The 56686-nt window shown below is 33.4% G+C and overlaps 5 protein-coding genes across 7 annotated transcripts; 4 read left to right on the top strand and 1 right to left on the bottom strand.

Annotated features, from left to right (window-relative positions):
- Positions 1-18192: 18192 nt before the first annotated feature.
- LOC115953021 lies at positions 18193-27380 on the top strand. Of its 3 annotated transcripts, none has more exons than XM_031070442.1 (19): positions 18193-19210; positions 19355-19423; positions 19510-19708; positions 20067-20151; positions 20459-20575; positions 20702-20770; positions 20873-20954; positions 21040-21099; positions 21222-21274; positions 21354-21523; positions 22491-22674; positions 23596-23653; positions 23740-23796; positions 23879-24127; positions 24440-24501; positions 25329-25385; positions 25493-25586; positions 25745-25885; positions 26844-27380. In XM_031070442.1, the coding sequence occupies exons 1-19, from the start codon at positions 18398-18400 to the stop codon at positions 26928-26930; spliced, it is 2706 nt and encodes a 901-aa protein (XP_030926302.1). In that variant the 5' UTR covers positions 18193-18397; the 3' UTR covers positions 26931-27380. The 3 variants fall into 3 exon arrangements, with proteins under 3 accessions (XP_030926302.1, XP_030926301.1, XP_030926300.1); XM_031070441.1 differs by having other exon boundaries at positions 20450-20575; positions 21354-21520; XM_031070440.1 differs by having other exon boundaries at positions 20450-20575.
- Positions 27381-28913: 1533 nt separating this feature from the next.
- Positions 28914-31392, top strand: LOC115951348 (organelle RRM domain-containing protein 2, mitochondrial-like). The gene is made up of 3 exons (XM_031068562.1): positions 28914-29187; positions 30843-30911; positions 31000-31392. Exons 1-3 carry the CDS (start codon positions 29058-29060, stop codon positions 31233-31235), a joined length of 435 nt encoding a protein of 144 aa, XP_030924422.1. The 5' UTR covers positions 28914-29057; the 3' UTR covers positions 31236-31392.
- A 699-nt stretch (positions 31393-32091) lies between these two features.
- LOC115953225 (arginine biosynthesis bifunctional protein ArgJ, chloroplastic-like) lies at positions 32092-41910 on the top strand. The gene is made up of 17 exons (XM_031070758.1): positions 32092-32414; positions 32517-32651; positions 32787-32910; positions 33121-33194; positions 33508-33552; positions 33832-33882; positions 33983-34051; positions 34217-34275; positions 34496-34565; positions 35021-35101; positions 35187-35273; positions 37892-38014; positions 38543-38605; positions 39109-39186; positions 39261-39406; positions 40448-40518; positions 41242-41910. The coding sequence occupies exons 1-17, from the start codon at positions 32328-32330 to the stop codon at positions 41322-41324; spliced, it is 1446 nt and encodes a 481-aa protein (XP_030926618.1). The 5' UTR covers positions 32092-32327; the 3' UTR covers positions 41325-41910.
- A 95-nt stretch (positions 41911-42005) lies between these two features.
- Positions 42006-44505, bottom strand: LOC115953222. Its single transcript, XM_031070756.1, has 3 exons — positions 43859-44505; positions 43099-43428; positions 42006-42558 (listed from the first exon to the last, which is right to left on the bottom strand). The coding sequence occupies exons 2-3, from the start codon at positions 43411-43413 to the stop codon at positions 42175-42177; spliced, it is 699 nt and encodes a 232-aa protein (XP_030926616.1). The 5' UTR covers positions 43414-43428; positions 43859-44505; the 3' UTR covers positions 42006-42174.
- Positions 44506-50545: 6040 nt separating this feature from the next.
- LOC115953223 (histone H2A) lies at positions 50546-51844 on the top strand. Its single transcript, XM_031070757.1, has 2 exons — positions 50546-50861; positions 51404-51844. Exons 1-2 carry the CDS (start codon positions 50652-50654, stop codon positions 51644-51646), a joined length of 453 nt encoding a protein of 150 aa, XP_030926617.1. The 5' UTR covers positions 50546-50651; the 3' UTR covers positions 51647-51844.
- Positions 51845-56686: the final 4842 nt, after the last annotated feature.

Below are 56686 nucleotides of genomic sequence, written 5' to 3'. Positions count from 1 at the left end.
GCAAGGGACAAAGTTCATTCTTGCACAAAAAATAAGGTTTTTTTTTTAGAATACTAAGTATTTTTAATACATACACAAAGAAAAAGAAGAAAGTCTTAAAACACAAAAAGTAAGTCGATACCATAAACTTGAAGACAAATTGAAGTCATTTACTTTTTTTTTTAATTTTTTTATTTTTTATGAAAAAAGAAGAAGTAAACATCAAATTAATGGTGATGAAAAATGTGAGAAAAACAAATTATGTGAGCGCGAGTCTTTCCTTTTGTTTTAGATAGTATTTAATTATTATTTTTCTTTAATACATGACTGCCTATTCCAAAATACACAAGCTATATGTAAATATGTACAAATAGTAAATACTAAATAATAACCTCTTGAGCGAGTCATATCATATATAGAGTATAGACAAACAACAAATTGATTACTCTCTGATTTTTTTTGCCCACATATTAGATGATTGAGCGAGAAAATTCAACAATAAAAATCACTGCAAAAGCTGATTTGAACAGCCTGAATCCCCTAATAATATGATCAGTCCTTCACTTCTTCTTCTCCAACCAAAAAAATAAAAAAATAAAAAATCACTAAAAAATGATCAATGATTCATAACATACCATAATTTACGTATTCTAGATGGTATCAAAACTCTCAAAACTCCAAATTAGGCATCTCCAAACAACAAAATCTAGCCATAATTCAAAATCTCGACATATAACTAATGACCAAAAATAAAGTAATACCATATATATTAGCATCTGTAAGGACTCAATTTGTAACGACCCCAAAATGATATTGGGTCCGCACGTCAAAAAGCCCAAACAATATAATTTATAGAGCGTGGGTGTTTAAGAACTAGATTAACCTCTAGAAGTAAAAAGACTCAATCTCACGTTTATAAATGGATCAAAGCCGCTATAACAATCGGTTTTTCTTGGAATCCAATACAATTCTTTTTCTTCCTAAGTTTTCTTCCCCAATCTTCTCTCAGTTTCTCTCTCTGTCTTTCGATCTCCTTCTGCATGCCTCTCCTTTCATGTTATATACCGCCCCCTCTATTCCATCTTCATCACACATGTGTAGGTTGAGTTCAGGGGATCTCTTTCTGTTCCATCTAACACCTTCTGGAACCTCTTTCTAGTAGCTGTAAGGCTGCTTCATCACTGTTCAGGTATCACTTCCATATTAATGTGACTAGAGAGTTGGTTGAGAGGCAATTAATGCGGAGGCAGCTGTTGACATAGATATTTGTTTGCCTTTTCTCTCTCTCACCTTTAGTCCCTTATCCCACCTTGAGTGGTGACGTAGCTCTGAGGTATGTTTGTAATCAAATGGCGTCCTCAACATCCTCGAACTCGAATGGCCGAGAAGGGTTTTGTCTTCGGACGAATACTGAACTCTCCTTTCGTGATACTTCCTCTTCCCTTCGTTTGGTTACCCCTTCAATCTGATATGGGACTCCTCCGACAGGTTTGCCTCCTCGGATGGGCCATGGGCCCAATTAACTTAACTTTAATAACTTTAGTGACTGACTGACCCCCACAGCATCTAATACCTCAAAGTAGTGAGCTTTCAAAACAATAATTAAACTTTTTTATTTATCCAAAAATTGATAAAACAGTTAAGCCGTTATTTTATACTAAAAATTGTTGCAATTCGGCGCAATGGTATGGCAATTAAATAAGATATTCACTTAACGTAACTACAACTTTTAAGACTTAACTTTTATCATATAGTAAGTACATAATACAAGGAACTTTAATTTATTTTCTATTTTCTATTTTTTCTGTATACTAACTTAACACATCTACGGTCAACGGGGGCTTGGCTCAGCTGGGTATGGTTCGTTCGCTCTGTCTAACACGCTCAAGTTCGATTCCTGCTACCAGTAGGAGTCCGTTGGTGGGCATCACATCCCTAAGCGTGTGTGCTCTGCCCGGAGGTTTAATATAATTAACCATAAACACCCCCATTTTTCTTTCTCAACCAAAAAAAAAAAAAAAAAAAAAAAAAAAAAAAACACATCTATTTCTAAAAAGAATAAAATATTACGATTTTTTTGTGAAACAACATATTTTCATGGGCCAAAATGGGGTTTTACCCATTTCTCACAGACTTTCCAGCAAAATACCCTCTATCTGAAACTATTTAGGGATATGCTATTATTTTGAAACTCAATTTTTAGAAAGTCGAGTTTCAAATGTAAAGCTCGATTTTTGGACAATCAAATTATAGCGAAATTGAACTTAGGATTTTTTTTTTTTTTTTTTTTTTTTGGAACTTGAGTTCCACAATTATTTTTTTATTTATTTAATTTTCAGTTCGCTATAACTCAATTGTCCAAAAATCGAGTTTTAAATTGAAAATCAATTTTTAGAAAAATCGAGTTTCAAAATAGGGGCATTAAATAGCTTTAGACACGATAGTATTTTGTTGGAAAGTTCTGGCGAAAGGGGCAAATGCCTATTTTAGCCTATTTTCTTGTCAAAAACTTAAAGAGTTCATGCATTACTAATGGGACATGATAGGTCCAAGACCCTTCTTGTATGATATAATATACTTAAATATAAGGATGGGTTCAAAGAATTTTGTCTTAACGATATTTTATGTCATCAATTATTCAAAATTAAAATAAAATATTATAAAGACGTGTTGTCTTTGAATGTTATTAATAGACAGTCACTTTGATTTATTTTCAATATTTTATTTTTTTTCCTATACTAACTAAACACGTCTTCTTTCTCAAAAAAAAAAAAAAAAAAACTTAACACGTCTTCTTCTAAAAATAAAAACATTATGGCATTTTTTTTGAAACCGCATATCATGTCAAAAGCTTAAAAGCTTATAAAGAGTTCATACATTAGTAAGACTTGATTTTATAGATCCAATACCCTTATTGTATGATATAATAATATACTTAAATATAAGGACTGGTTCAAAGGATCGATCTTGTCTTAACAATATTTTATGTTATCAATAATTAAAAAAAAAAAAAAATTGCTGTCTTTGAATAATAGACATCCACTTTTTGAAATTTTTACTAGGGTAATTGCTCTTGTACATCCTTGCTATCGTACTTTAGTCAATATGGACATCATCATCATCATCATCATAATTGTTATTTGTGTCTCCATTGACCATCATCTATTGCCAGATTAAATAATAAATACTGCTTTGAACCATTAAACAACGTACCACGTTGATGATACTAGATGGGTTATCTATATATATATATATATATATATATAAAACCGAAACCTTTGGAGCTCCCACAATTTTCCACATCATCACTATTTTCTTTTTCTTTTTATTTTAGATTCTTTTTATTTTTGGTTCAATTTTCCATGTCATCACTATTTTCTTTTCCTTTTTCTTTTTATTTTAGATTCTTTTTATTTTTGGTTTTATATCTTATCAAGTATTACAATAGTTTAGTTTAAATAAAATTCTATTAGATATATGTTTCAAAAGCTTGAAAATAGCCTTTGGTGCTCTCACAATTTTCCACATCATCACTATTTTCTTTTTCTTTTTCTTTTTTTTTTCGATTCTTTTTATTTTTGGTTTTATATCTTATCAAGTATTACAATAGTTTAGTTTAAATAAAATTCTATTAGATATATGTTTCAAAAGCTTGAAAATTCTATTTCAACTAAAATTCTATAACAAAAATTTTCACAAATATAAACTTCTGCCAAGGTCGAAACCCTTCATACTCACTCAAATTTTCACAAAGAAAACACACATATCAAATTGAAGCCATAGTAGGAAGCAAGTTGATTCTTCAACGAGAACAAATCCTGTAGTACAAAGGCCACCTAATTGCTTTTAGTTTTGATCTCAATTGTCTTATTAACAACAAAGTCTATGAATTGCAGTGATGGACAGCCGTCCACAAATAACATCCACGCAAGGGCTTGATGTTCTTCTTAATTATCTCATATAATTCTAGGAATTATTTTATTTAATTTTTTTTTTGGAATTAATATATTTAGATGGTTGGCATAGCAGACAACGTAAAAAAAAATTTCTGTCATTTATGTTGCCTTCTGCATAACCCTAAATCAATGTTGAAATGTTGTGTTTTACAACCATTTGATCTTGGTAACCAAACCCTGCACCTATGATTGTTTATGATTATTTTTGTTCATTGTTTGTAGTTTAAACCCATTAAAACTTATTGGCTGATGGTATTTCATGGTTTTTTTTTTTTCCCTTTACTTTTACTTTCAAGGTTGCTAGGAACACAACCTAACATGTGATTTTTTTTCATTGTTTAAAGTTTAGACCCATTAAAATTTAAAACTTATTACTTTATAGGTTCATGTACTTTTTTCTTCTTCTTATTTTTCTCTTTTGAATAGTCATATATTTTGTGTTAGTTTTTGCAATATTTGAGCATGTTTAGCAGATTTCAACAACTATACCATGTATTATTCTTTTGAAGGTAATCAATTTTTCTTTTATATTTCTCTATTATAAAATCATATATATATATATATATAGTTTTGTTTCAATAATTTATAGGATGTAAATCTTATGATTCCTTAATATTTTTTGGCCTTTTGGAAGTTTTAACATCTGACTTTTTGAGTTATATTTTTGTAATATCCAAAACTATTTGGAAAATTTCAATAATTATAACCATGAATTATTATTTTGAGTGTAACAAATTTTTCTCTTATATTTTTCTGTTGTGTAGTCACACACACATATATATTTTTATAATTTTTAAGCTCTTAATCTTTTGATTCTTTTCAATAGTTATAAGTTTATAGTCATGAACTATTCTTTAATATTTTTTGTAAGTTATTACACGTTCAAACAATGACTTCTTTATCAAATTGTAACACAAATTGAAGTTATACAAGAGCAATTCATGCAATAATGTAGCTTCTTAATCAATTTAAAATTTTATAAAATCAATTTAATTTACCACATAAATAGATAGATTCCCGTGCATAGCACAGGTTGGCGACTAGTTTTTTATATTTTGGTTCTCTCCTCTCTAGCCTTTAGTCATGTTGTAAGGGAAGCCAATTTCTTAGCCCATGATTTTGTAAGCTTAAGGGGAATGATGGAGATCTGGTTTTTATATATATATATATATGTTTTTCGTTAATAATATGAGTTTATTCAGAAAATTAAAAACAAAACAAACAACGTACGCATGATTCTAGTTAAGCAAGCAATATATATATTAGCAGTACAAAAACAAACACAGAATTTTCTTTTTAGCAAAGAGAACAAAACATAGAAAAGGAAATACACTTCCAACTGTGTATTATACCATCAAAGTTTAAAGCTAACCACTATGAACGTTCCCAACTGTGTAGATACTTCCATAACCCAAATCAAATGCTAGTTTGCATTCATCTAAGCTGGTTTGGTATCATTTTTTGGCAAAGACTCAGTCGATGCCGATGGTGGAGCCGGAGTGCTGGGAGGAGGAGCAAGAGTCTGCCGCTGTGGCAGAGCCTGATTGGGTGGTGGAGGTGGAACAGCCTTGTCTGCAGCAGCATTATCCGAAGGAGGAGCTGAGAGGTCTTCAAGGGAAATGAACACACTCTGTGATGGCTTCCTTTGGTGGCGACCTACTTTCTGAGACATTTTTCTTCTTCTTCTTCTTGTTTTTTTCTTCAGGCAAACTGATAAGAATCACAGAAACAAATATGGGAGTTTGAGGAAGGAAAGCAAGAGAGGCTGATGAGAGAGACGGTGGGGGTTCACTAGATTTATATTGCACAATACATAGTTGACTTCTTTTTTATATGGTAATGTCTTAAAAGGGTTATCCAATGCACCGGGATTCGTGGGCAATATCTTGCACAAGATGCAATTCCAAATTGCAAAGCATAAGCATTTAATGTCTTGATAATACTTTTTTTCGCTTTCCCTCGGGGTTGTTAGAAATACATTTATTTATTGTTAAATATTTATACTCTTGAACTCCTAAGTACTTTGTCTATGAAATCAACCTGTCAAACACATATTTTCTTTATATAAAGCTCTCACTTAATAAGATTCTCAATCTATTATTTTGGGTTAAATTGATAGATATTGTGATGCTTCATTTATGTATCTTAAATCTCGTCAAACTCTCCCCGCTGACTATCTATTTAATAAAGAAAAAAAAAGTTATTATTTTGAGTGGAAGATAAATATCATGCACCAAGATTGGACCATACTAGTATTTTCAACAAAACATTTAAAAAAAAAAAAATCATAATGGCATAAATGCCCCTGCAAGGCATTGATGCTTTTTTTTCCTCCTTTTTGTGGATCAGAAAGTGTCTAAAATCCTTGTAACCAAATATGATTGACATGTTTCCTTATGAGGAGAATTTAGTTTTGAATTTCCCATTCTCCACTTATGGTTTTGTTGTGGAGGGTGTTGGACAACATAGAGCCTATAATCAAGGTGAGTGACTCCATAATTAATTTGACATTCTCATGCAATTCACAATTAAGGTTGTAAACGAGTTGAGTCAAACTTTATATTAAAATTTCCAAATTGGTTCATTTAATTTTATGTTAAACATAAGTCAAATTTGATCTCCTCACGAAGCTAAATATCATGATTAAATTTTGGTCATTTCTTGTCAAATAAATCCAAACTTATTTATGAGTTACTTGATTAAAATAATCTTCTCTTATATTATGTAGTAAACACCGCACCTAATTTCTATTACCCTTTAACAAATCTAATGATTAATAATTGAATTATAGTTTACATGTAAGAAATTTAAAATGATATGTCATGCCATTATTGTTCAATTAATGTACAAAGACAATCCACTGCATAATGGTGAAAGAATTCTTTTCATTTATGGCCTTAGGGTGGAGCCACCTTATGCATGGCCCCCCCCAAATTTTATTAAAACCTCTCTAATTATATGTAAAACTAGGCTAGAATCATTTTGACGCTCTGTTTGTTTCGCTGGAAAACCTTCTGTAAAGATGGTTTTCCACATTTTCCAGTGTTTGGTAGCACAAAAAAACCTGATCAATGGAAAACTATCTTTGGTCAACGAAAAACTCTAATAAAAATAAGGCTTATTTTCTATAGGTTGTTTTCCAAAAAAAAAAATTGGAAAACAATCTCTCTCTCACGCGTTGCATCTCCTATAAATATTATTTTCGTCTATAGATGTGGGAAACATAATTTTTTGGCGCCTTCTCTCTCTCATGGTACACTACAACAAAATGTATTTTCAGTGACGAAAAAATTCGTCACTAAAAGTTCAGTTTTTCGTCACTAAGAACCTTTAGTGACGAAACTCATTTCGTCACTGTAGCCCCGTCACTAAAAGTCCTGGTGACGAAAAATTTCGTCACTAAAAGTCCGATTTGATTTTTTTTTTTTTTTAACTTTTAGTGACGAAAACGTTTCGTCACTAAATGTTTTCCTCACTAAAAACACTATTCAGTGACAAAAGTATTTCGTCACTAAAAACACTTTAGTTTACTAAATCATATTTAGTAACGAATAATTTCGTTACTAAAACTATGTTTGGGTACATATAGTGACGAAAAAATTCGTCCCTAAAACTATTTTTAAGAAAATCTAGGCACATATAGTGACGTTCGTCACTAAAACCATTTCTTACAAAATTCTGCTACATTTAGTGACAAAATATTTCGTCACTAAAACAATTTTTTGTTGCTATATTTGTGACGGAAAAATTCGTCGCTAAAACTTATTTTATGTTTTTGTTTTTTCATGGCTTTGATATTAACCTATAAACTGTCATTACATTATTAGAACTTCACATTTGAATAACACATTTATAAAAAAAACGATCCATACATTCCACAAGTAAAAAATAAAATAAGTATCCAATTCAAACTCCTTCCATACAATAATTGTTTGCAACACATACAATAACACAAGATGTTTTATAACAATACAAAAAGTGTAGCATAATATAACTAGGACCAACAGAATATGTCCTCAAATGTCTTCAAGTAATGCCAAAAATAAATGCCCTAAAAGCAACCAATATGAAATCTGAACAAATATAAAAACAATACTACATTAAAATTATAAAGTAAAAACATTAACTATGTTATAAGAAATATTTCTAACAATGCATTAAGAGTAGCCACATACCAACTATGTTATAAGAAAATTTACGTAAATTTTCTCCCTTTTTCTCTCTTCCCTTTACTTTTTTTCTCCTCATACCCTCACTGTCACTAACTCTGGTCTCTCCTCTTCCCATAGATCTCTCTCTTTAATTGTCTCTCTTCTCTCTTTTCTCCATGTTTCTCTTCCCCTCTGTAACACAATTCTCATATTAGATTTTTTTTTTTTCCTTCACTGATCGGTCAATAGCTCCTACTTGCAAAGGAGAAAAAATTTGCAGCAGTAATTATTTCATTCCTCTCTACCAAAATCCCAATTCTTTACTTTGAATTTCAAGTTTGATTTTCTTTTTTCTCTACGAAATTTTCGGTTTGATGAATTCCAGGTAGAAGTTACTTCATTTTCATACATAAAGTGCAAAAAAAAATAAAATAAAAAAAGAAGAAGAAGAAAGAATGAGTGAAGTAAAATATGAAAATTTTAAACATAGTACCTATATTGCCCTAAATTGCTTTTACATGGGACAATCTTTACTGTGGACTAATAATATTGTTATATAATGAATGATAACTGTTTAGGAGAATTGCATTTGTTGGCAAATACTTTTTTTGTTGGCAGATACTATGTAGTGATGATATATTATGTAGTACATTATGTAAATACATAATTTAGAGTAATATTGAAGACTTGTGGTTGATCATAGTAGACAAATGGTTGATATGTGTGTGTGTGTATATGTTACTGTCTATTTATACAAGCAAAATGAGTGGTAAAGATCATGAAAATTTGACAACTAATTAATTTTGATTGTATCTATTGTCAAAATTTTAGTATGAAAACCAAATTTATTCTTGGTTTTTTATTTATAAGGATTACGTTAATTAGTTTTCATAATATACATGTTTTAAATTATACAATAAATATTTTAGAAAAAATTGCATACCAAACATCAGAAAACATTCTCAAACTCATTTTTAAGGTTGTTACCAAACACTGGAAAATAAGACAGTTTTCTAGAAAATGCTCTTTAAAAAATAAATCATTTTCTAGAAAACGTTAATGCTGAAACAAACAGAGCGTGAGTTAAGAGTTGGCCCCCACAAGATTAAAAGATTGGCCCCCCCTCCAACACGTCACTCATAAAATTCTTCTCATCCCAAATCCCAACTGTGCAATCATAAAAATTAACTCCTTTTATCTTTATTATTCGCCAAAGCATGATAGCCACATCCATATTTTTTTAGTTTTTAGTTATTCAATTTTTGTGAAGGGATAAAACTAAGGTGTAGTACATCAGATTACCTGATTAAAATTATATGTATTGAATTTAATTGTTCTTAAAAATAATAACATTATTTGTATTTTATTGATCATGTTAAACATGTGCTTGAATTTAATTGAAGAACCTAATGTATTACACTTAGGATATTGTACCTAAGTTTTGCACTTTCTCAAAACTATTACAATATCATTTTCCACTTAAAAACCACTGAAAAGACTCTTCTCTTCACTTGGTGCTCTCTCTTCAGTTACTCTTCATTAACTCTTCCATGGGATGCTCTCACATAATCAAATTTTCATTAGTTTCTCCCTCTTCCTTAACAAAGAGTTTTCTTATTTAAAGCTAAGCAAATATTGAGAAATGCCAACTTCTTCTTCTGCAATTTTGCTGTATACTTATATCTGATTTCTATGATTTTTATGGACTTATGGTTTTTCAAAAGAATAGCAGAAACTCATGAAAAATAAAAGACTTAAGATGCTCAATTGGTCAATTAACTTGTTAGTATCTTGATATTTAAGTGCTATAGAATTACACCGACAAAATTTTTTTATCAATAATCTTGTGTTATAAATATACTGTACTTTGAGTTTTTCATTGAATTACAAATCAAAATGATAGTTTTACCTTGACCCCCATAAAAAATTCTTGGCTACGCCCTTGGGCCTACCAAAGACCCCCTCAATTTTAATGTCGATACACTATCTATACTTCTCAATCCTCCCATCAGTCAAGGATTGGACAGAAAAGTAACGTCTATTAAGCAAATGACGTTTTAAGTTTTGGTTCATAAATAGACTCCTAATAAAACGAGTTTTTATATCACTCTTTTTTCTTTTTTTGAGAATCCAGACCGATAGGTCAAGTTTTATTCCATGAAGACAAAAAAATTACACGATACGATAGGCCAAGTTTTTTTTTTTTTTTTTTGGTTATTGTATATCACTCTTATTACTATTATTAAATATATTAAAAAAAATCTGAAATTATATTAATCAAACAAGTAGGATAAACTCTACGTGGGCTACATTAAGTCTTCTGGCCGATAAAATATTATAGAAATTAATCATTTGAGTTAATTAGATAAAATGATTTTTGTAGGGTTGCAATTTAGGGCCCATGCCCAACAGGAATGGAGTTTTGGCCCAAGGAGCCCGAAACAATGAATTTATAGAGAATAGGCTGCAGAACTAGGCCTTAACGAAATGGGTACTAGCTAAAATTGGGTCATGCAACAATCGAAAATAAGAAAATCCCCTTCATGTCTATTAGATGTTCAATCCAAGGAGACGTGAAGGACGTATATCGATCCCTGCTCAAAGGCTATGGTCCTAACACTGTTCTTCTGTTCTAAGTTCCCTTTTTTCTTCGTCCCCTCTTCATGAGGACTTCCCTTTCTTATATAGCCCTCTCAAAGTCATCAGAGCCTTACATTTGTTGGTTATCTGGACCTCTACTTGAGTGTTTGTCCCATCGGATATCCCCCTCCCATCTTTCTGTGAGTTGTGGTAGCCAAGGCAATACTGTTCACAAGTCCTCTCCGCATTAATACGGCCAGAAAAGTAGCTATCATGCATTTAATGTGGCAACTGCAGCCTCTCCCGTGGCAGCTGCAGCCTCTCCCTTGGCGTCCTACACTTTCCTCCTTCTTATGGGCTTATGGGACTCATCCTTGTTACCAATGCTCGTAGGTGTGGATCTTTCTAGCAGGCAGAGTGTATGTTTGAGCCATGCTTGGTACGTCCGAGGAGACATTTCTCCTCGGACTGCCTTTTAGCCCTCTTAAGGCCCACTAGAGTTGGGCCGGGGGCCATTTTGGCACCCACACCTTCTTCTCGGATGTGATCGAATTTTCTGTATGGGGCCCAAGGCCCATTGTGTGATCTTGGGCTTTTGCCCCTACAATTTTCATTTAAGAACTTTCATAAACTTTTTTTTTTTTTTTGGAGAAAATGAACTTTCATAAACTAGATTTTTTTTTTAATTATTTTTTATATACAAGATAGAATTTCTATTTTAACCTAATTTAAGTGCATGTGTGTGAAGCTCCCTCCTAGAGACTTAAACCCTAGCCTTTTCCCTCCACACCTCACAAGCACTTATATTTATGGAGTGACCACCGCACCAAGGGTGTGCAGTGGTATAAACTAGATTCACTAACTTTGAATTGTTGCCAAGTGCCTCGTACCTTAAGTGATATTGCCTAGTTCTTTATGAGAAAAACTAAGGTTTGAATCCTCCTCCCTCACTTGTTGCAACAATTAAATTTATATACAGAATCCAAAAAAAAAAAAAAAAAAACTTATATTGTTCATAATTACATATATTTTTTTACTACAATTTGAACTATTTATATCATCGATAAATTACAAGTAATAATTTGATATCTTATGCAAGGACAAATGTACGCATTCTAATTTCAAATCATATATAATATTAATATATTTTTATACATATGAATATTATAAATAGATAATATGATTTATATAAACATATAATATTATACTTATTCAAATTGAAACTAACACTCATGAGCTTGTTATCCCGTTTAAATTTCATAGTTTGATAGTTGGACCTAAACTTGAACTTGATTTTTATTTGTTTGATAATAAATAAACAAATATAAATAAGTATTTGCCTAAGTAAAGTTTGAGTTGTTTATAAATAGATCAAGTTGAGTTTACTTAAAACCATATTAAGTAATTGGAAATGGATTCTAAGAAATATTGTTGTATTAATCTTGCTATGAATTATCTCACATTTTCAAAAAATTTGGGCATACACATCTTGATATATAACAAACCTTTTGAGCCTATATGTTATTGCCAAATACAAAGATTTCAACTTTTATTTTTGACATTTTTTGTCTGTAAAGGGACTCATAATTTGCAAAAGCAAACATATTGCATCAGAACATTTTTTTTTTATTGTATAATAATAATAATAATAATTTTTCCCTAGCAAGTAAGAACTGGAATTTTGAACTCAATCATTTATTTTATGTGAAGAATCGGATAATACCAATAAACTATATAAGAGTATAAGACTTTTTATAGTGTACCAACACATATACCATTTTAAAATTGTTATTCAATATATATATATATATATATAACAAAATAAAATATAATATTGTCAACATATTTTTGCCTAAACTTATTGGAAAGTAGAAGATGAGTTAAATTTAATTGAATGAAAAATGATAAAAATGAATAAAGTGAAAATCATTAATTAATGCTGTGTTTGGATTGGGTGAAGTGAAGATAATAGGGAAGGGAAATTATGTTTGGTTATATTTTTGTCTAAACTTATTGGAAAATAGAAGATGAGTTAAATTTAATCGAATGGAAAATGATAAAAATGAATAAAGTGAAAATCATTTATGCTGTGTTTGGATTGGGTGAATTGAAGATAATAGGGAAGGGAAATTATGTTCAGTTGAGCTTGAGAGAAGTGGGCATAAATGGGGAGAAAGCTATATAATGAAAAAGGTACGGTTGGTTTTTTTTATTTTTTTTATAACTTTTTAGTGGCTCACAAAATTACACTTTCGTCCATTATGGCTTGTTTGGAAGTTTAGAGAGGGAGGAGAGTAGTGGGGAGGAGAGTAGAGGGAAATGGTTCCCCTCCACCTTGTTTGGATGTTTTTAAAATTAGTAAGGGGAAAGGGAGTAATTAGCCTTTCCCCTTATTTGGATGTTTTAAAAATTAGGATGGAGAGGAGAGGAAATGATTAAAATAGACAAATTTACCCCTATTTGAAATGGACTTGCAACATTGGTCTATTATTAATTTAGAAATGGTAAATTGGGAAATTTATTTAGTCAAGAATTTATCTACTCTACTTTCCCTCCAAATCTCTCCAATTTGGGGGAATTAAAAATGAGGGGTTAAAGGTGGTTGAAACCCCTCCAAATCCCTCCAAACTCCTCCCCCCTCATTCCTTAATAAACTTACAAACAAGATAATTGAATTACTCTCCGTCCCTCTACTCTACTCTCCCTCATTTTTTAAACTTCCAAACAGCCCATTAGTTTTCATCCCTCTCTCTGCTTCACGAGGATATATATGCTAAAAAAAACACACACACACACGCATTTTTTCTTTCTATTTCTATTCCCTTTACAAACCAAACAGAAGAAACATAAGTACATATATATAATTTTCATTTCTCATTCCATCCCTATTTCTAGACATGTACACACTATTTTAAAAATCACACTCAACTAGTTGGTTCAACTGATTGACTCAAACCTATAACTGGTTAGGTAAAAACTAGAATAATTGATTAAAAAAAAAACTGGTTAAAACCATGAAAAATTGGTCAAAAACTAGAAAGAAAAAAAAAAAACGGAGAACCAGACCCTTTCCTAATTCTCTAACCGTTATGGTTTTTGAAACCATACATATTTGAGGGAAACATTTTATTTTCTCATTTCTTTATCATGTAATTTCCCTTCATTTTTTCCTTTATTATCCTTCTCCCTAGCTACAAGTCTACAACCAAACAAAGTGTAAAATAATGGCACCGGAGTAAAGTGGCAACCACAAACATGGTGACATGAGGAGTATCCAAACAAGCCTACAGCCCAATCCAATTAATTTCTTAAACCCAACAAAAAAAGCCATTATTTTGAACAAATTTTCCAATAATTCAAAAGATATTTGAAGGATAATAATAAGTCATTTAATCCAATAAGTCAAAGAGTATTTAATGTTGGTTTCCTATGAAATATATAGTCATTATGTTTTAGTTCTCCTAAATAGATAAGTTATTTATTTTGTTTATAGTTTCTATGAGTCAAGTTCTTGAAAATGCAATGTTTTTAATTGCTAATTTCATTCTTCCATGCTTAGAATGTTGTTCTAAGCATTATATAAGTCATTTGGTTGAATTTTATAAAATCATGTTATACTGTTTTTAGAATTAACCTTTATGCTTTTCAGAAGATGGATTTATTCTAAATTAACTCTTATCCCTTTAATGGATCCCTTTATGTAGCGAGTTTCTATATCTCTTTGGGTGGTGATATTCTGTATCTCATTGAGTGGTGAGCCAATCTAATTCTATATCCGTAGTTAAATTCCTTTGGGTGGTAATATCTATATTCTTTTGAGTTTGCTTTGTTAGTGAGCTTATCTATCATTTTAATTCTTGAGTGTTTTATTTTTTTTATTTTTTTATTTTTTATATTCGATATAACTAGGAAAAAAAAAAATATATATATATATATATATACATCCATCCTACCCTCATTTATCATATCAGATAAGTTTGGGTTGCCCCATACAATTCCAATATCAAATAACAACATGAATTTTTTATTTTTTGTGTTTTAATGAACATGTTGGGCTAAGTATTAATTTGAGTAAAAGAATAGGCTAAGCCCATATAGTAACAATGATAGGCAAGCCTGGAAACAAAAGCTATTATGGGAAGTGATTCACTTAAGTTGACATAAGATAGACATTTGATGATTTAAGTAAAGGATGCATGAATCACTACGCACCTTTGGCGTAATGGTTACTCTATAAGTATAAGTGCTTGTGGAGTGTGTGAGGGGGAGAGGGGGGGGCAAGGGTCGGAGTTCAAATTTCCAAGAGGGAGTTTCATACACATATGCAAATAAATTAAGCTAGAGATGGAACAAATGCAAAAGAACAAAACGGAGAAGGACATGTGGTGCTAGAGATGGAACATAACCATCAGATCAACAAACCAAAGAACTTATTCACAACATATATCAGAGCAATTTTAGAGACCTTATATTAGGTTATTAGGTCCTTGTAAGCTTATGTCCTAATACTTTTATTTAAGTTTAATGCAATATGTACATGTTGTGAAAATTTGATATATATGAATGTCCATTTCAATGCAACATAGTGTTATTAGAATTGAATTAATCGAATTCTTGTGATTTTCCTTTAATTGAGAGGATATGCTTCAATTTACTTTAAGCCCTTTGATTTCAAGATGATGCAACATGTTTTATAGTCAATTAGTTAACATAGTCACTTTAAGAGTTTTGCCATTTAGCATTTCTTAATCTCTTTAGTTGTTAGCCAGTGCATGTTTCAAAGTCCTATTAGGTTAAGCATTTTCGTACCTCATACCCTAATTTACAAAGTTAGATAACACTTCAAACTAGTTGTCATATCTTGAGAATTATCTCGAGATAGCAACAATTTATCCATAAACATCTTGAACAACCTAAAAAGGTAATTAAAAATACTAAAATTCGTTTTTATTTTAAGGTTATTTTTCCTTCCATTTATTCCCCTTCAAAAATTAAAAAAGATAATTATTTAATTATTATTATTATTAATTTTTTTTTTTAGAATTCATTCTTTTATTTTCTATCTATTTTATTTGATTTCATCCATTTATAAATTCCTAACATTAGGGTTAGAAACAGATTTCCCAATATCCTTTTGGTAAGAGTTTCTATGACTGAGCAATTTCTAAGCCCATATGTGGCCCAAATAGGCTGGCTTGAGGAATGGCCCTGTACAGTTTTACCTTGGGCCTAATTTCACCACACGTACGCATGCATGCAGGAGCCTTATCCCTAAAGGCTTCAAAATCTCACACGGTCCCAACTCCCACGTCTCTTTCACCCAACTAACTTTCTGAAATCCAACGGCTCAGAAAGCAATTGAAAATATGTGATGCAATTGCATGGACCATCCAACGGCCTATACTAACTCCGACGCACCGATGGCGGCATGTGTTATTTCGTACACATCACTAAGGAAAGAGACTGAACCAAACCTCAACACTCTATCCTCTCGATGAGAATTGTTATGTACACCTGTACAAGACGTGACACTACATCCAAAAATAAAGTCTGATGTGTCTGGTGACTATGCCGACGCACTTTAACACAACTTGATAGCGAGAGATTAGATTATATTACTTATACATTAATGAAAAATAATTTAATTACTACTTAATTATGTGTTTAAGTTGTGTTAAATTATGTTGGTAGGTATTGACATACTTTGACACAACTTGCATATTTGTTAATAAATTATGGTTATATCACCATTCGTAATGTTTAATTGGTGTAAAATTATATTGGGTAGGTGTCAACATAATTTACATATATGTTAATTAGTGATTGAATTATATAAACATAGCTTGTGTCCAGTGTTTAGTTCCATTGGACACGTTGGGATATGAATATATATCTACATCCCAACGCGTCTAGTAGAATTGGACACTTAACACAAGCTCTTTTAATTATATTACTTACTTAAACATCAATCTTTATTGATATTCAGTAAAACTAGCTTTTGAGCACGCGCATTACTTGATTATGATCTGAGATATTTTCTAATAAATAGTAATATTAATCCCTTAAATTAAAATTTGATAGGTTTTTTAAATGAAAAATTAGAAAGGGATAATGATAAGACAATGAATAATAATCATGACCTAAAAAATAAAACTAGGCAAAAAATTTAATGAATTTTGTAGGGAAAAAGCAATGAATAATTTCATTCCAAATTATATAGATTTGATAAATTTCAAATTAAAATGTTACCAAAAATGATAACCTTGGGAGATTTAAAAAATATAGTGGTTGAGAATTTGAAAAATATAGTTGCTAGAAATGAATAAATAAATAAAAAATTTACAAAAGAAAAAAAATTACCTAGTACTTGATTTATTGAAAATAACTTACCATATAAAAAAGAAAAGAAAAGAAAAATGATAAAGATAAATCACTCCATAGTCCACATTCTAAATACTAATTACTATTTTAAATATTTATAATCCACTTAATAATATAAAATTTACAAAAGAAAAAAAAATGAAAAATATTACCCAGTACTTGATTTCTTGAAAGTAAAGTACCATATAAAAAGAAAAAAATAAATAACTTCACATTTCACAATCTAAATACTAATTACTATCTTAAATATTTATAATCCATTAAATAAGATAAAATTTATTAAAAAAAAGTAATTTTTTTTTTTTTAGTCAATACTTGATTTATTGAAAGTAAAGTACTATATAAAAACCAAAGAATTTAGAATTAATGAATATAAATTTTTAAAAAAATATGGATAATTTATATTTCTATCTAATAATATTCTTTTAGGGTTTTATTATTTTTGGTAAAAAAATTTTTTTTTTTAGAGGGTTAAAAAAATTTAAATTTCTGCTTGCCACCTATTTAAGTTGTGACAGGTTAGTGATCCTAGACTTTTATTACTCATGGTGATGGGTCCTCAGTTTCAAGCCGCAATATATGCCACGTGGAGACACATTACAGGTCAGCTAAAGTGGGCTCCATCATGTATATCCACTTCTCTTCTCGTTGCTTCCAAAACTTCTTCCTGATTTTTTGTTACAATATAATATTTTATTCTGTCTTTTCAACTCTTTCCTACTCTTTTATCTCTCTCCCTCGAAATTAAATCTCGACCGCGAAACCAGCTTTTCGTTTCAGTTTGTTGCCGCTCAGCACGTTGCCTTTTTATCAATTTCGTTTTCTTTTACGCTTTCCTTTTTCCCAAACACAAACACAAAAACCCTAATCCTATCAAATCGCGCGCTATATTCTTATTTGGATCTCTGGCTTTAGAACCAAAAAGCTTTCGTTCTTTTCGCAAATCTCAGATCTGTAAGATTCAAACTTCACTCCAAGGCCCTTTGTTTTTCTCGATTTGATTTCTGTTTGCAGATTTGGATTTATTCAAAGCTTAAGGTAATTTTTTTTTTCTTTTCATTATTTCAAATTAAAAAAAAAAAGCAGTTCAGGCGGTTATCGATTACAATAACGGTTTTTTAATGTGTTTGGTTTGTTTTAGGATTTCTAGCGTGGAGGTTACGAAATATATATATTTTTTCTGTTATATAGAGGACCAACGTTGAAATTCAAGTTCAAATTCAAATTCAAATATATTTTGCTTTGAGTTCACAGTTCATAATTAAGAGGGATTTTGGCTTCTCGTGCTGTTTGTTTTTGAATGCTCTCTCTCTGTTTTGCTGTTTGGGAGGAATTGAATTTTGTGGCTGAATGGGAGAGGAAGGAGCAGTGTGTTTGGATGTACTGACAATTGGAGTCAGTGAAAACGAGAACACGACGAATGAGTTGAAGCGCGATCATCAGTATCTTCTAGAAGACGAGGCGGAACCGTTGTTTCCAAACAAGAAGCAAGCGAAGGAGGTTTCGAACGAAGACATTCGGTCAGAAGTTTCGAACCCCAACACTTGTTCGCCGAAGCAGAACGGGTCTAGTAGTGTTCAGGAATTCACTAGCCAATCACTTGGACTTGGGAATGGGAATGGGAGTAACAACCAGGTGGAGTGCGGTGAAGTCACCTCCACATGTTTGGGAAGTAACTCGAGTTCGAGTTCAGACGAGGCATTGAGCCACGACGACGACAATGACACTTCTCACGATGCTGATGCCTCCGCCTCTGCCTCCGGTGCTGTTGAGACGTCCCGGGTTGTGATGGAAATTCCCAAGGATGTTCGGTCTACTGGAATAAGAAAAATCACGTTTAAGTTTAGTAAAAGAAGAGAGGACTATGATAACCAGTCGTATGCTTCGGTGGTGTCTCAGCCAGAGACTAATGGGGTTGCTATTGGCATGTCATATGGAGTCCATTTTGAACAAGATTATTCGACGGAGATGATTGATTCTGGTAGGGTCATGGTAGAAAGCACGTATGGGAAGGAGTACCTCGGACCAAGAAAATCGGGTTTTGGTAGTTCTAATAATGAGTTCAATGTGTCTGAGAAGGTTGTTCCTACGAATGTCAAGAAGCTGTTAGCTACTGGTATTCTTGATGGGGCTCGAGTGAAGTATGTTTCTACTTCGGGGAAGGTAAATTGTAGTTCTATATAATTTTTTATTTTGTTGGTATGTTACACGTGTGCAATTGGGTTTTGAATCCGCAATCTCATTGGGTCGTTGTTGAAAGTTTTATATTTGTTTGGGATTGATATGTTGTTTTTAAATGGTTGTCAGATAGAGCTTCAGGGAATCATAAATGGCGGTGGATATTTGTGTTCTTGTTCATCTTGTGATTTTTCGAGAGTAAGTCGTGCAGTTTTAATTGTTTCTGGTTACTGGGGCCTTTGTTTGGTGGTGGTGATTAATGGTTGATTGAATGGTATGAACAGGTTTTAAGTGCCTATGAGTTTGAGCAGCATGCTGGTGTCAAGACCAGACATCCAAATAATCACATATACTTGGAGAATGGGAGGCCAATTTATAGTATTATACAAGAACTGAAGACTGCACCACTCAGCATACTTGATCAAGTGATAAAGGATTCGGCCGGATCATCTGTCAATGAGGAGTTCTTCCAGCTTTGGAAAGGTGATGACTGTTATTTGATCTTTTAAATTGTTTTATTTGGAATCTGCCTCAAATGGCACTTCCTTCCCTCACAAGTGTTGGTCGAGGGTGAGGTGTTATGGTTTCAAACCCACTAGGTTCATGTGACCGTGTGTGACTTATGAATAATATAAAAAAAAATCATTTAAAATGGTTTTTTTAGTTACATATGAACTAATGAACCAAAAGAGGAGAAGAAAGGGGGGGGGGGGATAGGTTGCATATATATACTTGTAATGAGAACTTGAATAGGAAAAGAGAGAAGTTGAAGAAAACAAATGTTGTGTGTCTATTCTTTTATGGTCTTGTTCAGACTTTGAGGTTCTTTTGTACCCTGCAGAAAGTCTTCAACAGAGTGATGGAAAGGTTGAATCCAATCGAAATTATAACCGCAAGCTTCCTCCGTTGCTTCATTCACATATGAGGTAAAACATTATTAATCTCCATTTGTGGGTGCAAGGTCTGCTGCCCTTTGGATTGATCCACAGGGCTTGGTTGGTTTGGTTCATGTAGAGCAAAGGAATTAATTTATCTACTTGTAGATATTTGTGGAAGACACCATCAATTTGCATGAAGTTTGTGCATGATTTTATTAAGCCTAGATTCTAGTTGTTTTCTTGATTGTGTTTTTGGTGATTTCTAATTTTCTTTTTGGGCATGGCAACTGAACTTGTTTATGATTAATTATTTGGGTTAACAATGTTGCTTTCTTGAAACTTCTAGCTACTCCAGTCCAGCTTTTGAAGAAAGTGTTAGCCCTGCTTCATGTTCCTTTGTGCAGAACAACCATTTTGAAAGGAAAATGTATATGAAAGAGGCCTATGAAGAGCAGAAATATGCAATGAAAAAGTATGCCCTCTCTCTGTTTTTCTCCATACATTTCTCATTCAGTAATCTACATTCTTCTTCACTAAATTGATTTATTGAACCATGTGTCGTTCTGTTTTGGACGCCAACATTATACGTGTTTTGTAGACCAAACTCCTATGTTTCTAGCTCAATTACACAACAGAAGAAAACTACTGATGGTGGCACTAGGAAAAGGTATTTGTTTTCATCTTCTACTATGCTTCTTCCCAATTTCAATAGGATGTTTATTAATGGGGTTTATACTTGCTTACTTGGGGAGTTTTCTTGAATTGGCAGGGATAATGATCTACACCGGTTGCTTTTCATGCCAAATGGACTTCCAGATGGTGCTGAATTGGCTTACTATGTCAAAGGACAGGTATTGAAATATTTTAGTGTTGGTGATTGGTTCTTGTTATGGTGGATGTTCTGCTGATGTGGTTCTTTATTCTTGTCTTTTACAGAAAATATTAGGCGGCTACAAGCAGGGGAATGGTATTGTCTGTGGATGCTGTGACAGAGAGGTATGATCATTGAGTTGTATAGACCACATCAAGTTTTGAAATGTGCATTGCATGCTTGTTTACCTGTTTCTCCCTCCCTCTCTCTATTGCTTAGCAATACTATCACTTGTACCTGTGAACAGATTAGCCCTTCACAGTTTGAAGCACATGCTGGAATGGCTGCCAGGCGTCAACCGTGAGTAGTCTTTAAAGTACTGTGATTCTTGTTTGAGTTAGTTTGCTGTAATGTAATTAGTTTATATGTCTTATTGCAGGTACCGCCACATCTATATCTCTAATGGTTTGACACTCCATGATATAGCTATTTCATTGGCAAGTGGACAAAACCTTACCACAGGTGGCAGTGATGATATGTGTGCAGTGTGTGGAGATGGGGGGGATTTGATTGCCTGTGATAGATGCCCACGGTCTTTTCATGCAGATGGTACCTAGCTTCTGATTTTCTGTTTGCTTTATGCTTGGATTTAGTTGATGTTAAAGATCATTGTGTGTTTGGATGAGCTTACTTTCATCAGTTTGTTTTATTTATTGTGCAAAAGTGCAGCTGTACCTTAAAAAGGTGATGCTTTGAAAAGTTGTACATTCTCTTCAAAAATGAAAATAAGTTGTACATTATGTGTGAGTTTAGATAGCATTGAGAATGAAATTTTCAGCTGCGTTTGGCATTTTGTGTGGGTCCCGTGCACTATTCATAAGACCCGTAAGTACAAATTTTAGCAAATTTTTCTTTAAAACTGAGTCTCACGGCACTGTTCATACATTTAAAAATTATTTTGCTATAGTGTTTTCAATTTTCAGTAATAAGCGGTATTCAAATAGACCCTATATGTGTTAGCTTTCCATATGTGTTATATTGGTTTCTCAATTTTGTTTGAAGTTTATTAGGTACACTTGAATTATGCATAAAACATAAAGGCTACCTTATCTTTTCATACTATCTTGCCTCACATCTTTCTTCAGCTTTATCTTGCACTAACAGGACATATAACTTGACTCATATTGCTTCCACTAGATAATGAATGGTCTTTGTTTTACATCGAGGAGTCTTTGCAATCCAATATTGCCAGCCCAATTTCTCAGAGATGAATACCTTATTATATCATTTCCAATTACCTTAAAAAGACATTTGTATATAGAAAAAGACCTTAGAAAGACATGTCAGCTTCTTCTTCTTTTATATGTATATGTGTGTGTGTGTGTGTGGGTGGGTGTGTGTGTATGTATATTGTACTCTTCATTTGGATCTGAATAGAACCAAACATTATTTTTTGAACATGGTGGTGATGTTGGTCAATATGATTACTCCTTTATGTCTAAATTACTCTTAATGCTTTTTCGGCATACAGTTTTCTTTCAATTTTGTTTCAGCTGGATTTTTTTTTGTGTTGCAGCTTGTTTGGATTTAGAGTGTGTTCCTGAAGGTGATTGGCATTGTCCAAATTGTATAGAAAAACCTGGCCCTGGCAGAAAATCTGCTGCTGGAGAATCCTCAAGTCTTGTGAGACCAATTGTTATACGGTTGACACGAGTTGTCAAAGCACCTGAATCTGAATATGGTGGTTGTGTTGTTTGCAGGTTGGTTGCTCTAATTTATAATTTGTTATCCCTGAAAATAGCAAAATGTTGTTTGTTATTTTTTATTTGGTTATGTGAGAAGATGATACACAATTTTTTGTGACTTGGTGCCAAATGTGGTCTTGGTAATATAGTATCTCTGACATTCTTTGACTTGATTAAATTGTTTGGCATCTGAGAGAATCACGTTTAAGATGTGATTAACCTTATATTTCCCCTTTGATGTGTAGTGGGTGATTGAAACAGATTTATCCTTTGTTTTTCCTGTTTTTGTTTTCATTTATGTGCTATTTTCAGTTTACACAAGGGAGTTTTATTTTTCTTATCCTATTCTTTCCAAATAAAAAATGCTTCCTGTGCATGTCTTTGTGGATTTGTGGTCTTTATTTTTCTGGTTCATCTCATCTTCTTTATCTCTCTTCCCCCTGCTAGATACTTTTTTACTTTGTAATTGCTTGGGAAGGGGTTCTTATCAACCTGTTATTAATTTCAGCACTTGGTCATTATCGTCCTACAAAGTTCTTGAAAGAATTTTTTGGTGATTGGGAGCAGGTGCAGGGAACTAATGGAATAAATGTGGATTTAAATCAATAATGTTGGGTGGAAAAATGGATACATGACAGAGCAATGGGTTAACTGTTTTTAAAATGTTATAGATTAGTTGCTTATGTTTTGTGAATGGACTGGATTATTTAGCCCTAATGAAGGGGTACCTATCAAAGAAGAAAAAACTAGTAAAGAAGGGGCTTCCTCTTGGTGGAAGATCTGTTTTTGCCTTTTGAAGCGGAAGTTTCTTTTATTCATTTGTTTTCTTGTTTATGTTGATTAGTTAGCATTATATTATGTGCCAGTGATGCACTTCCTCTTTTGATTTTATAATTAGGCTAACCAACTGTTCGACAATTTTTGTTTTGTTCCTAGGGCTCATGATTTCAGCGTCGCTAAATTCGATGAGCGAACAGTTATGCTCTGTGACCAAGTATGGCTTTCATTTTCCCCTTAAGCATGCAAGCATCAATTTTAGTATTGATAATTTTTTTAGCCTAACTCTTTATTTCTGTTTAGTGTGAGAGGGAGTTCCATGTCGGATGTTTGCGAGACAGTGGGCTATGCAATTTAGAAGTAAGTTTGGGAACCTTGTAATAGTTTTTTCTTATAAGGTTTGTTAAAGGGGCTTATATATTTTCCTTGAATCATATCTCAGGAACTCCCCAAGGATAAGTGGTTCTGCTGTGATGACTGTGATAAGATCCATGTGGCTCTACAGAATTCAGTTTCCCATGGAACAGAGACAGTTCCTGCTTCATTGTTTAACATAATAAACAACAAGCATGTAGAGAAAGGATTATTTATTGATGGGGATGCAAATGATGTTCAGTGGCAAATTATGAGTGGAAAAAGTCGCTATCCAGAGCATCTACCCTTGCTTTCAACAGCTACTTCTATTTTTCGAGTAAGTTGTTTATATACTGTGTTGGATCCCAACTTGTTCTCTTAACAAAACAGTGATATCTTGTGAAAAGAGTCACTCGGAACCTTGATTGATAAAATGTGATGATTATGAACCAAATTTTCCCCATTGTTGATTATCTGCTTTTAAAGTCTTGTTCGATGAAAAATATTTTAGTTGTTATTCCTTTTTCCCCATTGCTGTTAAATCTTATAATTGTGTGTTTGTGTTTGGAGAACTTGGTTATACGATAGTTATTGGAGTTATTAATTGTTATCCTCTTTTGACTAATTTTTTGTCCTATATTTTTGCCAGGAGTGTTTTGACCCTATTATTGCAAAATCGGGTCGTGATCTAATTCCTGTTATGGTCTACGGGTAAGTAGTATTTGACATGTGCTTATTACACTGCCTTTTGTTTTCATTCTTCTCTCGTGGGTGTGTGTGTGCAGAGTGTGTGTTTTGCTAGCATTTTATGATGGTTTCCATAAATATTTTGTGATAGTTGAAGTGGCATTTACTTACCCCAAAAAGAGTTGAGGTGGCTAAATGTATGACTCTGTTGTAAATGTGGGACTAGTTGGTGAGACGAATATAGGCATTTCTGTTGTAAATGTGGGACTAGTTGGTGAGAAGAATATAGGCATTTGGTTCTTGTACTAGGCTACTAGCATATGTTTTGTTTAACGGTTGATGTGTGAGACATTATATTTTGGAACACTATTATATAGCAGGTATTGTGGGTACCTATCTTGCTATTTCACTGATGTCAAACAACCTTTTTTTTAATACTCTCCTAGGTCTTATGAGCAAACACATTATTATGGCTACTACTATCAGATGTGGGAAAGTTAAATAATGTTCTTTATTATTCGATGTTTTAGAAGCAAAAGAAATTTACCCATAAAATTATCTTTCGTTAACCAGGATGATTTAAAAATAAAAATAAAAAAAATAAAATACCTTTTTGAATATTGCATTTAAACACAGGAATATTCTAATTACCCTTTTTTTCCTTATCTAACCTTAACAATTTATTTAGCATTTCATTTAAACACTGCAGTTAGGTCCATTTAAACAATTTGTTTAGAAATTCTAATTGCATGCTTGGGCCTAATATTAAACTTCTTATGACTTTATTTTGAATGTTTGGTTATTCTGGCAATTTCCATAATGTGTTTTTATTTTTCTTTTGTATTTTGCAGGAGAAATATATCTGGGCAAGAGTTTGGAGGAATGTATTGTGTTGTTTTAATTGTGAAGTATGTTTCTTTCGTGGCACAATGTTGATATTGTTTCTGTTTAGGGTTCTTGAGATTATTCTAGACATTTCAATCATCATATGTTTAATGGTTTAATGCATGCACAGGTCCGTTGTTGTATCAGCTGGTCTTCTCCGAATTTTTGGCAGAGAGGTCGCTGAGCTTCCTCTAGTGGCTACCAGTAGAGAACATCAAGGAAAAGTCAGTACTTTCTCAGTTTCATGTTGTTTTTTAAATTTGCTATGTTGTAGATGTTAATATTGCCCCCCCACCCCCTTTCTTTCCCTCCTTTTCCTGAATATTACATGTTTTTTATGGGTAATCTTATGATTTGTTTTTTATTGTATTTTTATTTTTAGGGTTATTTCCAAGCATTGTTTTCATGTATAGAGAGGTTGCTGGTTTCCATGGATGTGCAAAACCTGGTGCTCCCTGCTGCTGAGGATGCTGAGTCAATTTGGACAAAGAAATTAGGCTTCAGAAAGATGAGTGAAGAGAGAGTAAGTGAATTCTGTGACAGTGGACTCATACAGATTAAAAATATATATTTACCTGATTTTTTTTTTTTTGGGACAAATTAGTTATTAGTCATCTGAATGTCAGACAACTTTAAGAGGGGAAAATATATATATATATATATATATTTATATAAACAGAAAAGAATGAAACAGTCATCTGAACAGGTTAAAGAACACTGAGAAAACATTAAGCTGCCTTTCCTTTTTTGATCGGTAAGTGAAAGAACCATGGGACTTCAACCCATGACCCTGTGCACCATCTCATTCTTGTGGAGGATGGAGGTGCTGTTTAGCCATGGAGCTGTGCACAATAAATAGGATAAGTTACATTTTAAGCCCCATAGGGGTGATTTCAAATTAAGTTATTTACTTTCAGAAGTTTCATTACATTTGCAAAAAGTTTCAATTGAAACTTTACACCCCTTAAAAAAAGCAACACTTTGTGATTATTGAACAAGTGTCTATTATATATGATTGTTATTTAATCCATTACGTATAGTGTCATTTTATATAAGTACTTTATTTATTTATTTACAACATCTTGTGTAGTGGGTTTATGGTTTGAGTTGAAACTTTTATAAATTATAGGGTTTATTTGAATCTTCTAACAATATGGGGTTTAATTTGAAATCACCCCTAAATAAAAAATATAATTTCCCCAATAAATAACATGTACAAAGAAAAGGAGAAACTTTGGGAAAATGTCTGAATGTTTGAAGGGTCTGATTAAGTTCCCGTTTTAGAGATCTGTATGACATGAGTGTCTATTGTCTAGTTTTTTTTCATTGCCCATTAGTTAATAAAATATGATGGTGGACGTATTTTCTTTTTAACATTATAGTCTTATTTAGAATGGTATTGAACTTCATATTCCATCTTGATGTTGGTAAATAGTGAATGTGAAACAATTATTGACTGATAAATATATTTTACTGGCTAGTTGTCGAAGTATATGAGGGAGGTCCAGCTGACAATTTTCAAGGGAACAGCAATGCTAGAGAAGGCTGTGCAGCAAAGAATGGAGTGATAGCTTCTCCAAGTCCAAAATGACTCCGTCAATGAAGATGGGAAGACTTATTCATTAATTTTTGTATAAGTGATTCTATTTTCATGTATTGGTGCTGCTATTTTGTTTTTGGCCAGCAGCCAGCTACATTGTTTTGTTCTTGTACAAACTAGGAATGAGAACTGAGTAGAGTGGAGTAGAGTGGGGGAGAAGGGAGTGTTAAATAAATGAAAAAAAAAATAAAAAGAAAAAATAGTAGAAAGAAAGAAGGGAAGAGGTGGAAGTAGAACAAGAAAAACAGTGCATGCTAACCTTTTATTGCGCATGCATGCGGTAAATTTTATTTTTGTATTATTGAAACTTTGCTTCTTTTTTTATTTTTATTTTTCCCTCTAGTTCCATATATGTACAAAAATGTCTATCAAAAACTCAGTTACCCTTTGTTCAGGAAGAAAGTTGATTTAGTTGGCTTTATTTATCAAAAAAAGGAAAGAAAAGTTGATCTAGTTGGCATTATCGTGTACTTGAAGATCCTGATAAAGGGAAAGCTATTTTCTTGTAGAAGTCAGATTGTTGTTCATATTTATATAAATCTTATTTTCGGTTTACATTTTTGGCCTTCAAGCTGCCTGTTTTTTTTTTTTTTTTTTGAGTGATAATGTATAAGCCTTTTTAACACCCAACAAAAAAGCAAAATGAAAATTAAACCTGTGCAAATTATTGGGTACTCTATTAGCATAGTAACATGGAATTTTCTATTAACAAAAGCAAGTCTCTAAACCAAAGATCCATCAGTATACTCTTTTAGACCTCAAATCAACAACTCTGCACTCGAAATACTTTGGGTCCCCTTAAGCCAAGACAAATCAAAGCAACAATTGTTAGCCAGGATAGTGGAGCACATCTAAGATAAGGTAAAAGGTGGAAGAAAAGGATTATATCACAAGCAGATAAGTGTTTTTGATTAATAGTTTAAAACCGAAAAGAAAAGTATGGAATGTCTATCTAAATTGATAATGAAGGAGTGGAAATGCATTGTCTTTCCTAGGGATCCATTTCTCTCCGTAGGCAAAGAATTTTAGCACTACTAAAATAAAGCCAATTCCATGTTGTCATAGGTTTTTATCCATATCGAGAAATAGATTGAAATTCTAGTATATAAAATTTTTTTTTTTTTTTTTTTTTAAAAAGTGGGAGAAGGATCAATACATCTCACAAAAAAAAAAAAAAAAAAAAAAATACATCTAAGGGTTCACAAAAAGGAAAAAAAAGAAAAAAGAAAAATTATGTTACACATACACTAATATATGTTGGAAATTGAGATAAGTTGGAAAGTGCCAACTGAATTTTACAGCAATACATTTCCCAAATTTGGCCTTCTATTATGCGGCTTTTAGCAGTAAAATTCGGCCCTTAATGTCACAACAATTCTCCAATGATATTTCATTTGCTACAACAATCTCCTATTAGTCTAAAACCAACAGACTTACTAAGGTTATAAATATATATATATATATATATATATATAACGAGTGTCTTTACAGCAATAGTTAACAATCTATTTTAGGAAGATTTTGACACTTTTATGAGAAATGAAAAAAAACTATCAAAACATTAATTTTTTTTTTTCCATAAAAACTTTCTTTAAATAAATTGTTAATCAATGTTCTAAAGTATCCGTTAGCATTTCTCATATATGAAAGTTTCGCTGTAAATTGATAGATAACTATTATATAGGAAAGCTTTTCTTGTATTTTTGGGTAATATGAGAGAATGGATGAACCATTAAGATATATATATATATATATGTATGTATGTATTTATACACACACTCGGTTTCATATTTATTTTATGACAATATACACTTTTTTTTTCACATATGTCCAAGAGTGCGTAATAGACTACTGAAAAAAAGAAAAAAAAAAAAGCAACAACATCAAAGGGTTCACAAAACAAATGAATAACATTCGACGTTTGAGATTGGTTGATTGCACATAGTACTTACTATCAGTCGTGACTCACTAGAAGATTCTCTCACACTCACACATTTCTCATTCCAAGTTCCAACCTTCCTGTCCTATCGAGGGTTTTACTAGGGTTTTGCGGATCCTCTAAAACCCAAATCAATATCATTCCCAAATTCCTACAATGGCCTTCGTCTCTGGCATTCGACGCGTTCTTGGTGGAGGATCTTCCACTGCGTCTTCGATTCTTCAATCTCACTACACTTCCATTCGTTTCAATACTACTCTTACTTCCCCTAAGCTCTTTATCAGCGGTACGTCTCATTCACTCTTTTCTAAGTTTGCTTTTCGTTTGGTTCCCGGGAAAATTGTGCGGTAAATGTTACAAAAGTGAGTCTATATTTGATTTGGTAATCTTGGGTCATCCATTTTAGACCAGTTTTCTAATTTTTATTTTAAATAGATATATCTCTTTCTTGCTCCCATTTTCCCAGCAATCAAATGGGAAATTCTTGTTTCTTCTGGGTGATTCTTTTGAGGTTGAAATGTCTTTTGCTTGTGCTTTAGCTTTAGCAGACTAATCAGTAATCAACCGGTTGTAATTTTCATTTCAAAAAAGTGAGTTAGCAATTGTGCAATCTGTTTTCTAATTATTATTTTTGTCTCGGTTTTGTAGCATTTAGAATCTTATGTATTTCAGAGCTCTGAATTTTAAGCTCAATATCAAATAGATCATTATTTTGCTTGAATAGCTGTAACGAAAGTAATTTCAAATTTCTTTTCGTTTTCGGGTTTCTAAAATGAAAGTGGGTTGATTCATTTTGAGCTGAAATTTAAAGTATAGATCATTTGATTTTTTATTTTATTTTTTTGGGGTATTCAAATTACCTGGATGACGCTACTACTTGCCAATTAAATTGATCTCTAGGTAAATGAAGGCGAACCAATGTAGTCAAGAAATTGTTGATGGATCTTGTTCGTGTTTTAGCAGCGATGCTCATTTAAATTAAGAATTCTAAGCTTGTTAAAAGTAAGGGATATGTATATTTATTTCTGATAAAAACAAGTGGAAGTATTCACAGTATCTGCCTGATCATGTTTGCAGGTGCTTAGTTCTCATAAGTCATAACACCGTCTGTCCTTTGTCACTTGAATGTAGAGCTTGGTTTATTGTTCAAGGAAATATTATCATACCTTAGGATGGTGTAGATGATTGTTGCTACTTAAGATCACTGACATTTAGGATAAATATTTATCAATCTTCATTCATCTCAAATCCCATTTTATAGCTAGTGCCACCAATTAGAGAATCTAGGTATGGAACCATCTAAGTTAGTTCTAAAATCAAAGGTGTGATTGTGTGAATAAGTTAGTCATAAATTTTATTTTCCAAGAGGTGGATCTTAAAATCTAACATTTATTTGTTTGTTTATTACATAAGTATAAATTTCTTTAAATGCATTACGATTTGTTGGATGTTTATGGGTTTAAAGGTGGGTGAGACAGGTTGAGCATGGCCCAGTAGTAACCATACTGCTTGGCTTTACCCCCCAATAACTTGAGCTGGGTGCATCTTCCCTGCCAACCTGACATATCTGCTCAAAATTTGGCAATTGCTATCAAACTAGCGCTGGAGAAGCAGTATAAGGCTTGTAGTTAGTACAAATGGATTCTGCACACATGGACAGTTGATATTTCTTTTCTAATTCATCTTATGAGGTTATCAACTTATCATCAGCTTATGTAACTTACTGGTTTCTTACATTATTAAAACTAATGTATTTTATCATAATGGCATCAAGGGTTATGGAATAGTTACTGTATTAGTAGCAATTTTATTGCCTAGTGTCTCTTCTCAAGGATACGTAAAACAGACTGAAGATAGTGGGCGTCTACCTACAATTTACAATTTACCCGAAATTCTTATTTTGAAGCATGACTGTCTTTTATCCTTGTGTAACAAAAACAGGTCTTTCCAGACTTACAACAGATCAAAAGCTTCAAGAGGCATTTTCTCCTTTTGGCCAGCTTGTTGATGGTAAAAGGCAAACATATTTTGGTTATATTTCTTCCTTGCATCCTTCCTTATTCTTCCACTTTGACCAACTGGCTTAATGATTCTGCAGCAAAAGTCATAACTGATAGAGCCACTGGAAGATCAAAGGGGTTTGGGTTTGTTTCATATGCAACCATAGAAGAAGCTGAGAAGGCCAGAGAAGGAATGAATGCTAAGTTCTTGGATGGATGGGTTATTTTTGTTGACCCTGCCAAACCAAGGGAGCCCAGACCTCCACCTCAGCCACAGCAAGAGCCTTCCGAAACTGGTTTCAGAACAAACAGGACTGTTGGATGGTGTGGATGAATGTATTAGAAGCTGTAGTGGATCTCATTGGGATATGAGGACTGTTTGAGACTATACTACACATTATTAGCCAATATACATGTTGAATTGGTGAAAATGGAACACTATTGCATTAACCATTGAGAAAAATGAAACTTTTTGACCTTTTTTAATTCAATGCATAGTTGGTTTATTGCTATTAGCCTGTTAGGCTTTGTTATTCATTGTGTTGCTAAAATTTTGTTTACGTGGTATGGAACTTGCTGTGACTGGTTCTTAGGATTCTGACTTCAAATTCAGTTGAAATGCACTGAATCTCAGAAGGCCCTCTAATGTTTTCCCAGGGTACCTATATCGACACTGAAAAATGAATAATAGTTCAATGTCTGTTGACACAACCAAGTCCTTTTACCTTCAAAATTTTCCATGGGTTGAATTGAGAGGGATCCCATGATTCCCATCAGGTTGTCAAAGGCCTCTCTCTCTCCAATCTAGGTTTTTTGTTTTTGTTTTTGTTTTTGTTTTTTTTTTTGAATCCGAGTCGGTAACAGAAATAGTTGTTCCAAATTTGTTTAAGCTGATGTGTAATTGTTTGATAATGAAAATGTTGGTCATATCACCAGTAAGACTCATTTTTTTAACTTAAGACCAATAGAAAATTTTGGGTACTAGTTACTTCAACTGGTAAAGGATTTTGTTGTCAAATTAGTGTAACGATAAAAAAAAACAATTATTATAATAAGGGAATGTAATAATAAAACTCTCTCACAAAGGTAAAAAAAAAAAAAAGGCAGATAGAGAATTAGAGATTAATTAAAATTCAATAAAGCTATGAAAGCTAAATCCCAAAGAACCCATAAGTGATCTTAAGAAATTTTGTTGGTTTTTTTGTAGCATAGAGAGAGAAGTGAGGCTACTTAGTTGGCAGAGGGTCTCAACTTCGTCTTTCAACCTCGGAAGGTGGTGAACTGGTCTGAACAATTTTTGTCACCTTCCGAGGTTGTCACACTCGTCTTTTTTTTTTAAAAAAAAACGCCTACAAATAAGAAAAAAGAAACAAAACCCTTCGGCTTTACTTAAACCCAAACAATACTTTTACAGTCGCAAACAAACATGAATAATCTGTGTCTATATGCTCCTCATTCTCACTGCGTCTCCATGATGAAACTGCCGCCACCACCACCACTAAGTGCTCCAAAGGTCAGTGTCACTCTCTCACATTGTAATATTCGCCTCAACAATCTGTTTGGTTGCTAAGAAAATTTTAAAAATAGTTGAATAAAGGAACTGTATATATCTCAGTCACAGATTTGGAGCTCGTTTAGTTCGTCTCAGAGGGAATTCAAAGTACGTGCTGTTTCAACCACTGGGAATATTGACGCCTCCAATTACATTCCAAAGGCGCCGATTTTTCTCCCCGAAGGCCCATGGAAGCAGGTGGTCATTTTTCTTTTCTTTGTTTGGGAAACATAATTTGCATATATTTGTCAAAAAAGTACTTTTTGAAAACATATTTATAAAAAAAAAAAAAGCATTTGAATGTCACTGGTAAAATATGTAATCAATGTGTAGATTCCTGGGGGAGTTACTGCCGCAGAGGGATTCAAAGCTGCCGGTATGTATGGCGGTTTGCGTGCTAAAGGCGAGAAACCTGACCTTGCCCTTGTCACTTGTGATGTGGATGCCACATCTGCAGGTTAGCTAGCTTTCATGTTGCTAAGCAAATTTAGTTTCAATCATTTTTATGCTTTTGTTTTGTAGTAAAACTTATTTTTTTCCAGTTGTTTATGGTCTTAAAGTATTTTTCTTGAGTTGTGTGCACTTGGAACAATATTGGCTCTTTGAGAATTTAAGAAAGGAAAGGATTTGATTGGAGATACTGTTTCATGTCAATATTTATTTATAGGGGCGTTTACAACGAATGTGGTTGCTGCTGCACCAGTGTTATACTGCAAGAAGGCGTTAGACATTTCAAAAACGGTACTCAACTCCTTTTTCTGTCAACCATAAATCAATAAAGGGAGGGATGAACTTGTAGTTAGCATGAATTTTAGATATTATTATGATTATTATTTGTTTCTGGCTAGATTATACTTTCGACAATACTTTGTTTTAAAGGGCTTGCTACCTTGAACATTTGATGTATAAGTTACTCATTCAACACATATTTTGCCATAGTATGGCCTATAAATCAAAATAGGGATTTTTTTTGTGGTTGCTGTTCAGATTTTTTATTATTATGTTTTCAGTTTCTTATCTATCTGCTAATGACTCAATTTCGGCAACTCATCAGGCACGTGCAGTGTTAATAAATGCTGGCCAAGCCAATGCAGCAACGGTAAGATATCTGAGTATATTGATGCTTTGGTTGTATATTCCTGTCCAGTAACTGCATAGTTTCAGTCAAAATGTGGTACAATACCAAAGTTAATTGTTGTTCTCCCCCCGGGGGCACTGAGGCCATGTCTGTGCAAAGACTAGGGGTTTATTCAAGTCAACCACATTATTTGCTGTCAGCCTGTTACTTTGAGAGATTCATTGAATAGGGGGAAAAATGTCGTTGCTTTGAGTGTGAATCAAGTCTTAGGTGGCTAAATGACCTACCAATGATGTCCAGGGTGATGCAGGATACCAGGATGTGATAGAATCTGCCAACATGCTTGCTGAGGTATGCTACCTTCAGAGTCTGAACACTTCATTCCCATCGTTGTGGTTGTGCAGGTTCAATTTTTTCTTGCTAATTAGACTAAGAATATTCTTTGCTGCAGCTACTTCAAAGGAGACCAGAAGAAGTGTTGATTGAATCCACTGGTGTAATTGGTCAAAGAATAAAGAAGGTAACTTGGTGACCTTATGTATGTTATACTGATCACATTGATGTGCACCATGTGTGTCAAATAGACCAGCTAAAATTTTTTGCCACAATTTCTTTTGCCAGATTAATAACATGCCCTGTCGCTTTCAATGTTTTACATATAATTGATACTCTAATGCATATGCAGGAAGCACTTTTAAAGTCACTTCCAAAACTAGTTGCTTTGCTCTCATCATCAACTGAGGGGTAATGCTCATGCTTTCTTCATTTTTGTTTGTGTTATTGGCGTTAATCCATGTTTATGAAGGCACCTGCTTGTCTATGTTTTCTACTTCCAATCTTCTATGTTGATTTTTTCTATTGTATCGAAAAATGTATAAGCTTCAAAAGATCTCCTTGATAGGTTGTTTAGTCTCCTATGTCATGTTTATTAAAACATTCTTGAATATTATCAGCACATGTGCAGGGCAGATTCTGCAGCAGTGGCAATCACAACGACTGACCTTGTAAGCAAGAGCATTGCAATTGAATCTCAGGTGTGCAAGTACTTGTTTTCTGTGTCAATTTGCATGCATATGTGTTACCGTTACAAATTTAAACCAATGATTATCAGCATGCATATCTTGAGAGGTAATTGTGCTACTTGCTTAAATGAGGCATTGAATATGGATACTGGATCAAGGACCAAACAGGAGCAACTCTTGTTGGTTTCTTGATTTCTAATGCATAATTGGTGACTCTTTAGAGTTTAATAAGGACAATATCTAATGTTAAAGAAAATGGTTTGTTTCAGCAATGGGCTGTATCTTGTCAATAAAAAGCAATAAGCAAGTTAACATCCTTCCTTTGTAGAAAATGTTGTTGTATAGAATAGCCTTATCTCAACCTTACAGAACTTGCATCCCAGGAAATTAGGATTCTTCTATATTATTACTCTTGGAAATTTAACTTCCTGCCAAAGACAGGCCTTTAAAAGTTATAAATTCCTCAGGTTGGAGGGAGAACAGTAAGAGTTGGGGGAATGGCAAAAGGTTCTGGGATGATCCACCCAAATATGGCTACCATGCTTGGTGTATGTATCCTCATGGTTCTCCTGCAACTTTTGTGGGAAGCATACATTTCTTTTCCATTCCTTTATATTGCTTTATGTGTTCCAGGTAATAACAACTGATGCCCTGGTTACAAGTGATATTTGGAGAAAGATGGTGCAGATTTCTGTAAACAGGAGTTTCAACCAGATAACTGTATGGAATATCATTGCTTTAATCCCGTCTGTTTTATAGGATTATTGACTTGGCTATCATTTTTGTAATTTTCGCTGTGCCCTCTTTTACACAGACTTCCTTTAATTTAGGTATCATAAGTAACTCTCCTCTTTTGTCTCTTGCATGTAATGAGCACCCATTTGTGAATGCAGTAATTCACACTGTAGTTAACTTTTATACCCATTTTACAGTTTCTCTTATTATCTCCTGTCAATGGGATGAACTTTACCTTATATTGGACTGCTTGATCTTTAGACGCGAATCTTTGGCCTGCACATCCTTTACCTCTCCTTAATATCAATATTTCTATATATTCTATGTGTGCATCTTTGTCTTGGTATTATGTCATATGAAAGCTCTCTGTAAATTTCATTGTCAATACAATTAATCATAATGCCAAAACAATTAAAGTTTTCCTCTCTCTCTGTGTTGTGAATTGAGAAATAAAAAATAATGTAGTCAATTCGAGATGACTAATCTCCTGAACTTGAGAGAGGAAATAGACATTTTTTTATTAATTTTCTACTTGCTTCATTCACAATTCCTAGTACATAAATACTAGTGAGGAGCTTCATCACAACCAAGTCCTAAAACATAGGATCCAATCCTACTTAAATTTAAATACAAATTGAAATTAAATCCTAATCCTCATCCTAATCTACTACATAATTTTATTAGAATTCTATTCAAATTCAAACTTCTTCAACTACTTCAGAATTATTTGCCATTTGGCCTTGGGACACAACATTCCCTTCCCCTTCAGATGAATCTTGTTCTCAAGATTCTACAACATAGAAATTAACCCTTGGTCACATTGATTGGAGAATACCCGGCCTCAGATTTTGAAGTGTTGAAGGAAAATTATGATCGTGGAGACTTGCACCAATTCTTTAACCATTTTTGTGAGCACTAGAGACAAAAATATCTTGCTTCTCATACCCTTGAACTCATTGGGAATGACAAATTCAATGTGTGGGATTGAGATCGACTCATTTGAATTCATGAAAAGATCCCTTTGATCAATCTTTTCCACTTCATTGAACCTTTGATCTTCAAACTCAATTTTTGTAGAAAGTGCACCCTCCAACATATTACTTTCTTGAATTGTTGGTGATACTTGGAGCACTTCACTTTGATTCTCCGAAATTTCATGAGATCCTTAATCTTTTAATTATTCTTTGAGTTCTAAAAGTACATTGGATTGTTTATCTAAGACCTCTATCATTTGATCCCACGAATCTTGCATCTTTGCTTCCATCCTTGCTATGGTTTTGGACATGTCCTTAGTAATATCTAACATTCAGTTGACAATCTTTGACATGCTCTCCATTCTTTGTTTGCTGGGATTGACACACTTGATAGATAGATGTGGCTTTTTTTTTTTTGGTTGGGTGTTGCAGCAGCTGCCTGGAACTACGGTGGCTGTTGTTTGCCTTGGGTTGTAGATGGTGGGATAGTGTGATAGTGTGGGATGAGAATATGACTGAATTTTTTTTTTTTTCCAAGAAACTATATGGATTTATTGGCTCTGATACCAAATGTTGTGAATTGAGAAATAAAAGATAGTGTAGTCAATTCGAGATGACTAATCTCTTGAACTTGAGAGAGGAAATAAACATTTTTTTATTAATTTTCTGCTTGCTTCATTCACAATTCCTACGTACATAAATACTAGTGAGGAGATAACCTTCATCACAACCAAGTCCTAAAACATAGGATCCAACTCCTACTTAAATTTAAATACAAATTGAAATTAAATCCTACTCCTCATCCTAATCTACTACATAATTTTATTAGAATTCTATTCAAATTCAAACTTCTTCAACTACTTCAGAATTATTTGCCATTTGGCCTTGGGACACAACACTCTCCCTCTCCTGATAAGTAAAATTGTCCTCTTTATGTGGAGTGGGGTGATGTCTTCTATTGAATGATGTGTGATCCACTTAATGTTCAGTTCTTGTTGGGGTTTGACTACTTGAACTGGAACTGAATTTGAGTACAATTGGTTCGAAAACTTATTAACCCAAATATAACCAAAATTCAAAGAAAAATGAACCAAGCCGGTAACTTCTAGATTGGGTTGGTTCAGTTCCTCTGTTCATGGTTGCTCTCCTAGTGCCCATCACGTCTGCTGTAGGTGTGTGAACTTCCAAGTTATTTACATTCAGTTGATGCTAATCAGAGGTTTAACTAATTTGTTCATTGCTCTCTTTTTTTCTTTTTCTTTTTTTCCTAATGATTATTGATTCTTTGTGTAATCAATATTTCTTCTAGTCACCACTATTCATTAACAGAAAGCTCCTCCTCTCCCCCTAATAATTTAGCCTTAAGAGAGGTTTTTGCTTCCTAGATATTTAATGAACACAATTTTGCCAGTTCACATTGATGAATATAGGCATATACATGACCTAATTTCTTATCTTATAAATATGCATATAATGTTCCTGTTCTATGAACTATATGTCCTCTTTGGCAAGCACGCTTGCTGCCATGAATGAGTACCCAAGTTTCCTTTTTGACATGGTGTGATTAATCCCACTTCTGGGACATTATGAAAGTTGTAAATATAACAGGTGGTCGATTTGGTGCAACAGGTAGATGGAGACACTAGTACCAATGATACTGTTATTGCTTTGGCTAGTGGGTTATCTGGATCAACCAGGATAGCTTCTATAGACAGTTACGAGGCATTGCAACTCCAAGCATGCCTTGATGCGGTAAGTTATGCTGCTATTAAACTATTCACTCAATCATATAAATTCACAAGTATTATTTTGCTTCTCATTGATAAAGAACTGTTTTCTGCAAAACTTGCACCAACTTTCCATTGTATTTGGATGCCTCTGTTCCCCTTCCTCCTGGTGCTAACAAAACCCTTGTATTTATTTACATCTCCTAATCCAACATTACTGAAATTTTTTTGTTCACTAAGATTGTAAAGTTTTTTTTTTTTTTTTTTTCTTCTTGTTCTATCTATCTATCTTTCTTTCCTTTTTTTTTTTTGACCAAAAAAAAAAAAAATGTAGTGTTGCACTAACTCTTTTCAATTGCTAGTGCTTTAATTTCTCAAAAATAAAATAAAATTTGTAGGGCTCAAATTTGTTCCTAGGACTTGGTCCTGCATTTTATATAATTTCATGAGAAGGGCCATAATTAGTCACGGGCCTTAAATTGTAATATTGTATGGATCTAAACCAGGTATTGAGTTCAATTTATTCGAAGTTTTATCAATTTCAAATTTTCAGGTAATGCAAGGTCTTGCCAAATCAATAGCTTGGGATGGAGAAGGAGCAACATGCTTAATAGAGGTCTGCATCTAAAGTTAATGTTATCTCTGCTTATGAGCCAAATTTGATGCTGTACATTTGCCCCATTCTATAAAATTGGACATCTAATAGTAACCTACCAAACCTACCCTTGAACACAACTATGAACAAGAAACAAGTCTCTTAGGGGAGCAATGTGAGAGGGAACAACTCTCATATCTATGAAGCAGTATCCTCTTACGTATTAATTAATTAAAAAAACAAAGAACCAGCATGATTTTTCAGAGAGAATGAAAAGGCAAAAAAATTGAAGCTTATATTTATGACTTATTCTAGTTCAAATGGCACTTCCTCCTGTAATAATGGGTTGGAGGGTGAGGTTCTGCGTTGTGGGTTAAAGATCCATTGTGTGTATATAACTTGCAAATTAAAAATAATCTTTATGACTTAATTATGATTTCAAACTCAGCAATATGCTGTGATTTTAGGGAAGTGACCGGCTGATACGTTGAAATCTTCTATCTAATTTTATCTTTGGTGTATAGGTAAGTGTGGCAGGTGCAGACAGTGAGGCTGAAGCAGCAAAGATTGCACGCTCAGTAGCATCTTCTTCACTTGTTAAGGCAGGATTTTTAAACCTGACCAACCTTCCAATTCTCACATTAGAGTCTAATCTTCTGTCAGTTTTGTTAAGCAGGCTGCTGTTTATGGCAGAGATCCAAATTGGGGGCGTATTGCTGCTGCTGCAGGCTATGCAGGGATTTCTTTCCACCAAAACAAGCTTCGAGTATTGCTAGGTGATATTCTGCTCATGGATGCTGGGGAACCACAACCATTTGACCGGTAATTCTAAGGCTTGACTTTTATGTTAAAATCTGGGGCATAACCAAGAACTAGTTCTTTTCTCTATAAGATTTGATCTTGCATATGTTTTTTTTCCCCCTCATTTTAGTTCCTCCCAGTGTACATATCTTATTTCCAATGCTCTGTGGAAGTTGATCATAAGTTTCTATTCTTATCTTTTTTTTTTTTGGTGGGGTGGGGGTGAGAGCGAAAGAGAGAATGGGCTGGTTCCTTTGATTAACTTACTGTTACCATCGGTGTGTCACTAAAATCTGGTACCTGTCACAGCACGGGGTATCATCTTGAAATTTTTCTATACAATGCTTCTTTGGTTGCTGTGTGTTAAAAAAGGCAATCAACTTTGCGATCATAGTTGCAGTTTTGAGAGCCCCAAAATGTAGCCATCATCCAAATTCCAGTGTAAACACTTTGTTTCCCAAGCTAGTTTATACCCCATGTTTTAGAACTGAATTTTTTGAGGTAGAGGACTCTCCTGTATAGATGAGTGCAGGTTTGATTCTGTGAAGGCATGCATGTTGCAGGTGCACTTTTTTTTTCTAAGAGTACGTTTGGTATGCTGTAATAGCTCCTGTAATGGAATAGTTATTCATGTGTAATAGCAATTCGATCATTTGGTTGCATCTTTATTACATGGATTAGTTATTACATTGGAATGACTATTCTTCAAATTGAAGAATAGTTATTCCTCTTTAAATTAGATGTAATAGCTATTCTTTAGTATATATAATAGGTTTTAAAATTAATATATTTCCAAAAATATAAAATTTCCTTATACATCATCTTTTATAAGTTTTCCATATGTAACAACCAAACTTATGAACAGTAATAGTTATTCCATTACAATGTCTTCTATTCCCAGTAATAAAGATTACTATTCCTAATGTAATCTACATTCAGTGTACCAAACGTACCCTAAACATTTTACATGTGCACATTGCCTTTTAAGCATGTCACTTTCTGTTTTACAAATTCTTTTCAGCTTGTACCTACAATGTATTGAGTAATTGGAGATGTTTTCAGGGCTGCAGCAAGTAACTATCTGAGGAAGGCTGGTGAAACCCACAGTACAGTTAAAATACATATATCAGTTGGTAAGCTTCTGTAGTACTCATGAAACATACAAATGCTAATTTTTCTCCCTGTTTATAGTTAAATCCAGAATTATCAAGTCCACTAAAATTAGCCAGTTAAGGGATAACCCTCCCCTAGAGGGTGGGATCCACATAATTTTGTCAAAAAGAAAAAAATATAAATGCAATTTTGCCTGCTAACCTTTGTTTACACAATGAATACTAGTATTGGTTTAGAATGTTTGTCCATAATCTGAATATTCAGACTGAATCCAAACAATTCAGTTAGGGTGATGCTTATGTCCCTGCTTAGGCTGCAGATTTGCATAGTTGTTAAATGGCTAGGACTCCTGAATTCTCTTCAAGTTAAATAACTACTATTCATTTTTAAAAAGAAGAACGGAAAACAATGTGTTAGCTCTTTGCCATTCGGTAGCTAATCTGGGCTGTATTTCTTGTGTTCGAACAAGTTGGCTAGCTGAATTTAGTATTTGCTCATTTGGGCAGCCATCTTCTCAAATATAAAGATTTAGTGCGATCTTATCATAATAAAGATTTAGTTCATAGTTGACAACTCATGTTTAGTTACCCAACAGATAATGTCTAAAAAAAGAAATTCAGAAAGATATCTGTCATCTCATATTCTCATTGCATCAGTATACTTTACTATAAATGAGCATAATGAGATTTTACATCTTTTGGTGTTAATCTTATTTAATTTCCCTCATTTCTTCTTTCAAACAGGTGATGGATTGGGAAGTGGGCAAGCTTGGGGATGTGATTTAAGTTATGATTATGTCAAAATAAATGCAGAATACACAACATAAAAGAACACTTGTGCCATCTCGTATTTATTCTCACTTCAGGATTTCCAAACAATTAAACCCTCTTTATCATATATTGATTATAGGTTTAATGTTCTGTCATTGTTGTATCTCATGTAGATCTGCTTATGCAAAACATTTTTCAACAATCAACACTTGCATGATTGCAAATAAATTTTGGAGCTCATTCCTACTATCATAAGAAAAAATTAGGAGACAGTCTAGGAAATCAAACATCTGAACTGGGGGTCTCTGGTAAAAACTCCTAATAATCACTACACGATAGTAGGAACGATAACACATTTGTGGTAAGTCTGCAACAGAAACAGAACCTCTTTTCCCCTTCCAAAGCAGCCCCGTACTTAAGTCTGAATATAAATCTCTACCTTGAAAAGGAAAAGTATCACCTACTTACAAGACTTGTGAAAGGCTTTGGATCTGGAAACACTGATTTAGTGATTTCTGGTCCTTCATTCTAGTTTAATTAGTGGGAATTGACGGGGCCAGGCTTCAGCAAAGCCATCAAAATGCTGGTTAGACTTGCATGAAAACAAGGTTCTACCTGTCTGGAAACAAAAAGGACTTCACCATATGCTTAGCACTAAGGAGGCCTCTTTCATCAAGACTAGACATGGATACAAATCTACCAACAATACAAACTTTGAAATTAATACTGCTATATACAAAGCATCAAACACCTTATATTAACTTAGTTAAAAAGTTATCACCACACAGTAGTGCATGTATCATCCAAAGTCTTAGACCATCAAAAACTATGAAAACAGTTGAGGCAAATACTTATTTATCCACACACATGGGAACAAAAGATAGGACATCGTACAGAAATGTCGACTCATAATGCTTCAGCAACAGGGTAGTGCATCTCAGTGTGTGATTTTCTAAGGAAGCTATTCCCACAGTGGGAGTTGGAGCTGCCAACTTCAAAAACCTCAAATTCATTAGAACCCTTAGCAGCCTTGCGAGATTGTTTCTTGTCCTTGCCACTTATCCCATGTGAAGAGTTCTTCTGCCCTTTCTTTCCATTCTTCTTTTCATTTTTCTTGTCATTTTTCTTGTTGTTTTTATACTTCTGTGAGCTCTTGTTTTTAACCGAGTGTGACATCAAAGTAGGCCTTGGATCATACACATCAGGAGCCCATTTCACAGGCAGTTTCTTCGGCGGAATCCCCTGAGTCCTACGGCTACCTTTCATGGCAGACACAAGCTTCAAAGGAGTCTGGAAGGTATAAAGTTAATAATAAAAAAAGCATTACAATGATTCCCCAGCATATTTTAAATAATAATAATGTGCAGCCATTTTGAAAAGTCTAAATGACATCTTACAGAAGAAATACAAAAATTAAGCAACCAAACCTAAGTTTTCTAATCAATCACATCTAGGTTTTCCTAAACGATAAAATAAAAATCAGTTCAACTTAAACCAACTAAGCAAGGTTCCAACTTCCAAGAGCTCTCCATCATCTGACGCATCCCCAAATTAATGCTTGAATACTAGAACCAGCTTTCCCAGGTGTTTATCAGTTATTTCCCCATCATTATTTTGTCACGTCTAAAATTCACATTTAGGGTCTATTGCTAAAAACATTTCCAGCCAAGATACAATGACAGCAAAGAATATTTAGTTAGAAGAAAACTGAAATGCACTTATGAGCTCACAACAGAAAAGACAGTGCAGGAGGAGGTAAATACAAGTGTGTGTGTGTGTGTAAATATATACAAGTTCAGTAACAAGTTTAGCAAAAAGATGAGAACTTACTGGCAACGATATCGATCGTGAGTAGGCATGATCGTTAGATTCCTCAGAATGGAGGCCCTGTGATATTATTTCAGGTTCCTCATCTTCTTCACCTTCTTCATCTGAAGAAGAATTAGGAAGCAACCTTAACTTTGGATATGGAAAGGTTTCAGACTTGATTAAATGCTTCTTTGGGCAAGTTTCCTTCCATTCATGTATGTCTTCCTCCCCCTCATGCCCATCAGGTGCAGGTTCCGACACTTGAACATGTTGGATATTTAGCGACTCGTGAAGAGCATCCCCAAGGGCATTTACATCAGAAGATTGACTGTCCATTTCCAAAATCAGCTTCTACAAAAATTCGAGCCCAACACATGAAGATTAGAAACATCAAGTATACTGGTAATCATTAGATTCTACAAGAACAAGAGCATCACATTCATATTCAAAAGACAACTATAGTGGCAATCAATGTGGTAAACATAAACAGCAACAGTAAAATCTTTAAGATATCCCTCATTCCCATCAAAGCAAAAACCAAACAAACCTTGAATTCCAGAAGAATTTAAAGTGACAACACGCACATCCAACTAAACTAAACCTTAATATTTTTGAATGCACAACAATCCCAAAGTCATAAAACTAAAATAATGTTATTATTAAACATGCTAGTGAATGTAAAAAGCTTGAGGATTATCATATCAATACTCAATAAAGTCAGAAATTTCATATACATTGAAATCTACATGAAATTAAAAATAAAAGAAAAAAGAAAAAGTACCTTAAACAAATTTCTGGGCTATGACAAACCAGGAACGCGTATTTAGTATTTTACCAAACAGAATCTACTATCTTTCTCAGCTTTTGTCCACCCAAAACCTTAATCCCTCTCGATCTTGAATTTCTCAAAAACCCCACTTCAAATCTCGTACAGATCGCTCACGAAACGAGAATGACCGGGAAAATATCTCACCGAAAGAACAAAAAAACACAACAACAACAACAGCAGAGAAAAAGAAAGAAAAATAAAGCAAGTGTTAACTAAGATTACCACGACGATCACCTTTCTCAAGACGTTTCAGACGATGAAAAGATGAACCACCATGAAAGCAAGTCAAAGAAGGAACCAAAGGAAGAATAAAGAGTTCAACGGGTACCGAAGGCATTTTCACAATGCTCTTCGAAACCCAGTTAAGAAAAACCCCGAAACTCCTCTAATACGCCACAATTGCAGCGATTTTTTTGATCAGCGAAAGCAGATTTTTGGAGTTAGATAAGAGGTAAAACAAATTGTGGGGATGTGGGTCTTAGAAATCAGCGAGTTTGGAGGCAAAGCATGAAGTGGGTCGGAGGTAGAGAGAGAGACATTTGCGTGATCGGAGAAGAAGATAAGATAGATCGGAGAAGGAGGCAGATATTGGCTATGGAAATGAGAAAGAGCAGGGGAGGGTTTACTATATACATATATAGAGAGAGAGAGAGAGAGAGAGAGAGAGTCTTTTGGTCAATGGCCAATGGGTGTATCGCCTAGACGTGTGGCGTTGTCTCAGACCAAATCAGGGACGTACACGTTTTTACTATGACTTGTTGTTCTACTTCTACGGACACAACAACATACCTTCGTTTCTTAAAAAAAAAAAAACAACAACAACAACAACAACATGCTGTCACAATATTTTTGCTACAGATAAAAGATAGGAGTAACAAATTTGTGACATTTTATCGTGTTTTTCGATTTTCTCTTACCCTATCCAAGTAGAGTTTGTGAGTGTGTTCGTTAAGTTTAGTGTGTGTTTGTATTCAACTTAATTCACATCCACGTTTTCCCTGCTGCGTTTTGTTCTTTTTTTTTTTTTTTTTTTTTTTTTTTTCACGCGTTTTAGGGGTATTGTGGTTACTGTTCAATGAACAGTAATCGCAAATATTGACTTTCTGCAGTGAACAGTACATATATGCACTGTTCACGGACCCACAAATTTTATTTTTTATCAATTTTTTCATTAAAAATGGGTCCCACAGCACTATTCACACATTAGTCATTAGATTGCGGACACATGTCCATGGCCGGATTCGGACATGTGTCTAAGAGTAGACACGTGTCCGCAAGCCGGACCCTTTCTTTTTCTATTATAGATAAAAAGTAAAAGCTAAATCAATTAAGTAAATAACTTAAATGGTATCCACAAATGGGAAGAAAAATAAATAGAAGTATAATAAAATAAATAGAAGTATAATAAAATAAATAGGTGATCATGATTCACGTGAGATCTGCAAATAATATGAAAAAATAAGCAATAGACTCACTTATTATAGTTATCAAAATTGTACTAGAGGTTAACCCGACTGAAGGATTGGTTCACTGGTTCAACCAGTGGTTCATTGGTTGAACTTTAGGTTTATTAATTGATTAAATAATATATTTTATAATTATAGAAAGTAACTAAAATAAAATAAAAATACTTCATTTACATAAATTAATAAATTATATCAAAAAAATATATATCATATGAAATAAATTTAGAGGAAAAAAAAAAACACATCATTCATATGTAAATCATCCAATAACTAAGTTATATAGTCCAAAAGTCTTAAAAAAAACTTATCTCATAGAAGTTCAAAATAAATCTTTAGCTTATTCACTAAACCCTAGAGCTAGCATAACAAAATTATTTAAATCTCCAAATACAAGTGATGATTAAAATAAGGTGTTATCGTTGTGATATTGATCGCTTGTGTTTCATGTAGACGAATGAATGGAATCCACAAAGTTATATCTATCTTTAGAGTGTAGAAGTTCTTCCATTTCTCTCTCTCTCTCTCTCTCTCTCTCTCTCTCTCTCTCTCTCTCTCTCTCTCCCTATATATATATATTTATTTATTTATTTATTTAAGTTCATCACTTTATCACATACTTCTATAGTTTTATCATTATCTCTTTATCTCTTCACCCTCAACTCTCGTTTCATGGACTGCACAACTTTTATTTTATCTTTTTAGTTTTTAATCTTTATCTGTTTACCTTTTCAATTTTCAGTAGTTTAGTAATTCTATTCAAACTTCAGAGTTCAATACCTTTAGTTCAATCTTCTTTCACAATTTCACACTATATTCTTTCTTTTATCTATGGGTTGCAATCTGTTGGTTTACATGGTTTGAGATTAGGACATTTCACATTTAGTGTTTTACAACAAATCATTTTGGATAATGCTTTGGTTCATGGATTAAACTGTTTAATCAGTGGTTTGGTACAAATTTAATAACACTATGAGGCATCTCAAATCGGCATTAAATTTTCATATTTCACAATGGGTGAGATGGCAAGTTATTATTAGCATATAATAAAAGTGATATTTTAATCACAATCTATCACATTAATAAATAACGAGTTCTGAAAATTTCGTGGAATTTATGTATTTATAACATTATTGTGGTGTGCTTAGTTGAAATGATGAAAAATTGTCTTGTGCACTTGGTCATTTTAGAACATGCATTGTGCATGTGTTGCCTTTAGTGTCCAAGAACACTAGAGTTCCAAAGGCATGCCAACTCCCTTATTTAGCTTGGCAAAAGATAGAATTGTTTTTCTTATTTTAAGCTTGCTACTAAATATAGGAAAATGAGATAATTTTTTGGAAAGTATTTTTTGAAAAATGATTTATTTTTCATTAAATGTTAATGCCGGAACAATCGGATCATAAATTGTAAATCGAATCCTTTAAATTTGGAATAATCTTGATTCTATCCTAATTAATTTAAAATTTAGGGTTTAAGATCTTAAGATTATACGAGGATTTAATTTCAATCATACCATTTATGCGCATTGTTGAGTTGAACATTAAATATCTTTAGAAACTTTTTTATAAAAATAAATAAATAATTTTTTTTATAGAAGAAATAAGATAATTTAAGCTCAAAAAGATGTGGTTTTAATATATTTAGTAGATAATAAAAAGAACTGTTCATTTCTATTATCTATTTTCAAACTTCAATTTTTGTTTTATTATTATTTTTTCTACGTCCATTCTCTATTTCTCTCCAATCGCCACAACTAGCCTTCGCCAGCCCTCTCAATCCAAGCCAACATGGTCGAACAATCTAGTCACTATTTTACACAACCTATAATGTCATTCTTTTAACATCTAATTCTTTAAATTTGCCTCTTCACTTGAGAAATCGTGGATTTTAGGTTTATTATCACGCAAACAACTTTGGCCAAATCCATTAGCCACCATCTAGAATTGATCAATTTCACCAAGACCTATCCTTGAACAAAACCCATAAACCAATATATTTCCAAAGTCGACCCGAGCACCATGCCAAATCGATCGAACCACTATGTTGAAAGTCCAACCACCAAACCTAACTTAAAAAAATCATTACCACCCAATACCCATGCACTATTCTCTTGAAGTTACGGATTACCCTTGCTAAGTTGCTATACGGATAATAACACTGCCCCATTCGTCTCATTCTCACTTATAACTCCTATTTTCAAGTTTATCCGATTTTGCTTTAGTTATTATTATTATTATTTTTTATTTTTTTAAATTTTTATAAATATTTTTAGGGGGAAAATTTTTAAGTTTATCTCCTACTTTGAGCCATTGTATGATATTTTAACCCTATAATTAATTAGGTTTTTTAATTAGTAATCAATTATTCATTTTAGGAAGCTTGTGGGGGAGGGGTGTGAGGTGTGGGGGGGTAAGGGTTGGGGTTTAAGTTTACAGGGGGGAGTTTCGCACACATATACACCTAGATTAGGTTAGAGTAAAATTTTTATCTTGTATAAAATAAAAAAAAAAATTATTCATTTTAGGAAACAAATAATTAACTAAAACATCTAATTTTCTGTTAAGTTTATTTCATGCATTAAAGCACATTCTTTCTTTGGGTTTTAACCATTAAGAATCTGACACATTATTAATAATAATGAATGCCTTTTTGAGCATTAAAAGTTTTGATGATGCCTTCGTGCACCCTTGGCATTATTGTCATTATAAATACAAGATCTTCAAGAGAGAGTTTACACACATATACACTTAAGATTAAACTAAAGTAGGATTTTTATCTCACATAAAAAAAAGTTTTGATAATGTTCTAAAATGAATTCTCAATCTCGAATATGATATTTTTACCATTGAGTTTATGAAATGATCATTTACCATTAAATTAAAATTTTAGTATTGATTGTAAATATGGTGTTTGTGACCCTAAATGTAAAAGGTGTAATTTGCAAATTAATTTAGAAAATAAATAAAAACTTCTATTTGTTTGTTTGAGAGGAAGAATGAGAGTATGGAAAAGATAGTCTGTGTGAGTTTACATTCTTGTCATAATTCCTAAGGATTTTTCTCACGGTTTTTATTTCTATTTTAAAGAAAAAAAAATTGTGGGCTCAATGGGGATATACCCACCCTTCCTTCTTTTTTTGGTTGATTTTATTCCTCACCAAATAGTAAAAAATAATAATCACTTCATTTTCTCTTCTTAGTTTTCTATCCTCCAATTTTTCAGCCAAACTAAACATATTTTTAGATTACCACTGCGAACTCTTAGCATGATAATTACTTTACAAGTACAAAATTTAGTGTTCAAATCTCCAAGAGAAAGCTTTACACACTTATATAGCATACACTTAAATTGGACTGGATAAGCATTTATATTTTTGTATAAGAAAAAAACAAAAAAAAAAAAAAAACTTTAGATTCTACTCCAATCCAAGATATTTATTTGAACTGGACCTGGATAATTGAACATCGTTTGCTTGCTGTTCGAGCTTCAGTCAGGCCCGACCCAAAATCATGCAATGAAACTTACTTAGAACGGTTGATCGATTGGATATATTTCAAAGCGGAGAGCAGCTGAAACTCGCAGTCTCACTCTTGAGCCCATTGGTTCAAAAGCAAAAGTAAAACTTATCCGAAACGATCGTGTTTCTTTGCCTACGTTGCAATCCGTGTGCCACTTTCGTTGTCTATCTCCAGATTCTCTACGAAATCTCTAAAGTCAAATTCATGGTTAAACTCCATGATCTAGTAATGGGACTTTTTATTTATTTATTTTTAAATAAGTTGGTTAAATGTAAAAGAGAAATGCTAATAATACAACATTTTTCGCAATTGTTAATATGATTTGTTGTGATTTAAGTAATACAATTTTCATTTGAACTCATCACTGACATCACTTTTATTATGCACCAATCACAATGCATTACATTAGTAACTATAAAAAAATTATGAAAAAAATGTTGTATCTGTAAACTTATTCATTGGGCTAAATAAACCTATTCGTTTGCAACATACAATTTAATTTTTTTTTTTCCATTTTAAAGAAGTGTTTAGTATAACAAAATCAAACAACAATAATATATTGTTTTTTAGTTACATACACATTCCTTGAAGAATAGATTTTTAAATTTGAAAATGAATATAGGCTAAAATTGATTTTAATATGATTCCAAACAAAATTGATATAAAATAAAAGAATAAAATTTTGAAGTTCAGGCTAATGCTATGCAATACCTAAAATTTTTAAAAAGATCCAATTTACTCCCTAAACATAAATGTTACTTAACACAATTTTAAAATGTTGTTTCTTGCGTTTCATTCTCTATATCTGGTTATTATGTATCTACCATTGGCTGCTCGAATACCCCCTCATGTATATAATATATAGTTGCTATTATATAGTCAAAACAAGCAATAGGAAGAGAGCAAAGAACTTAAAGGAGCAGGATACTTTCAAACAATGTTAAGTATTATTTGTACTTAGGGGGTAAATTATATATTTTTGAAAAGTTTTAATGGTAACTTGCATTAATTCATACCATAGGAGTAGTTTTTGTATTTTAACACAAAAATAAAACCTTATAATTCCACTCCTTACTCATAAAACACACTAAAAAGTATAAATTTTATGGATCGATGGATTGTACCTATAACTTTTGGAGTACAGCATGTTTTAACTGGTTTAGTTTTTCTTTTATCTCTATGAAAAATAACTAATTTTGTGGTCTGTCACACAATTTTTAATTTTTTTCTTCTAAATGCAATTATATAATAAATCTAATTGTTTCTCCAACAAATATATATATATATATCCTACTCAAAAACAAAAATATATATAATTACACAATTTTTTTTACAATTACTAGGATATAACCTGCTGTGATTATTGATCGACACATATGAAAGTAACTTTCGTGAATCACAATAGACCATGTCAACCCCAAAACACAAGCAAAGATACTCCTATATTATATTTATAGGGTCCAAATGGTAAAATTGGTCTTTGATTTATCTAAACCCACGTCCTTACCTCATTGGTCCATCCCACTTCACGCGGATCGCCACTTCATCACTTCACAGCCGTCGATTAGACCCAGATTCAACAGTCCAGATTCCCCCAGCCACAGACCATGGTTCTCGCCGAGTCCGTATTAAATCTCACCCACCCAACCATACCGCTCGCTCACACAATTTCCATTTCCATTTCCCACTTCCAGTCCAACCACTCTCTTTCTCTCACTCCCTGTTTGTTTCTCGAGAAAATATTTTTTGTGTGATTTTTTCATGGATACCGGTGGAAAAGTGAAGAGAGGAGCTGGAGGAAGAAAAGGCGGCGGCCCAAAGAAGAAACCCGTCTCCCGGTCCGTCAAAGCCGGTCTACAGTTCCCAGTCGGTCGGATCGGCCGGTACTTGAAGAAAGGCCGATACGCTCAACGTGTCGGTACCGGTGCTCCCGTTTACCTCGCCGCCGTGCTCGAGTACTTAGCTGCTGAGGTAACCATTTTTTTTTTTGTTGCTTTTGTCTATTTAGGGTTTCTAGTTGATTTAGTTGCTTCTGCTTGATTTAGTTATAAAGAATATGAAAAAAAAGTAGAATTTGTTATGGAGAAGTAATTTAGGTTTTCAAACTTCGGAACTTAATAATTTGAAGCTAATTTAATGTTCATTTGTGGGTTTTAATTAGAGCCAAGCATTTAAATTAGTTTGTTTGTTTGGTTGTCTGAATTATGGTTCTGTTAGATCTTGCATTACTGTAGTCTCAAGTAATGAATTTGTCGTGGTTTTCAGTTAGTTTAATTAGTAAAGTTTTTTGTCGTCGAATAAGAGATTTGGGATCGATTCCTGTCCTTATCATAAAATCAATTGGTGATTTGGTTTGACGATATAAAGCAATGATGATGTCATAGGTTAATTAATTTGTTACATTTGCTATATGTTTGCTTAAACTTATGATTTGTGTGTATTGGTCTTAACTTAATTTGTGTAAATTAGTTTTACTTGTTCACTTTTAAGAATATTTTGTTTTTTTGGTTTAGGTTTTGGAATTGGCTGGAAATGCTGCAAGAGACAACAAGAAAAACAGGATTATCCCGAGGCATGTGTTGCTAGCCGTGAGGAATGACGAAGAGCTTGGAAAGCTTCTTGCAGGTGTGACCATTGCACATGGAGGTGTACTTCCCAACATCAACCCTGTCCTTCTTCCAAAGAAGACCGAGAAGGCAGCCACAAAGGAGCCCAAGTCTCCAGCCAGGGCCACTAAATCGCCCAAGAAAGCTTAATAATGTGTTAAAACAAATTCAGTCTTTTGTGTCACTGTATGTAATTTCCTTATCTGTATGTGCCTTGTAGTGAAGCTTTTTAATGTTCTTAGGAGTTAGGACCATTTGTACTCTTTGTTTCCATGTCATTGTAGTGTTAAAACATCCTTTGTTTTAAGTCATTGAAATGAAATTGCAGCCCAGTTTGGAATTCTCATTTGTTACTCTGGTTGAAGTTGTTGTATGTAATTAGGCTTAATTTGGATTGTTTGTGGTTGTGACCATTTGGTTTGTTGTGTTAAGTGTATAGAAGAAAAATCCTAGCTTACACATGTGAGTTAACTGTGGAAGATTTCAATTCATATCGAAGGCGTCTTTTGTTCATTGCCTGAAAATAAAAGTTTTGACCCAAAGGCAAGCTAGAAACACAAATCAATTGCCAAGAGCCTTGTAGTGCAATGCCACAATATGTTCTCCTTTATTAGGAGAACTAGCATTTAAATACCCACCTCCCCTAGTTGTAAGTTGTAACTGTTGAATTTCAAGAAAAAAAAAACAACTGAGGCTTAACCAAGGTTCTTATAGGAGCCATTGAACTTGGAAGCACTAGAAGTTCGAATATATTGTAATTCATGTTTCCTTAAAATAGCACAAAGATGATAATAGGTGTAGTCAAATTAGAGTTGATCTTTCTGTAAAGGTCATAAGGCATAAATAAGATGTGCATTGAAAATTCTTGTCTCCCATGGATTTGGAGTCTTCGGCTTGATAGAACCAACTTAGTCTTTTGAGATTCTTTTTTATCTATTTTGTCTCCACTTTTTGTACATAGAGCGGTTGAACTTTATGCTCTTTTAGGGATGCCAAATCTAATCCCTTAGTGATGTCTATGGAAGTTTGATGATTCATTTGGATCTTGATTGAGTTAAGTTGAATGTGAATTTTTGGCGTTGGGTAGTCTTGATCTGGCAACTTGAGGGGACCTACAACGGGATCATTGTGGTTTTTGGATCTATGGGTTTTCTAGGGGGCATAACTTCTAGTGTTGTGATTGAATTGTTGTCATGAAAGGGTTGGTTTATATCTCGTGCTTTCTTTGAGGTTCGCTAGTTTGGTTGTAGAATTAGATGCTCTAGTGATGGTCCTTCCTAGAGGGTTAGGCGAAAACTTATCTTGGTTTATTTGCCTCATTGTTGATTATAGGTCTCTTCCACCAGTTTTCTTGTAAAATGATATTGTATATGTTTATGGAGGCTAACTAAATTGTTGATGCTTTGGTTTGATTGGCTCATAGTCAAGCTGAAGATATTTTTTCTAATCCCCTCTCTAGGGTTGATATCTGTTATTTTGTTGATGTCTCCAGAATTGTACTTGTTCACATTGGCGAGTAGTTTTTGTTAGTATTAGCCTTCTCTACCAACAAAAAATAAAGATGTGTTGTTTAGTGTAATATACTAATTTGAAATAAGCCAATCAGTTTGATGCTTGCGTGCATCTCGTTCTTGTTATGTTATCATCACCATTGTCCCTTATCATCATCAGCTAGTGAAAAAAGAAACTCATCATTTACATGGTGAAAACATAATAGAATTCTCCTCCAATATAGTACGTGACAATTCAAATAATTATTCACGTCCTAAAAAGCAATATAACTTTTTAAAGAAATTTTAAATAAAATACACATGAATGATTGTCTGATCATCACATATTAAGTTGAAGGACATCCCTTCAAATTGGTTTAGAGGAAACATTGTCTTGAAAATTGTGCTCTTTCATCTAAATAAGAAATTAGTGCGGAGATTTTTAGGTACAACAAATTTTGTCTTTGCTTTCAGGTGTGATCTTGGTTGACTTGGTTAACTCATTTGAATGATATTGCTAATAAGCCTAATATGATCCTCTACGGATGGATAAAATGACATGGAATTGAATACTATTGGAGTATACTATGATTTGTGCATTGCTTCCTCAGTGGATAGAAGAGCTATTATTGTCAAGCTTAAGTAGAGTTGGCATGGTTGATTGTCCCCTTCAAAGCTTCACCAATTTTTATTCATCATTCTATTCTGCATTGAATTTTCCTTATTGTTAACCCATTCTAGAATATAAAGAGTTGTTTTACTGTTCAGAGAGAGAGACTGTGATGGCAATTGACTATAGTAATTGATGAATTTTGTAGTGTATATAATTTGTTTCGAATTATTGTTTCCTATTCTAACTTGTATTTCTAGCTGTCCTATGATTTGTTTGTTGTGCATCCTAGTTCTGTAAAATTCTTCCAGCATCATTGTTAGGATTACTCTTAAAAGTTTAAAGTATGCTGTGAAGTTAGGCTTGTATGGTGAGTTGGTTTGGCATGAGAAAGAGGTCTGTCATTAATTTGCCACTGCATGATGCCACCTTGTTCATTTGCAATTTTGGGTGTCATCATGTGATTTGCCATTGAATCTAGTTTAGGTTGATTGTTGATGAGGTGGTTATGAAAAACTTAGAAAGTTGACCATGTTATGTATGTTTCACAATGATGCTATAACCCACCAGCTTTTAGTTGTGGTATTGTGAAGGAAGGCTGAGCTTGTTTGCATTTCATATGGTTTTTAATCCGTCTGTGTGCTGATGATGAATGCTAGAATGAAGCATGATTCCTCTTGCTGATGAGAATGGAGCAAGATCTGTAGAATTGAAGCAGACGAAACTTCTTTTTGGCGATTTCTCATATCTCATTAATAATTTCATTTAATCAGCAGACCTGCCGTTCGGTTTGTTTTGACCAATTTCCCTTACTTTTTTGATGGGTTAGACAGAGGACCCAAATTTGAAGGGGATTAATGTCTCCTCCACCGAATTGAACTAAAACTTATAATGCCTTGTTGGCTTTCCATGCTAGGGAAGGAGAAGCTGGGTGCTTGACCTTACTTTGCAATGCATATCTGAGACTGACCGTACATTTACCATAATATTCCATACTTAGAAAAGATATCAATATGATAATACCAAATATAGTTGGTCAAGGTAATTAGGTAATTTTTCGACTTATAAATCTTATACCACTAGGAAGACTAGGATGACTTATTTGAATTAACATATGGTAAACACTTCAAGTCCAGAAGAAGTTACTAGTTAGTGTTTTTTGGTGATATATGCATCTGCTTTTTCCACTAAGCTCTCTTCAGCATTGAGAAAGGTTTATTTTATTTTTTCCAAGTCTAGATACACAGCAAATTTAGTTTGAGAGTTGTATGCAAATCTTAGAGGTATTGAGAGTCTTTTATGCTATTCTAGAGGTGTTCGTTTTGAACTCACACCGGGCGACATCTCTTGTATAATTGGTATTAATTTTCTTCCAAGAGTCAAGATAGAAGCCTACTTTTCCACAATATTGATTAAGTTGCATCATTCCTTGGTGGACGGTGTCAGCCTGGATGTAGTTCTATAATGACTAGAGGTTTCTCGGTTGAGAATAAGGCTTTGCTCACCATCATGGGCACCAATCTATATCCTATTGATCATTTGACAACTCTCAACTCCGGTTGTCCAATGTTGACCTTGATGCGGAGATTGAAAGGATGGTAGAATAGGGTGCCCCTCCTCCATTCGATATGCCTGATATCCAAGCAAGGTTTAAAGAGCTATTGATTCAGATCGCATCGGGTTTCTACCATGTGGATTTGCATCGGGTTTCTCCCATGTGGATTCTCACTTTGTTGACATGTACACTCGACGTTCTTGACTCAAGGGTTGGCTGGATTGAGCAATTTCTACATTTTCCGTCTCCACCTCCTCCTTCACCTCCTGCGGAAGATTAGAGGACTACCTTTGCCTATTCTGCCAAAAAGGGGGAGAGCGTTACATGTTGACTTCTTTTACTTAGAGGGATTGCTCACAGAAGGGGGAGTACATAGTCAGGAGGAGAGAAGATTGACTAGCTACACCAAATCCAACTCATTTCTTTTTGTTGTAACTTATTTTATACGCGTACTGTTTTTATCTAGTCTTTATAACTCTAGTTGCTGGTATGTACTTATGGCTGTGTTTAGGCCTATTTTTCTTGTGTGGTGTTTTGGATTTAAAACTTTATATTATGCTTAACGATTTCCATTACATTGTTCTTTAATGTCCGACATGCAATTATCTTGTGCTTTTGTGCTTAATTGCTTGCATGTTTGGACTTTGGATCATCACTACTTGGTGTTTTGATCATTGTAGCCATTTTTTTAAAATGGTTGTTGTTTGATTGATCAAGTTTCATTCATGCATATCATTCATATATACTTGATAGCATTGTATTTGTTTATTCTTTTTTACTTTATTCTACTTGCCTTAAGTTCATTGGCTTTCAAGTTCAAGTTTTGCTAGTCATTAGAGTTAGGTGCGAGTCCTTTGTTGTTCCTAGGTTTCTAATTCACATTTAAGTTTAAAGTCTGTATAGGTGTATTTTGTTATAGAATAGCCAAAGAGAAAGATTGTAAATTTCATGTTTTTAATTGGCTTTATTCAATGACAAATTTATGTGTATTTTTTGTCCCATTTTAATGTATCTTTTTGGGCTTAATTGTATTTGGGGTAAAAAGTACTTGAGCCTTGTGATATTTGTGAAAGTTGTATTCTGGGCCAACTCGCGACCTCAGGTGACTTGCTTAGCTCGCGAGTGACATGTGCCAGAAGAATTAGATCAAAGTGTTGACTAGGCATCTTGCAACCAGCTAGGTTGCAACAATGTCACAAATTGCATAATCAAATTGTTTTACTTTATGATATTATTCTATCCACTGTAAAAATGCCAACACATGCATTATGTGTATGTTGAATGTGGCAAGAGAGAATGATTAGAGTATAACTTAATCTCTACACATCATTCTTATTATCCATCTAGCCACCTTTGTAAGAAAAGAGAAAGCTTTTAGTTTTGAGCCAAGAATCTCTCATCCTCTCTTCATCCCTCTCATCCTTTGAGAGAGATTTTTATTCACTTTATCTCATACACACACAAATCATGGTGAGATATGAGTGAACTTGTGGAAATATAGGAAACCATCTCAAATTCAATCTTATTAGTGGTTG

Source organism: Quercus lobata, chromosome 7 (assembly GCF_001633185.2).
Source record: "Quercus lobata isolate SW786 chromosome 7, ValleyOak3.0 Primary Assembly, whole genome shotgun sequence".
NCBI classification, from domain to species: domain Eukaryota; kingdom Viridiplantae; phylum Streptophyta; class Magnoliopsida; order Fagales; family Fagaceae; genus Quercus; species Quercus lobata.
Note: the sequence above shows the minus strand (reverse complement) of the source record. Positions and strands in the feature narration are given on the sequence as shown.

Coding starts and splice junctions, on each gene's coding strand:
- LOC115953021 (XM_031070440.1), top strand. CDS start 18,398: ATGGGAGAGGAAGGAGCAGTGTGTTTGGATGTACTGACAATTGGAGTC. Junction 20,955..21,039: donor CTTACTATGTCAAAGGACAG/GTATTGAAATAT, acceptor TGTCTTTTACAG/AAAATATTAGGCGGCTACAA. Junction 23,654..23,739: donor CAGTTATGCTCTGTGACCAA/GTATGGCTTTCA, acceptor ATTTCTGTTTAG/TGTGAGAGGGAGTTCCATGT.
- LOC115951348 (XM_031068562.1), top strand. CDS start 29,058: ATGGCCTTCGTCTCTGGCATTCGACGCGTTCTTGGTGGAGGATCTTCC. Junction 29,188..30,842: donor CCCTAAGCTCTTTATCAGCG/GTACGTCTCATT, acceptor TAACAAAAACAG/GTCTTTCCAGACTTACAACA. Junction 30,912..30,999: donor TTTTGGCCAGCTTGTTGATG/GTAAAAGGCAAA, acceptor ATGATTCTGCAG/CAAAAGTCATAACTGATAGA.
- LOC115953225 (XM_031070758.1), top strand. CDS start 32,328: ATGAATAATCTGTGTCTATATGCTCCTCATTCTCACTGCGTCTCCATG. Junction 34,566..35,020: donor GCATTGCAATTGAATCTCAG/GTGTGCAAGTAC, acceptor TAAATTCCTCAG/GTTGGAGGGAGAACAGTAAG. Junction 35,274..37,891: donor GGAGTTTCAACCAGATAACT/GTATGGAATATC, acceptor TTGGTGCAACAG/GTAGATGGAGACACTAGTAC.
- LOC115953222 (XM_031070756.1), bottom strand. CDS start 43,413: ATGGACAGTCAATCTTCTGATGTAAATGCCCTTGGGGATGCTCTTCAC. Junction 42,559..43,098: donor CACGATCGATATCGTTGCCA/GTAAGTTCTCAT, acceptor TATACCTTCCAG/ACTCCTTTGAAGCTTGTGTC.
- LOC115953223 (XM_031070757.1), top strand. CDS start 50,652: ATGGATACCGGTGGAAAAGTGAAGAGAGGAGCTGGAGGAAGAAAAGGC. Junction 50,862..51,403: donor TCGAGTACTTAGCTGCTGAG/GTAACCATTTTT, acceptor TTTTTGGTTTAG/GTTTTGGAATTGGCTGGAAA.